Source organism: Somniosus microcephalus, chromosome 12 (genome assembly GCF_052327205.1).
Source record: "Somniosus microcephalus isolate GS21.2 chromosome 12, FLI_Smic_1.0, whole genome shotgun sequence".
Taxonomy (NCBI): Eukaryota; Metazoa; Chordata; class Chondrichthyes; order Squaliformes; family Somniosidae; genus Somniosus; species Somniosus microcephalus.
Window position 1 is genome coordinate 151,795,003 of NC_140998.1, and position 72,089 is coordinate 151,867,091.

The following is a 72,089-nucleotide window of genomic DNA, read 5'->3' on the forward strand; positions in this document are numbered from 1 at the left end:
GCCGCCGCTGTGAAGGCCGTATATCTATATTTTTTTCATAAGCCCTGCTTTTCAGGAGTAAAGTCACAAACACTTTTCAGTTAGTTGGGACTGAGTGTGTGAATCTTTCGAAGCCTGTTTCACACTCGTGCATCTTTAGGACCCTGTGGCACACTCGGGTCAGTGGTGTGTTTATTAATTTTAAACAATTTCTTATTCAGCGTATATTAATTTAAGGAATCAACTGTGTACACAAAATGGCAACTAGCTTCTAATCACAATTTTATACAATTAATGTCCATGAAATAAACTCAGTGTTGAAAGGAGGAATATTTTTGCTGTGAAATTGAATTGGCAAAATACACCTCAGCTGGACATTTCAGACAGATCACCAATTCAAGTCAGACACAGAGGGGTTCATTTTAACCTAACCTACCGGGCAGGTTCGGGTCTCCCGCCCAATTTGCACCATTCCCAATTTACGCCTTCCATTGGAGTCAACCCGTCGTGTTTGGTTAAACTTGCTCCCGCTGAGCGATAGATTTCCTGTTAGAGCTCCCTCTGCTGGTCCCCCCACTCAGTATACTCCCCGTCCTTGAATACTGATAGCTCAGACACACAACCTCAAAACATTTCTGACCACGCACACAGACAGACACACACACACACACACACCCACACACCCCTACACCCGCACACACTAACACACCCATACACCCGCACACACTGACATACCCACACACACAGACACACCCACACGCAGACACACCCACACACACACACACACCCACACGCAGACACACCCACACACACAGACACACCCACACACACAGACACACCCACACGCAGACACACCCACACACACAGACACACCCACACACACCCGCACACACTGACACACCCACACACACAGACACACCCACACGCAGACACACCCACACACACAGACACACCCACACGCAGACACACCCACACACACAGACACACCCACAGACACACCCACACACACAGACACACCCACACACACAGACACACCCACACACACAGACACACCCACACACACAGACACACCCACACACACAGACACACCCACACACAGACACACCCGCACACACTGACACACGCGCACACACTGACACACCCACACACAGACACACCCACACACACACACACACACCCACACTGACACACGCACACACACAGACACACCCACACACACAGACACACCCACACACACAGACACACCCACACACACAGACACACCCACACACACTGACACACCCACACACAGACACACCCACACACACAGACACACCCACACACACTGACACACCCACACACAGACACACCCACACACACAGACACACCCACACGCAGACACACCCACAGACACACCCACACACACAGACACACCCACACACACAGACACACCCACACGCAGACACACCCACAGACACACCCACACACACAGACACACCCACACACACAGACACACCCACACGCAGACACACCCACACACACAGACGCACCCACACGCAGACACACCCACACACACAGACACACCCACAGACACACCCACACACACAGACACACCCACACACACAGACACACCCACACACACAGACACACCCACACACAGACACACCCACACACACAGACACACCCACACACAGACACACCCGCACACACTGACACACGTGCACACACTGACACACGCGCACACACTGACACACCCACACACAGACACACCCACACACACACACACACACCCACACTGACACACGCACACACACTGACACACCCACACACACAGACACACCCACACACACAGACACACCCACACACACTGACACACCCACACACAGACACACCCACACACACAGACACACCCACACACACTGACACACCCACACACAGACACACCCACACACACAGACACACCCACACACACTGACACACGCACACACCCACACACACAGACACACCCACACACACAGACACACCCACACACACAGACACACCCACACACACAGACACACCCACACACACAGACACACCCACACACACTGACACACCCACACACACTGACACACCCACACACACTGACACACCCGCACACACAGACACACCCGCACACACAGACACACCCGCACACACTGACACACCCGCACACACTGACACACCCACACACACTGACACACCCACACACACAGACACACCCACACACACAGACACAGACACAACCACACACACTGACACACCCACACACACTGACACACCCACACACACAGACACACCCACACACACTGACACACCCACACACACACACACACCCACACACACACAGACACACCCACACACAGACACACCCACACACCCACACACACACACACACACACACACACCCACACACACAGACACACCCACACACACACCCACACACACAGACACACCCACACACACAGACACACACACACACAGACACACCCACACACACACACCCACACACACACACACACCCACACACACAGACACACCCACACGCAGACACACCCACACACACAGACACACCCACACACACAGACACACCCACACACAGACACACCCACACACACAGACACACCCACACACACAGACACACCCACACACCCACACACACACACACACACACCCACACACACACACACACCCACACACACACAGACACACCCACACACAGACACACCCACACACAGACACACCCACACACCCACACACACACACACACACACACACACCCACACACACAGACACACCCACACACACACCCACACACACAGACACACCCACACACACAGACACACACACACACAGACACACCCACACACACACACCCACACACACACACACACCCACACACACACACACGCAGACACACCCACACACACAGACACACCCACACACACAGACACACCCACACACAGACACACCCACACACACAGACACACCCACACACACAGACACACCCACACACCCACACACACACACACACACACCCACACACACAGACACACCCACACACACACACCCACACACACAGACACACCCACACACACTGACACACCCACACACACAGACACACCCACACACACTGACACACCCACACACACTGACACACCCACACACACAGACACACCCACACAAACAGACACACCCACACACACTGACACACCCACACACACTGACACACCCACACACACTGACACACCCACACACACTGACACACCCACACACACAGACACACCCACACACACCCACACACACAGACACACCCACACACACTGACACACCCACACACACTGACACACGCACACACACTGACACACCCACACACACTGACACACCCACACACACTGACACACCCACACACACTGACACACCCACAAACATGCACCTGCACACACGCACACACCTACTTTACAGCAGGTGGCAATGCTTAGGAACGTCCCCAGTCAGGAGTGCGAACCCCGGATGATTGAATGTTACAGGAACATCAGCTAACTCAGCACAGAGCAGGGATGGAAACTGGGATCTTCTGCTCCATGTAGCTCAGCAGAAAACCATAGATTGCAATTACTCACTGGGCCATCAAGGGAGCTAGGCCGGATTATCAATAGGGGAGAAAATTCAATAAAGAGACTCTACATTCATAGGGTTAAAGGGATGATAATATCTTAGATAATACTCAAAAAGGAGAAGCAAGCGATAAGGTATAACACAACTGTCATCAGGAAGAAAGGGACACCAATCAGGGTGGCCATGGATACAGTGAAGTATGAAAAGCTGGGGTGTGGGACTAAACTGGGCACGCGGGTGTGTGGGTGTGTGGGTGAGTGGGTGTGTGGGTGCGTGTGCGTGTGTGCGGGTGCGTGCGTGTGTGTGTGGGTGCGTGTGTGTGTGTGTGCGTGCGTGTGTGGGTGGGTGTGTGTGTGTGTGGGTGGGTGCGTGTGTGTGTGTGTGCGTGCGTGTGTGGGTGCGTGTGTGTGTGGGTGCGTGTGTGTGTGTGCGTGCGTGTGTGTGTGTGCGTGTGTGGGTGGGTGCGTGTGTGGGTGTGTGTGTGTGTGTGCGTGTGTGGGTGGGTGCGTGTGTGGGTGGGTGTGTGTGTGGGTGGGTGCGTGTGTGTGTGTGTGTGCGTGCGTGTGTGGGTGCGTGTGTGGGTGGGTGCGTGTGTGGGTGCGTGTGTGGGTGGGTGCGTGTGTGGGTGGGTGCGTGTGTGGGTGCGTGTGTGGGTGGGTGCGTGTGTGGGTGCATGTGTGGGTGGGTGCATGTGTGGGTGGGTGCATGTGTGGGTGGGTGCGTGTGTGGGTGCGTGTGTGGGTGGGTGCATGTGTGGGTGGGTGCGTGTGTGGGTGCATGTGTGGGTGCGTGTGTGGGTGCGTGTGTGGGTGCGTGTGTGGGTGCGTGTGTGGGTGCATGTGTGGGTGGGTGCATGTGTGGGTGGGTGTGTGGGTGCGTGTGTGGGTGCATGTGTGGGTGGGTGCATGTGTGGGTGGGTGCATGTGTGGGTGGGTGCATGTGTGGGTGGGTGCGTGTGTGGGTGCATGTGTGGGTGCGTGTGTGGGTGCATGTGTGGGTGCGTGTGTGGGTGCGTGTGTGGGTGCGTGTGTGGGTGGGTGCATGTGTGGGTGCGTGTGTGGGTGCGTGTGTGGGTGCGTGTGTGGGTGCGTGTGTGGGTGCATGTGTGGGTGGGTGCATGTGTGGGTGGGTGCATGTGTGGGTGGGTGCGTGTGTGGGTGGGTGTATGTGTGGGTGCGTGTGTGGGTGGGTGCGTGTGTGGGTGGGTGCGTGTGTGGGTGGGTGCGTGTGTGGGTGGGTGCGTGTGTGGGTGCGTGTGTGGGTGCATGTGTGGGTGGGTGCATGTGTGGGTGGGTGCGTGTGTGGGTGGGTGCATGTGTGGGTGCGTGTGTGGGTGGGTGCGTGTGTGGGTGGGTGCGTGTGTGGGTGCATGTGTGGGTGGGTGCGTGTGTGGGTGGGTGCATGTGTGGGTGCGTGTGTGGGTGGGTGCATGTGTGGGTGGGTGCATGTGTGGGTGCATGTGTGGGTGGGTGCATGTGTGGGTGGGTGCATGTGTGGGTGGGTGCGTGTGTGGGTGGGTGCATGTGTGGGTGGGTGCGTGTGTGGGTGGGTGTATGTGTGGGTGTGTGTGTGGGTGGGTGCGTGTGTGGGTGGGTGCGTGTGTGGGTGCATGTGTGGGTGCGTGTGTGGGTGCATGTGTGGTGCGTGTGTGGGTGCATGTGTTGGTGCGTGTGTGGGTGCGTGTGTGGGTGCATGTGTGGGTGGGTGCATGTGTGGGTGGGTGCGTGTGTGGGTGGGTGTATGTGTGGGTGTGTGTGTGGGTGGGTGCGTGTGTGGGTGCATGTGTGGGTGCATGTGTGGGTGCGTGTGTGGGTGCATGTGTGGTGCGTGTGTGGGTGCATGTGTTGGTGCGTGTGTGGGTGCGTGTGTGGGTGCGTGTGTGGGTGCGTGTGTGGGTGCGTGTGTGTGTGTGTGTGTGGGTGCATGCAGGTGCGTGCAGGAGCGGGTGCGTGGTTATGGGCCGAATGGTCTCCTTCTGTGCTGTAAGATTCTATGATTTTATTAGGGGGTGATTTTGCCAATGGGGGCGTGGTGGAGGCGGGACTGCTTCTTGTCGGGTTTTAGTCTCACCTCCATCGACTTGTGGCCAACCCACGCTATTTTCCCTTGATTGACCTTGTTAGGCCCGCCCAGCGGACTTAGCAGGCCAATTAAGGGGAAGCAGGTTACAGAGAACGTCAGCGTATGACGTTTCATCTGTCAAAAATTTTTGAGAAGCTGTCAAACACTGACATTCTCTGTTGTTTGGTGAGTTCTTGTACTCAAGACTCACCAAACCTGTTTTGTGAGCAGAAAGCAGATGGCATCGGAGAATGCAGCAGCCATTCGGTCAGCTCTGCCATTGAGATGCCGGAGCCTCCGGATCTCCAACGATTGAAGCCTGCAGGAAGAAACAAAGGTAAGGAAACTTTTTCTAACACTTTTCACTCACCTCCCATACTTACCTCCCCACACTTGCACCCATCACTCACCTCCACAGCGCACTTTTGGACCCCGCAGACCCACTGCGCACCTCGCTGACCCTGGCGGGGTTTGCCGACGTCGGGAAGCCCGCACCTCTGCTGGAAAAATGGGGATAATCCTCTTAACTGCCTGTTAACTACCTGTTAACAGGCAGTTAAGTGGCTGTAATCCCCTTCCCGCCTCGGGGAGACGGGACCCAGCGCAGCTCAGATACCCGCCTCCTGGGAAGATGGCCCGGAGGCGGGTTGGGGGCGGGATGGGTACCCACCCCCAGATTCTGCCATTTTCCCGGCAGTCCCGCCTCCAAAGGGTGGTAAAATCGCCCCCTAAGAGTCGGTGCTCTCAGGAAGCTATAAAATGATGCAAGCAACCTTAGATTTGGTCCTGTGTAATGAGACAGGATTAATTAAAAATGTCCTAGTAAAGGATCCCCTTGGAATGAGTGACCATATTCAATTAGAGGGTGAGAAGGTTGGATCTCAAACAAGCGTGCTGAGCTTGAATAAAGGAGACTATGAAGGTATGAGAGCGGAACTGATTAGAGTGGACTGGGAAAATAGATAAAAGGGTAAGACGGTACATGATCAGTGGTGTACATTTAAGGAGTTATTTTACAACTTCCAAAAAATATATATTCCACTGAGGAAAAACTGGGTGTAAAAGAAAAGATAGCCATCCGTGGCTAAGTAAAGTAATTAAGTATAGTATCCGACTAAAAACAAGGGCATATAAGGTAGCCAAATCTAGTGGGAGGATGGAAGATTGGGAAGTCTTTAAAAGACAGCAAAAAATAACAAAAAGATTGATTAAGAAAGGGAAGATAGATTATGAAAGTAAATTACCAAAAAATATAAAAACAGACAGCAAAAGTTTCTATAGTTATATAAAAAGAAAAAGGGTGGCTAAAGTAAATGTTGGTCCCTTAGAGGATGAGACCGGGAAATTAAAGGTGGGAAACATGGAGATGGCAAAAACACTGAACAATTATTTTGTATCAGTCTTTACAGTAGAGGACACTAAGAATATCCCAACACTGGACAAACAGGGGGCTCTAGGGGGGGAGGAACTAAATACGATTAAAATCACTAAGGAAGTGGTACTTGGTAAAATAATGGGACTCAAGGCGGATAAGTCCCCTGGACCTGATGGCTTGCATCCTAGGGTCTTGAGGGAAGTGACGGTAGGGATTGTGGATGCATTGGTAATAATTTTCCAAAACTCCCTGGACTCAGCAAAGGTCCCGGCAGATTGGAAAACTGCTAATGTAACACCCTTATTTAAAAAGGGTAGTAGGCAGAAGGCTGGAAACTATAGACCTGTTAGCCTAACATCTGTGGTTGGTAAAATGTTAGAGTCCATTATTAAGGAGATAGTAACGGGACATTTGGATAAACATAATTTAATAGGACAAACTCAGCATGGTTTCATGAAGGGGAAGTCATGTTTGACAAATTTACTTGAGTTTTTGGAGGAAGTAACATACAGGGTGGATAAAGGGGAACCAGTGGACGTAGTGTATTTAGACTTCCAAAAGGCATTTGACAAGGTGCCACACAAAAGATTATTGCTCAAGATAAAAAATCACGGGATTGGGGATAATATTCTGGCATGGGTGGAGGATTGGCCCTCTAACAGAAAGCAGAGAGTTGGGATAAATGGTTCGTTCTCAGATTGGCAACTAGTAACTAGTGGTGTTCCGCAGGGGTCAGTGCTGGGTCCCCAACTCTTTACAATCTATATTAACGATTTGGAGGAGGGGACCGAGTGTAACATATCAAAGTTTGCAGATGATACAAAGATGGGATGGAAAGTAGTGAGTGAGGAGGACATAAAAAACCTGCAAAGGGACATAGACAGGCTAAGTAAGTGGGCAGAGATTTGGCAGATGGAATACAATACTGGAAAATGTGAGGTTATGCACATTGGCAGGAAAAATCATAGAGCAAATTATGATCTTAATGGCAAGAAACTGGAAAGTACTGTAGTACAAAGGGATCTGGGGGTCCTGGTGCACGAAACTCAAAAAGTTAGTATGCAGGTGCAGCAAGTGATCAAGAAGGCCAATGGAATGTTGGCTTTTATTGCTAGGGGGATGGAATATAAAAACAGGGAGGTATTGCTGCAGTTGGACAAGGTATTGGTGAGACCGCACCTGGAATACTGCGTACAGTTTTGGTGTCCATACTTAAGAAAAGACATACTTGCTCTCGAGTCAGTACAAAGAAGGTTCATTTGGTTAATCCCGGGGATGAGGGGGTGGTCATATGAGGAGAGGTTGAGTAGATTGGGACTCTACTCATTGGAGTTCAGAAGAATGAGAGACGATCTTATTGAAACATATAAGATTATGAAGGGGCTTGATCGGGTGGATGCGGTGAGGATGTTCCCAATGAAGGGGGAAACTAGAGCTAGGGGGCATAATCTTAAAATAAGGGGCTGCTCTTTCAAAACTGAGATGAGGAGAAACTTCTTCACTCAGAGGGTGGTAGGTTTGTGGAATTTGCTGCCCCAGAAAGCTGTGGAAGCTACATCTTTAAATAAATTTAAAACAGAAATAGATAGTTTCCTAGAGGTAAAGGGAATTAAGGGTTATGGGGAGCGGGGAGGAAATTGGACATGAGTCTAGGCTCGGAATGGTCATGGCCCTGTGGGTAGTGGAGTGGGCCCAGGGGCCGTGTAGCCTGGTTCTGCTCCTACTGTGTTCTAATTCTGTGTTAGATTTCAGGAGATGGTGTTATTCCTGTTCCTGGCTGGGGTGGAGGTCGCCTTTACAGAAGGTAAGTACTGTAGAAAATAAAGGGACAGAGTGATCTCCTGGAAGAATTTTGTTCGCCTAGATGGGTCGGAGAGTAATTTCCCAGATATTTTTCTCCCAAATTGGCCATGGGGTCTTTTATCTGGTTTTTCGCCTCTCCTGGGAGATCACATGGGTTCGGGTGGATGCAGAGTGATCGAAGATTTGAGGTTAGGATCAGATCAGCCATGATCTTATTGAATGGTGGAGCAGGCTCGAGGGGCCGATTGGCCTACTCCTGCTCCTATTTCTTATGTTATTATGTTCTTATGTTAACCAGAGGACACAGGTTTAAAATAATTGGCAAACGAACTAGAGGGGAAATGATAAGAATGTTTTTAGACTGGGACTGGTACAGAGAGAGTGTCAGACTGGGACTAGTATAGAGAGAGTGTTAGACTGGGACTGGTATAGAGAGAGTGTTAGACTGGGACTGGTATAGAGAGAGATAGACTGGGACTGGTATAGAGAGAGAGTGTTAGACTGGGACTGGTATAGAGAGAGTGTTAGACTGGGACTGGTATAGAGAGAGTGTTAGACTGGGACTGGTATAGAGAGAGTGTCAGACTGGGACTGGTATAGAGAGAGTGTTAGACTGGGACTGGTACAGAGAGAGTGTTAGACTGGGACTGGTATAGAGAGAGTGTTAGACTGGGACTGGTATAGAGAGAGTGTCAGACTGGGCCTGGTATAGAGAGAGTGTTAGACTGGGACTGGTATAGAGAGAGTGTTAGACTGGGACTGGTATAGAGAGAGAGTTAGACTGGGACTGGTATAGTGAGAGTGTTAGACTGGGACTAGTATAGAGAGAGTGTTAGACTGCGACTGGTATAGAGAGAGTGTCAGACTGGGACAAGTATAGAGAGAGTGTTAGACTGGGACTGGTATAGAGAGAGTGTTAGACTGGGACTGGTATAGAGAGAGAGTTAGACTGGGACTGGTACAGAGAGAGTGTTAGACTGGGACTGGTATAGAGAGAGTGTTAGACTGGGACTGGTATAGAGAGAGTGTTAGACTGGGACTGGTATCGAGAGAGGGTCAGACTGGGACTAGCATAGAGACAGTGTTACACTGGGACTGGAATAGAGAGAGTGTTAGACTGGGACTGGTATAGAGAGAGTGTTAGACTGCGACTGGTATAGAGTGTTAGACTGGGACTCGTATAGAGAGAGAGTTAGACTGGGACTGGTATAGGGAGAGAGTTAGACTGGGACTGGTATAGAGAGAGTGCTAGACTGCGACTGGTATAGAGAGAGTGTTAGACTGGGACTGGTATAGAGAGAGTTAGACTGGGACTGGTATAGAGAGAGAGTTAGACTGGGACTGGTATAGAGAGAGTGTTAGACAGGGACTGGTACAGAGAGAGAGTTAGACTGGGACTGGTATAGAGAGAGTGTTAGACTGGGACTGGTATAGAGAGAGAGTTAGGCTGGGACTGGTATAGAGAGAGAGTTAGACTGGGACTGGGATAGAGAGAGTGTTAGACTGGGACTGGTATAGAGAGAGAGTTAGACTGGGACTGGTATAGAGAGAGTGTTAGACTGGGACTGGTATAGAGAGAGAGTTAGACTGGGACTGGTATAGAGAGATAGTTAGACTGGGACTGGTATAGAGAGAGAGTGAGACTGGGACTGGTATAGCGAGAGTGTTAGACTGGGACTGGTATAGAGAGAGAGTTAGACAGGGACTGGTATAGAGAGATTGTTAGACTGGGACTGGTATGGAGAGAGTGTTAGACTGGGACTGGTATAGAGAGAGTGAGTTAGACAGGGACTGGTATAGAGAGAGAGTTAGACTGGGACTGGTATAGAGAGAGAGTTAGACTGGGACTGGTATAGAGAGAGTGTTAGACTGGGGCTGGTATAGAGAGAGTGTTAGACTGGGACTGGTATAGAGAGAGTGTTAGACTGGGACTGGTATCGAGAGAGTGTCAGACTGGGACTAGTATAGAGAGAGTGTTAGACTGGGACTGGTATAGAGAGACTGTCAGACTGGGACTAGCATAGAGAGAGTGTTAGACTGGGACTGGTATAGAGAGAGAGTTAGACTGGGACTGGTATAGAGAGAGTGTTAGACTGGGACTGGTGTAGAGAGAGTGTTAGACTGGGACTGGTATAGTGAGAGTGTTAGACTGGGACTGGTGTAGAGAAAGTGTTAGACTGGGACTGGTATAGAGAGAGTGTTAGACTGGGACTGGTATAGAGAGAGTGTTAGACTGGGACTGGTATAGAGAGAGTGTTAGACTGGGACTGGTATAGAGAGAGTGTTAGACAGGGACTGGTATAGTGAGAGTGTTAGACTGGGACTGGTGTAGAGAAAGTGTTAGACTGGGACTGGTATAGAGAGAGTGAGTTAGACAGGGACTGGTATAGAGAAAGTGTTAGACTGGGACTGGTATAGAGAGAGTGTTAGACTGGGACTGGTACAGAGAGAGTGTTAGACTGGGACTGGTATAGAGAGAGTGTCAGACTGGGACTGGTATAGAGAGAGTGTTAGACTGGGACTGGTATAGAGAGAGAGTTAGACTGGGACTGGTATAGAGAGAGTGTTAGACTGGGGCTAGAATAGAGAGAGTGTTAGACTGGGACTGGTATCGAGAGAGTGTCAGACTGGGACTAGTATAGAAAGAGTGTTAGACTGGGACTGGTATAGAGAGACTGTCAGATTGGGACTAGCATAGAGAGAGTGTTAGAGTGGGACAGGTACAGAGAGAGTACTAGACTGGGACTGGTATAGAGAGAGAGTTAGACTGGGACTGGTATAGAGAGAGTGTTCGACTGGGACTGGTATCGAGAGAGGTTCAGACTGGGACTAGTATAGAGACAGTGTTACACGGGGACTGGAATAGAGAGAGTGTTAGACTGGGACTGGTATAGAGAGAGTGTTAGACTGGGACTGGTATAGAGTGTTAGACTGGGACTCGTATAGAGAGAGAGTTAGACTGGGACTGGTATAGAGAGAGAGTTAGACTGGGACTGGTATAGAGAGAGTGTTAGACTGGGACTGGTATAGAGAGAGTGTTAGACTGGGACTGGTACAGAGAGAGTGTTAGACTGGGACTGGTATAGTGAGAGTGTTAGACTGGGACTGGTATAGAGAGAGTGTTAGACTGGGACTGGTACAGAGAGAGTGTTAGACTGGGACTGGTATAGAGAGAGTGTCAGACTGGGACTGGTATAGAGAGAGTGTTAGACTGGGACTGGTATAGAGAGAGAGTTAGACTGGGACTGGTATAGAGAGAGTGTTAGACTGGGGCTAGTATAGAGAGAGTGTTAGACTGGGACTGGTATCGAGAGAGTGTCAGACTGGGACTAGTATAGAGAGAGTGTTAGACTGGGACTGGTATAGAGAGACTGTCAGATTGGGACTAGCATAGAGAGAGTGTTAGACTGGGACTGGTATAGAGAGAGTACTAGACTGGGACTGGTATAGAGAGAGTGTTAGACTGGGACAGGTATAGAGAGAGTGTTAGACTGGGACTGGTATAGAGAGAGTCTTCGACTGGGACTGGTATCGAGAGAGGTTCAGACTGGGACTAGTATAGAGAGAGTGTTACACGGGGACTGGAATAGAGAGAGTGTTAGACTGGGACTGGTATAGAGAGAGTGTTAGACTGGGACTGGTATAGAGTGTTAGACTGGGACTCGTATAGAGAGAGAGTTAGACTGCGACAGTATAGGGAGAGAGTTAGACTGGGACTTGTATGGAGAGAGTGCTAGACTGCGACTGGTATAGAGAGTGTTAGACTGGGACTGGTATAGAGAGAGTTAGACTGGGACTGGTATAGAGAGAAAGTTAGACTGGGACTGGTATAGAGAGAGTGTTAGACTGGGACTGGTATAGAGAGAGAGTTAGACTGGGACTGGTATAGAGAGAGTGTTAGACTGGGACTGGTATAGAGAGAGAGTTAGACTGAGACTGGTATAGAGAGAGAGTTAGACTGGGACGGGTATAGAGAGAGTGTTAGACTGGGACTGGTATAGAGAGAGAGTTAGACTGGGACTGGTATAGAGAGAGTGTTAGACTGGGGCTAGTATAGAGAGAGTGTTAGACTGGGACTGGTATCGAGAGAGTGTCAGACTGGGACTAGTATAGAGAGAGTGTTAGACTGGGACTGGTATAGAGAGACTGTCAGATTGGGACTAGCATAGAGAGAGTGTTAGACTGGGACAGGTATAGAGAGAGTACTAGACTGGGACTGGTATAGAGAGAGTGTTAGACTGGGACAGGTATAGAGAGAGTGTTAGACTGGGACTGGTATAGAGAGAGTGTTCGACTGGGACTGGTATCGAGAGAGGTTCAGACTGGGACTAGTATAGAGAGAGTGTTACACGGGGACTGGAATAGAGAGAGTGTTAGACTGGGACTGGTATAGAGAGAGTGTTAGACTGGGACTGGTATAGAGTGTTAGACTGGGACTCGTATAGAGAGAGAGTTAGACTGGGACAGTATAGGGAGAGAGTTAGACTGGGACTGGTATAGAGAGAGTGTTAGACTGGGACTTGTATGGAGAGAGTGCTAGACTGCGACTGGTATAGAGAGAGTGTTAGACTGGGACTGGTATAGAGAGAGTTAGACTGGGACTGGTATAGAGAGAGAGTTAGACTGGGACTGGTATAGAGAGAGTGTTAGACTGGGACTGGTATAGAGAGAGAGTTAGACTGGGACTGGTATAGAGAGAGTGTTAGACTGGGACTGGTATAGAGAGAGAGTTAGACTGAGACTGGTATAGAGAGAGAGTTAGACTGGGACGGGTATAGAGAGAGTGTTAGACTGGGACTGGTATAGAGAGAGAGTTAGACTGAGACTGGTATAGAGAGAGAGCTAGACTGGGACTGGTATAGAGAGAGTGTTGGACTGGGACTGGTATAGAGAGAGTGTTAGACTGGGACTGGTATAGAGAGAGTGTTAGACTGGGACTGGTATAGAGAGAGTGTTAGACTGGGACTCGTATAGAGAGAGTGTTAGACTGGGACTGGTATAGAGAGAGTGTTAGACTGGGACTGGTTTAGAGAGAGTGTTAGACTGGGACTGGTATAGAGAGAGTGTTAGACAGGGACTGGTTTAGAGAGAGAGTTAGACTGGGACTGGTATAGAGAGAGTGTTAGACTGGGACTGGTATAGAGAGAGTGTTAGACTGGGACTGGTATAGAGAGAGTTAGACTGGGACTGGTATAGATAGAGTGTTAGACTGGGACCGGTATAGAGAGAGAGTTAGACTGGGACTGGTATAGAGAGAGTCTTAGACTGGGACTGGTATAGAGAGAGTGTTAGACTGGGACTGGTATAGAGAGAGAGTTAGACTGGGACTGGTATAGAGAGAGAGTTAGACTGGGACTGGTATAGAGAGAGAGTTAGACTGGGACTGGTATAGAGAGAGAGTTAGACTGGGACTGGTATAGAGAGAGTGTTAGACTGGGACTGGTATAGAGAGAGAGTTAGACTGGGACTGGTATTGAGAGAGAGTTAGACTGGGACTGGTATAGAGAGAGAGTTAGACTGGGACTGGTATAGAGAGAGAGTTAGACTGGGACTGGTATAGAGAGAGAGAGAGACTGGGACTGGTATAGAGAGAGTGTTAGACTGGGACTGGTATAGGGAGAGAGTTAGACTGGGACTGGTAGAGAGAGAGAGTTAGACTGGGACTGGTATAGAGAGAGTGTTAGACTGGGACTGGTATAGAGAGAGTGTTAGACTGGGACTGGAAAAGAGAGAGTGTTAGACTGGGACTGGTATAGAGAAAGAGTTAGACTGAGACTGGTATAGAGAGAGAGTTAGACTGGGACTGGTATAGAGAGAGAGTTAGACTGGGACTGGTATAGAGAAAGTTTTAGGCTGGGACTGGTATAGAGAGAGAGTTAGACTGGGACTGGTACAGAGAGAGTGTTAGACTGGGTCTGGTATAGAGAGAGAGTTAGACTGGGACTGGTATAGAGAGAGTGTTAGACTGGGACTGGTATAGAGAGAGTGTTAGACTGGGACTGGTATAGAGAGAGTGTTAGACAGGGACTGGTATAGAGAGAGTGTTAGACTGGGACTGGTATAGAGAAAGTGTCAGACTGGGACTGGTATAGAGAGAGTGTTAGACTGGGACTGGTATAGAGAGAGTGTTAGACTGGGACTGGTATAGAGAGAGTGTTAGACTGGGACTGGTATAGAGAAAGAGTTAGACTGGGACTGCTTTAGAGGGAGTTAGACTGGGATTGGTATAGAGAGAGTGTTAGACTGGGACTGGTATAGAGTGTTAGACTGGGACTGGTACAGAGAGAGTGTTAGACTGGGATTGGTATAGAGAGAGAGTTAGACTGGGACTGGTATAGAGAGAGTTTTAGACTGGGACTGGTATAGAGAGAGTGTTAGACTGGGACTGGTATAGAGAGAGTGTTAGACTGGGACTGGTATAGAGAGAGTGTTAGACTGGGACTGGTATAGAGAGAGTTAGGCTGGGACTGGTACAGAGAGAGTGTTAGACTGCGACTGGGATAGAGAGAGTGAGTTCGACAGGGACTGGTATAGAGAAAGTGTTAGACTGGGACTGGTATAGAGAGAGTGTTAGACTGGGACTGGTATAGAGAGAGTGTTAGACTGGGACTGGTATAGAGAAAGAGTTAGACTGGGACTGGTTTAGAGAGAGTTAGACTGGGACTGGTATAGAGAGAGTGTTAGACTGGGACTGGTATAGAGAGAGTGTTAGACTGGGACTGGTATAGAGAGAGTGTTAGACTGGGATTGGGAAAGAGAGAGAGTTAGACTGGGACTGGTATAGAGAGAGTGTTAGACTGGGACTGGTATAGAGAAAGTGTTAGACTGGGACTGGTATAGAGAGAGTGTTAGACTGGGACTAGTTTAGAGAGAGTGTTAGACTGGGACTGGTATAGAGAGAGTGTTAGACTGGGACTGGCAAAGAGAGAGTGTTAGACTGGGACTGGTATAGAGAAAGTGTTAGACTGGGACTGGTATAGAGAGAGTGAGTTAGACAGGGACTGGTATAGAGAAAGTGTTAGGCTGGGACTGGTATAGAGAGAGTGCTAGACTGGGACTGGTATAGAGAGAGTGTTAGACTGGGACTGGTACAGAGAGAGTGTTAGACTGGGACTGGTATAGTGAGAGTGTTAGACTGGGACTGGTGTAGAGAGAGAGTTAGACTGGGACAGGAATAGAGAGAGTGTTAGACTGGGACTGGTACAGAGAGAGAGTTAGACTGGGACTGGTACAGAGAGAGTGTTAGACTGGGTCTGGTACAGAGAGAGAGTTAGACTGGGACTGGTATAGAGAGAGTGTTAGACTGGGACTGGTATAGAGAGAGTGTTAGACTGGGACTGGTTTAGAGAGAGTGTTAGATTGGGACTGGTATGGAGAGAGTGTTAGACTGGGACTGGTATAGAGAGAGTGTTAGACTGGGACTGGTATAGAGAGAGTGTTAGACTGGGACTGGTATAGAGAGAGAGTTCGACTGGGACTGGTATAGAGAGAGAGTTAGACTGGGACTGGTTTCGAGAGAGTGTTAGACTGGGACTGGTATAGAGAGAGTGTTAGACTGGGACTGGTAGAGAGAGAGTGTTAGACTGGGACTAGTTAGAGAGAGTGTTAGACTGGGACTGGTACAGAGAGAGTGTTAGACTGGGACTGGCAAAGAGAGAGTGTTAGACTGGGACTGGTATAGAGAAAGTGTAAGACTGGGACTGGTATAGAGAGAGTGTTAGACTGGGATTGGTATAGAGAGAGAGTTAGACTGGGACTGGTATAGAGAGAGTGTTCGACTGGGACTGGTATAGAAAAAGTGTTAGACTGGGACTGGTATAGAGAGAGTGTTAGACTGGGACTAGTTTAGAGAGAGTGTTAGACTGGGACTGGTATAGAGAGAGTGTTAGGCTGGGACTGGCAAAGAGAGAGTGTTAGACTGGGACTGGTATAGAGAAAGTGTTAGACTGGGACTGGTATAGAGAGAGTGAGTTAGACAGGGACTGGTATAGAGAAAGTGTTAGGCTGGGACTGGTATAGAGAGAGTGCTAGACTGGGACTGGTATAGAGAGAGTGTTAGACTGGGACTGGTTTAGAGAGAGTGTTAGATTGGGACTGGTATGGAGAGAGTGTTAGACTGGGACTGGTATAGAGAGAGTGTTAGACTGGGACTGGTATAGAGAGAGTGTTAGACTGGGACTGGTATAGAGAGAGAGTTCGACTGGGACTGGTATAGAGAGAGAGTTAGACTGGGACTGGTTTCGAGAGAGTGTTAGACTGGGACTGGTATAGAGAGAGTGTTAGACTGGGACTGGTAGAGAGAGAGTGTTAGACTGGGACTAGTTAGAGAGAGTGTTAGACTGGGACTGGTACAGAGAGAGTGTTAGACTGGGACTGGCAAAGAGAGAGTGTTAGACTGGGACTGGTATAGAGAAAGTGTAAGACTGGGACTGGTATAGAGAGAGTGTTAGACTGGGATTGGTATAGAGAGAGAGTTAGACTGGGACTGGTATAGAGAGAGTGTTCGACTGGGACTGGTATAGAAAAAGTGTTAGACTGGGACTGGTATAGAGAGAGTGTTAGACTGGGACTAGTTTAGAGAGAGTGTTAGACTGGGACTGGTATAGAGAGAGTGTTAGGCTGGGACTGGCAAAGAGAGAGTGTTAGACTGGGACTGGTATAGAGAAAGTGTTAGACTGGGACTGGTATAGAGAGAGTGAGTTAGACAGGGACTGGTATAGAGAAAGTGTTAGGCTGGGACTGGTATAGAGAGAGTGCTAGACTGGGACTGGTATAGAGAGAGTGTTAGACTGGGACTGGTATAGAGAGAGTGTTAGACTGGGACTGGTATAGTGAGAGTGTTAGACTGGGACTGGTATAGAGAGAGAGTTAGACTGGGACTGGTATGGAGAGAGTGTTAGACTGGGACTGGTATAGAGAGAGTGTTAGATTGGGACTGGTATAGAGAGAGTGTTAGACTGGGACTGGTATAGAGAGAGCGTTAGACTGGGACTGGTATAGAGAGAGAGTTCGACTGGGACTGGTATAGAGAGAGAGTTAGACTGGGACTGGTTTCGAGAGAGTGTTAGACTGGGACTGGTATAGAGAGAGTGTTAGACTGGGACTGGTATAGAGAGAGAGTTAGACTGAGACTGGTATAGAGAGAGAGTTAGACTGGGACTGGTATCGAGAGAGTGTTAGACTGGGACTGGTAGAGAGAGAGTGTTAGACTGGGACTGGTTTAGAGAGAGTGTTCGACTGGGACTGGTATAGAGAGAGAGTTAGACTGGGACTGGTACAGAGAGAGTGTTAGACTGGGACTGGTATAGAGAGAGTGTTAGACTGGGACTGGTATAGAGAGAGTTAGACTGGGACTGGTATAGTTAGAGTGTTAGACTGGGACTGGTATAGAGAGAGAGTTAGACTGGGACTGGTATAGAGAGAGCGTTAGACTGGGAGTGGTATAGAGAGAGTGTAAGACTGGGACTGGTATAGAGAGAGTGTTAGACTGGGACTGGTATAGAGAGAGAGTTAGACTGAGACTGGTATAGAGAGATTTAGACTGTGACTGGTATAGAGAGAGTGTTAGACTGGGACTGGTATAGAGAGAGTGTTAGACTGCGACTGGTTTAGAGAGAGTGTTAGATTGGGACTGGTATAGAGAGAGTGTTAGACTGGGACTGGTATAGAGAGAGTGTTAGACTGGGACTGGTATCGAGAGAGTGTTAGACTGGGACTGGTTTAGAGAAAGAGTTAGACTGGGACTGGTATAGAGAGAGTGTTAGACTGGGACTGGCATAGAGAGAGTGTTAGACTGCGACTGGTATAGAGAGAGTGTTAGACTGGGACTGGTATAGAGAGAGTGTTAGACTGGGATTGGTATAGAGAGAGAGTTAGACTGGGACTGGTATAGAGAGAGTGTTAGACTGGGACTGGTATAGAGAGAGTTTTAGACTGGGACTGCTTTAGAGAGAGTGTTAGACTGGGACTGGTATAGAGAAAGAGTTAGACTGGGACTGGTATAGAGAGAGTTAGACTGGGACTGGTATAGAGAGAGTGTTAGACTGGGACTGGTATAGAGAGAGTGTTAGACTGGGATTGGTATAGAGAGAGTGTTAGACTGGGACTGGTATAGAGAGAGTGTTAGACTGGGACTGGTATAGAGAGAGTGTTAGACTGGGACTGGTATAGAGAGAGTGTTAGACTGGGACTGGTATGGAGAGAGTTAGACTGGGACTGGTATAGAGAGAGTGTTAGACTGGGACTGGTATAGAGAGAGTGTTAGACTGGGACTGGTATAGAGAGAGTGTTAGACTGGGACTGGTATAGACAGAGTGTTAGACTGGGACTGGTATGGAGAGAGTTAGACTGGGACTGGTATAGAGAGAGTGTTAGACTGCGACTGGTATAGAGAGAGTGAGTTAGACAGGGACTGGTATAGAGAAAGTGTTGACTGGGACTGGTATCGAGAGAGTGTTAGACTGGGACTGGTATAGAGAGAGTGTTAGACTGGGACTGGTATAGAGAAAGAGTTAGACTGGGACTGGTATAGAGAGAGTTAGACTGGAACTGGTATAGAGAGAGTGTGAGACTGGGACTGATATAGAGAGAGTGTTAGACTGGGATTGGTATAGAGAGAGAGTTAGACTGGGACTGGTATAGAGGGAGTGTTAGACTGGGACTGGTATCGAGAGAGTGTTAGACTGGGACTGTTATAGAGAGAGTGTTAGACTGGGACTGGTATAGAGAGAGTGTTAGACTGGGACTGGTACAGAGAGAGTTAGACTGGGACTGGTATAGAGAGAGTGTTAGACTGCGACTGGTATAGAGAGAGTGTTAGACTGGGACTGGTATAAAGAGAGTGTTAGACTGGGACTGGTATAGAGAGAGTGTTAGACTGGGACTGGTATAGAGAGAGTGTTAGACTGGGACTAGTATAGAGAGAGTTTTAGACTGGGACTGGTATAGAGAGAGAGTTAGACTGGGACTGGTAAAGAGATAGCGTTAAACTGGGACTGGTATAGAGAGAGTGTTAGACTGGGACTGGTATAGAGAGTGAGTTAGGCTGGGACTGGTATAGAGAGAGTGTTAGACTGGGACTGGTATAGAGAGAGTGTTAGACTGGGACTGGTATAGAGAGAGTGTTAGACTGGGACTGGTATAGATAGTGTTAGTTTGGGACTGGTATCGAGAGAGTGTTAGACTGGGACTGGTATAGAGAGAGTGTTAGACTGGGACTGGTATAGAGAGAGTGTTAGACTAGGACTGGTATAGAGAGTCAGACTGGGACTGGTATAGAGAGAGTGTTAGACTGGGACTGGTCTAGAGAGAGCGTTAGAATGGGACTGGTATAGAGAGAGTGTTAGATTGGGACTGGTATAGAGAGATTTAGACTGGGACTGATATAGAGAGTGTTAGACTGGGACTAGTATAGAGAGAGTGTTAGGTTCGGACTGGTATAGAGAGAGAGTCAGACTGGGACTGGTATAGAGAGAGTGTTAGACTGGGACTGGTATAGAGAGAGTGTTAGACTGGGACTGGTATAGGGAGAGTGTTAGACTGGGACTGGTATAGAGAGAGTGTTAGATTGGGACTGGTATAGAGAGAGTGTTAGACTGGGACTGGTATAGAGAGTGTTAGACTGGGTCTGGTATAGAGAGAGTGTTAGACTGGGACTGGTATAGAGAGAGTGTTAGACTGGGATTGTCATAGAGAGAGTGTTAGACTGGGACTGGTACAGGGAGAGTGTTAGACTGGGACTGGTATAGAGAGAGTGTTAGACTGGGACTGGTATAGAGAGAGTGTTAGATTGGGACTGGTATAGAGAGAGTGTTAGACTGGGACTGGTATAGAGTGTTTTAGACTGGGACTGATACAGAGAGAGTTAAACTGGGACTGGTATAGAGAGAGTGTTAGACTGCGACTGGTATAGAGAGAGTGTTAGACTGGGACTGGTATAGAGAGAGTGTTAGACTGGGACTGGTATAGAGAGAGTGTTAGACTGGGACTGGTGTAGAGAGAGAGTTAGACTGAGACTGGTATAGAGAGAGAGTTAGACTGGGACTGGAATAGAGAGAGTGTTCACAGAAATCACAGAAACCCCACAGTGCAGATAGAGGCCATTTCGGCCCATCGAGCCTGCACCGACACATATCCCACCCGATCCCCGTAACCCCTACACCAACACATATCCCACCCTATCCCCGTAACCCCATGTATTTAATCCCCCTAACACTAAGGGTCAATTTATCACAGCCAATCAACCTAACCCGCACATCTTTGGACTGTGGGAGGAAACCGGAGCACCCGGAGGAAACCCACGCAAACACGGGGAGAATGTGCAAACTCCACACAGACAGTCACCCGAGGCCGGATTCGAACCCGGGTCCCTGGCACTGTGAGGCAGCAGTGCTAACCACTATGCCACCGTGCTGCCCAGTGTTAGACTGGGACTGGTATAGAGAGAGAGTTAGACTGGGACTGGTATAGAGAGAGTTTTAGACTGGGACTGGTATAGGGAGAGTGTTAGCCTGGGACTGGTGTAGAGAGAGTGTTAGATTGGGACTGGTATAGAGAGAGTGTTTTACTGGGACTGGTATAGAGAGAGTTAGACTGGGACTGGTATAGAGAGAGTGTTAGACTGGGACTGGTATAGAGAGAGTTTTAGACTGGGACTGGTATAGGGAGAGTGTTAGCCTGGGACTGGTGTAGAGAGAGTGTTAGATTGGGACTGGTATAGAGAGAGTGTTTTACTGGGACTGGTATAGAGAGAGTTAGACTGGGACTGGTATAGAGAGAGTGTTAGACTGCGACTGGTATAGAGAGAGTGAGTTAGACAGGGACTGGTATAGAGAAAGTGTTAGACTGGGACTGGTATAGAGAGAGTGTTAGACTCGGACTGGTATAGAGAGAGTGTTAGACTGGGACTGGTATAGAGAAAGAGTTAGACTGGGACTGGTATAGAGAGAGTTAGACTGGGACTGGTATAGAGAGAGTGTTAGACTGGGACTGGTATAGAGAGAGTGTTAGACTGGGACTGGTATAGAGAGAGTGTTAGACTGGGATTGGTATAGAGAGAGAGTTAGACTGGGACTGGTATAGAGAGAGTGTTAGACTGGGACTGGTTTAGAGAGAGTGTTAGACTGGGACTGGTATAGAGAAAGTGTTAGACTGGGACTGGCATAGAGAGAGTGTTAGACTGGGACTGGTGCAGAGAGAGAGTTAGACTGGGACTGGTATAGACAGAGTGTTAGACTGGGACTGGTATAGAGAGAGTGTTAGACTGGGACTGGTACAGAGAGAGTGTTAGACTGGGACTAGCATAGAGAGAGTGTTAGACTGGGACTCGTATAGTGAGAGTGTCAGACTGGGACTGGTATAGAGAAAGTGTTAGACTGGGACTGGTATAGAGAGAGTGTTAGACTGGGACTGGTATAGAGAGAGAGTTAGACTGGGACTGGTATAGAGAGAGTGTTAGACTGGGACTGGTATAGAGAGAGTGTTAGGCTGGGACTGGTATAGAGAGAGTGTTAGACAGGGACTGGTATAGAGAGAGTGTTAGACTGGGACTGGTATAGAGAAAGTGTTAGACTGGGACTGGTATAGAGAGAGTGAGTTAGGCAGGGACTGGTATAGAGAAAGTGTTAGACTGGGACTGGTATAGAGAGAGTGTTAGACTGGGACTGGTATAGAGAGAGTGTTAGACTGGGACTGGTATAGAGAAAGAGTTAGACTGGGACTGCTTCAGGGAGAGTTAGACTGGGATTGGTACAGAGAGAGTGTTAGACTGGGACTGGTATAGAGTGTTAGACTGGGACTGGTATAGAGAGAGTGTTAGACTGGGATTGGTATAGAGAGAGAGTTAGACTGGGACTGGTATAGAGAGAGTTTTAGACTGGGACTGGTATAGAGAGAGTGTTAGACTGGGACTGGTATAGAGAGAGTGTTAGACTGGGACTGGTATAGAGAGAGTGTTAGACTGGGACTGGTATAGAGAGAGTTAGACTGGGACTGGTACAGAGAGAGTGTTAGACTGCGACTGGTATAGAGAGAGTGAGTTAGACAGGGACTGGTATAGAGAAAGTGTTAGACTGGGACTGGTATAGAGAGAGTGTTAGACTGGGACTGGTATAGAGAGAGTGTTAGACTGGGACTGGTATAGAGAAAGAGTTAGACTGGGACTGGTATAGAGAGAGTTAGACTGGGACTGGTATAGAGAGAGTGTTAGACTGGGACTGGTATAGAGAGAGTGTTAGACTGGGACTGGTATAGAGAGAGTGTTAGACTGGGATTGGTATAGAGAGAGAGTTAGACTGGGACTGGTATAGAGAGAGTGTTAGACTGGGACTGGTATAGAGAGAGTGTTAGACTGGGACTGGTATAGAGAGAGTGTTAGACTGGGACTGGTTTAGAGAGAGTGTTAGACTGGGACTGGTATAGAGAGAGTGTTAGACTGGGACTGGCATAGAGAGAGTGTTAGACTGGGACTGGTATAGAGAAAGTGTTAGACTGGGACTGGTATAGAGAGAGTGAGTTAGACAGGGACTGGTATAGAGAAAGTGTTAGGCTGGGACTGGTATAGAGAGAGTGCTAGACTGGGACTGGTATAGAGAGAGTGTTAGACTGGGACTGGTATAGAGAGGGTGTTAGACTGGGACTGGTATAGAGAGAGTGTTAGACTGGGACTGGTTTAGAGAATGTTAGACTGGGACTGGTATAGAGAGAGTGTTAGACTGGGACTGGCATAGAGAGAGTGTTAGACTGGGACTGGTATAGAGAAAGTGTTAGACTGGGACTGGTATAGAGAGAGTGAGTTAGACAGGGACTGGTATAGAGAAAGTGTTAGGCTGGGACTGGTATAGAGAGAGTGCTAGACTGGGACTGGTGTAGAGAGAGTGTTAGACTGGGACTGGTATAGAGAGAGTGTTAGACTGGGACTGGTATAATGAGAGTGTTAGACTGGGACTGGTATAGAGAGAGAGTTAGACTGGGACTGGTATTGAGAGAGTGTTAGACTCGGACTGGTATAGAGAGAGAGTTAGACTGGGACTGGTACAGAGAGAGTGTTAAACTGGGTCTGGTATAGAGAGAGAGTTAGACTGGGACTGGTATAGAGAGAGTGTTAGACTGGGACTGGTATAGAGAGAGTGTTAGACTGGGACTGGTATAGAGAGAGTGTTAGACAGGGACTGGTATAGAGAGAGTGTTAGACTGGGACTGGTATAGAGAAAGTGTTCGACTGGGACTGGTATAGAGAGAGTGAGTTAGGCAGGGACTGGTATAGAGAAAGTGTTAGACTGGGACTGGTATAGAGAGAGTGTTAGACTGGGACTGGTATAGAGAGAGTGTTAGACTGGGACTGGTATAGAGAAAGAGTTAGACTGGGACTGCTTTAGAGAGAGTTAGACTGGGATTGGTATAGAGAGAGTGTTAGACTGGGACTTGTATAGAGTGTTAGACTGGGACTGGTATAGAGAGAGAGTTAGACTGGGACTGGTATAGAGAGAGTGTTAGACTGGGTCTGGTATAGAGAGAGAGTTAGACTGGGACTGGTATAGAGAGAGAGTTAGACTGGGACTGGTATAGAGAGAGTGTTAGACTGGGTCTGGTATAGAGAGAGAGTTAGACTGGGACTGGTATAGAGAGAGTGTTAGACTGGGACTGGTATAGAGAGAGTGTTAGACTGGGACTGGTATAGAGAGAGAGTTAGACTGGGACTGGTATAGAGAGAGTGTTAGACTGGGTCTGGTATAGAGAGAGAGTTAGACTGGGACTGGTATAGAGAGAGAGTTAGACTGGGACTGGTATAGAGAGAGTGTTAGACTGGGTCTGGTATAGAGAGAGAGTTAGACTGGGACTGGTATAGAGAGAGTGTTAAACTGGGACTGGTATAGAGAAAGTGTAAGACTGGGACTGGTATAGAGAGAGTGAGTTAGGCAGGGACTGGTATAGAGAAAGTGTTAGACTGGGACTGGTATAGAGAGAGTGTTAGACTGGGACTGGTATAGAGAGAGTGTGAGACTGGGACTGGTATAGAGAAAGAGTTAGACTGGGACTGCTTTAGAGAGAGTTAGACTGGGATTGGTATAGAGAGAGTGTTAGACTGGGACTGGTATAGAGTGTTAGACTGGGACTGGTATAGAGAGAGTGTTAGATTCGGATTGGTGTAAAGAGAGAGTTAGACTGGGACTGGTATAGAGAGAGTTTTAGACTGGGACTGGTATAGAGAGAGTGTTAGACTGGGACTGGTATAGAGAGAGTGTTAGACTGGGACTGGTATAGAGAGAGTGTTAGCCTGGGACTGGTATCGAGAGAGTTAGACTGGGACTGGTATAGAGAGAGTGTTAGACTGCGACTGGTATAGAGAGAGTGAGTTAGACAGGGACTGGTATAGAGAAAGTGTTAGACTGGGACTGGTATAGAGAGAGTGTTAGACTGGGACTGGTATAGAGAAAGAGTTAGACTGGGACTGGTATAGAGAGAGTTAGACTGGGACTGGTATAGAGAGAGTGTTAGACTGGGACTGGTATAGAGAGAGTGTTAGACTGGGACTGGTATCGAGAGAGTGTTAGACTGGGATTGGTATAGAGAGAGAGTTAGACTGGGACTGGTATAGAGAGAGTGTTAGACTGGGACTGGTATAGAGAGAGTGTTAGACTGGGACTGGTATGGAGAGAGTGTTAGACTGGGACTGGTTTAGAGAGAGTGTTAGACTGGGACTGGTATTGAGAGAGTGTTAGACTGGGACTGGCATAGAGAGACTGTTAGACTGGGACTGGTATTGAGAGAGTGTTAGACTGGGACTGGCATAGAGAAAGTGTTAGACTGGGACTGGTATAGAGAGAGTGAGTTAGACAGGGACTGGTATAGAGAAAGAGTTAGACTGGGACTGCTTTAGAGAGAGTTAGACTGGGATTGGTATAGAGAGAGTGTTAGACTGGGACTTGTATAGAGTGTTAGACTGGGACTGGTATAGAGAGAGTGTTAGACTGGGACTGGTATAGAGAGAGAGTTAGACTGGGACTGGTATAGAGAGAGTGTTAGACTGGGACTGGTATGGAGAGAGTGTTAGACTGGGACTGGTTTAGAGAGAGTGTTAGACTGGGACTGGTATTGAGAGAGTGTTAGACTGGGACTGGCATAGAGAAAGTGTTAGACTGGGACTGGTATAGAGAGAGTGAGTTAGACAGGGACTGGTATAGAGAGTTAGACTGGGACTGCTTTAGAGAGAGTTAGACTGGGATTGGTATAGAGAGAGTGTTAGACTGGGACTTGTATAGAGTGTTAGACTGGGACTGGTATAGAGAGAGTGTTAGACTGGGACTGGTATAGAGAGAGAGTTAGACTGGGACTGGTATAGAGAGAGTGTTAGACTGGGTCTGGTTTCGAGAGAGAGTTAGACTGGGAGTGGTATAGAGAGAGTGTTAGACTGGGACTGGTATAGAGAGAGTGTTAGACTGGGACTGGTATAGAGAGAGAGTTAGACTGGGACTGGTATAGAGAGAGTGTTAGACTGCGACTGGTATAGAGAGAGAGTTAGACTGGGACTGGTATAGAGAGAGAGTTAGACTGGGACTGGTATAGAGAGAGTGAGTTAGGCAGGGACTGGTATAGAGAAAGTGTTAGACTGGGACTGGTATAGAGAGAGTGTTAGACTGGGACTGGTATAGAGAGAGTGTTAGACTGGGACTGGTATAGAGAAAGAGTTAGACTGGGACTGCTTTAGAGAGAGTTAGACTGGGATTGGTACAGAGAGAGTGTTAGACTGGGACTGGTATAGAGTGTTAGACTGGGACTGGTATAGAGAGAGTGTTAGACTGGGATTGGTATAGAGAGAGAGTTAGACTGGGACTGGTATAGAGAGAGTTTTAGACTGGGACTGGTATAGAGAGAGTGTTAGACTGGGACTGGTATAGAGAGAGTGTTAGACTGGGACTGGTATAGAGAGAGTGTTAGACTGGGACTGGTATAGAGAGAGTTAGACTGGGACTGGTATAGAGAGAGTGTTAGACTGCGACTGGTATAGAGAGAGTGAGTTAGGCAGGGACTGGTATAGAGAAAGTGTTAGACTGGGACTGGTATAGAGAGAGTGTTAGACTGAGACTGGTATAGAGAGAGTGTTAGACTGGGACTGGTATAGAGAAAGAGTTAGACTGGGACTGGTATAGAGAGAGTTAGACTGGGACTGGTATAGAGAGAGTGTTAGACTGGGACTGGTATAGAGAGAGTGTTAGACTGGGACTGGTATAGAGAGAGTGTTAGACTGGGATTGGTATAGAGAGAGAGTTAGACTGGGACTGGTATAGAGAGAGTGTTCGACTGGGACTGGTATAAAGAGAGTGTTAGACTGGGACTGGTATGGAGAGAGTGTTAGACTGGGACTGGTTTAGAGAGAGTGTTTGACTGGGACTGGTATAGAGAGAGTGTTAGACTGGGACTGGCATAGAGAGAGTGTTAGACTGGGACTGGGATAGAGAAAGTGTTAGACTGGGACTGGTTTAGAGAGAGTAAGTTAGGCAGGGACTGGTATAGAGAAAGTGTTAGGCTGGGACTGGTATAGAGAGAGTGCTAGACTGGGACTGGATTAGAGAGAGTGTTAGACTGGGACTGGTATAGAGAGAGTGTTAGACTGGGACTGGTATAGTGAGAGTGTTAGACTGGGACTGGTATAGAGAGAGAGTTAGACTGGGACTGGTATAGAGAGAGTGTTAGACTCGGACTGGTATAGAGAGAGAGTTAGACTGGGACTGGTACAGAGAGAGTGTTAGACTGGGTCTGGTATAGAGAGAGAGTTAGACTGGGACTGGTATAGAGAGAGTGTTAGACTGGGACTGGTATAGAGAGAGTGTTAGACTGGGACTGGTATAGAGAGAGTGTTAGACAGGGACTGGTATCGAGAGAGTGTTAGACTGGGACTGGTATAGAGAAAGTGTTAGACTGGGACTGGTATAGAGAGAGTGAGTTAGGCAGGGACTGGTATAGAGAAAGTGTTAGACTGGGACTGGTATAGAGAGAGTGTTAGACTGGGACTGGTATAGAGAGAGTGTTAGACTGGGACTGGTATAGAGAAAGAGTTAGACTGGGACTGCTTTAGAGAGAGTTAGACTGGGATTGGCATAGAGAGAGTGTTAGACTGGGACTTGTATAGAGTGTTAGACTGGGACTGGTATAGAGAGAGTGTTAGACTGGGATTGGTATAGAGAGAGTTAGACTGGGACTGGTATAGAGAGAGTGTTGGACTGGGACTGGTATAGAGAGAGTTAGACTGGGACTGGTATAGAGAGAGTGTTAGACTGGGACTGGTATAGAGAGAGTGTTAGACTGGGACTGGTATAGAGAGAGTTAGACTGGGACTGGTATAGAGAGAGTGTTAGACTGGGACTGGTATAGAGAGAGTGTTAGACTGGGATTGGTATAGAGAGAGAGTTAGACTGGGACTGGTATAGAGAGAGTGTTAGACTGGGACTGGTATAGAGAGAGTGTTAGACTGGGGCTGGTATAGAGAGAGTGTTAGACTGGGACTGGTTTAGAGAGAGTGTTAGACTGGGACTGGTATAGAGAGAGTGTTAGACTGGGACTGGCATAGAGAGAGTGTTAGACTGGGACTGGTATAGAGAAAGTGTTAGACTGGGACTGGTATAGAGAGAGTGAGTTAGACAGGGACTGGTATAGAGAAAGTGTTAGGCTGGGACTGGTATAGAGAGAGTGCTAGACTGGGACTGGTATAGAGAGAGTGTTAGACTGGGACTGGTATAGAGAGAGTGTTAGACTGGGACTGGTATAGTGAGAGTGTTAGACTGGGACTGGTATAGAGAGAGAGTTAGACTGGGACTGGTATAGAGAGAGTGTTAGACTGGGACTGGTATAGAGAGAGAGTTAGACTGGGACTGGTACAGAGAGAGTGTTAGACTGGGTCTGGTACAGAGAGAGAGTTAGACTGGAACTGGTATAGAGAGAGTGTTAGACTGGGACTGGTATAGAGAGAGTGTTAGACTGGGACTGGTATAGAGAGAGTGTTAGACTGGGACTGATATAGAGAAAGTGTTAGACTGGGACTGGTATAGAGAGAGTGAGTTAGACAAGGACTGGTATGGAGAAAGTGTTAGGCTGGGACTGGTATAGAGAGAGTGCTAGACTGGGACTGGTATCGAGAGAGTGTTAGACTGGGACTGGTATAGAGAAAGAGTTAGACTGGGACTGGTATAGAGAGAGAGTTAGACTGGGACTGGTATAGAGAGAGTGTTAGACTGGGACTGGTATAGAGAGAGTGTTAGACTGGGACTGGTATAGAGAGAGTGTTAGACTGGGACTGGTATAGAGAGAGAGTTAGACTGGGACTGGTACAGAGAGAGTGTTAGACTGGGACTGGTATAGAGAGAGTGTTAGACTGGGACTGGTATAGAGAGAGTGTTAGACTGGGACTGGTATAGAGAGAGTGTTAGACTGGGACTGGTATAGAGAGAGTGTTAGACTGGGACTGGTATAGAGAGAGAGTTAGACTGGGACTGGTATAGAGTGTTAGACTGGGACTGGTATAGAGAGAGAGTTAGACTGGGACTGGTATAGAGAGTGTTAGACTGGGACTAGTATAGAGAGAGTGTTAGACTGGGACTGGTATAGAGTGAGTGTTAGATTGGGACTGGTATAGAGAGAGTGTTAGACTGGGACTGGTATAGAGAGAGTGTTAGACTGGGACTGGTATAGAGAGAGTGTTAGACTGGGACTGTTATAGATAGTGTGGTAGACTGTGTAGGGTTCTCAAAATTCCCACATTCCCCAAATCAGTAATAAAGGGACCCTGAAGGACAAACTTATTAATAAGGGTACCCTAAAGAAAATGGCTTCTGGACCTCATGGCTGAAGCCTGCAAGATTGGAAAGCAGGACCCCGCAAACACGGCAGCTCAAATGACATGCCGGGGCCTATGATAGACCTGTTATTTCTGAAGCCAGGCAACTAGATAATGCAGAATACACATTCTCAATTTTGAAAACAGTCAACTCAGGAAAGAGTTGAACCCATCAAACCTTTGCATAAATAATTGGTTACAGTTCGAAGTAGCAACCAAGCCAGGAAGACGCCAATTAAACATTATGCATAACAAACACCGAGACATTAAAGATCATTTAGTAACGGGGCAACCACCCAAAAAGCAGTTCAGGTGAACGACTATAATCACCTTAGACGAGCCTGCCAAAATTAGACAAAGAACTAACCCTGATTTGGCGCGCAGATAACAACCTCCACAATAGTATAATTGTAGGCCCACCAGTAACCAAAACACACACAGTGCAGCAAGCGGGCAAGCGAGGCGAGGCGAACAAGCAGAGAAGGGCAGCGTGGAGAAGCGTTGGGGCCGAGCAGGCACACGCTCCGGTCCAGAGATACTCGAAACTCAACGAAGCAGAACAACCACGAGCACCGCGGTAACAAAGGGCCGGGTAAACCATACCTTCAGATCATTACCACTGCACAGGTAGTGATCTAGGCCACCGCGACCGAGCTAACACCAAAGACCGCCAACCGAACCCCAACCGCAACAAAACTTTGACGACCAGACCACCACCGGAAGAACAAAACCCGAAGTTTTCCACTCTACAAGGTAAAGTACCCAACAAAGACTTTACTCCCTATCTCTAACGGAGAAAGGAGGGTACTTTACTCAGACGACTCCACCACCGCGCCCTGGGACCACGTGACGACGGCAGGCCCCAAAGGACACAAAAGAGCGAACCCCCAAAACCGCAACCAGTTTAGTCGACAGGATTCGACCTGTCCAGAAACCCTTATTGGTGAGCATAATCCCTGGCCCCTTACAGCACAATTAGTTAGATATTGGGGGTGGGACAAGCGTAGGGAGATTATTAATGTGATTTGTCCCTCAATGTGCCATGTGTTTACCATTCCTAATTAAGTGTACTCTTGTATGTCTGTAACTATTCCAGTAATTTTCAGTGTTGTAATTTTATTGTGCCTTTAATAAAAATATAGTTTTCTTGCACCAAACCAGTTGTCTACTCCAATTCTGTATCGCCGCCTGTACCTAAGTCCGGCGTCTAGAACCCAGGGGTGTGGGAGCGATTCGAACCGCTCAAAACAGTCAGGGGCAGAGCTGACTGCACACGCCACCCCCTACAACTGGGACTGGTATAGAGAGAGTGTTAGACTGGGACTGGTATAGAAAGAGTGTTAGACTGGGTCTGGTATAGAGGGTTAGACTGGGACTGGTATAGAGAGAGTGTTAGACTGGGACTGGTATAGAAAGAGTGTTAGACTGGGTCTGGTATAGAGGGTTAGACTGGGACTGGGACTCGTGTACATTGTGATGCCTTAATCTACAGCACTTCAAAAACACCCTGCCTCTGTCTCAGGTACTTCACTCACACAGGCATCAGTACCCAGAAAGGCTGCTGCATTTGCCAACAAATGCAAGACCATCATCCGATTACGAGCTACCGACTCGCATCCAGATCAAACTGTACTTGGTTCATTGCAAAGAATCACCAGAAATCTAAACCTGACAGAAATAGAACCCACACGAAACAGCGCGGGAAAATTTAATAATGTTTAAATAATTTATCTCCTGCACAGCTTTAACAACCTTTTATAGCTGAATGTTAACAATGCAAAGAGTGATTTTCAAAGCAAGCCACGTTATTTAAGGTTGACACAGCTTCTGACAAAGCAAATAGCAAATGTTCAATTCTTCGCATGGTAATAACTGTTCACTGTGTTCGTCACTGTGTTAATCAACAGGCAGAGTTAGAAAGAGTTAAACCAACCTGCAGAATGGTCCTAAAAACAGAAAGTGTCCTTCTGATACTAGTTACTGCATTCAGTGCGGGAGTGTTGGACAGCTACTCAGTTCAAATATAGATGCAGCAGAGCCAAGATCGAAGTACAGGGCAGCTCAGGCTGCACGATCAGGTACACACTGAGTCAAGAGAGCAAAGACACCGTTCACAGGACTGGCAGAACTCAGAGGACCCTTGAATGAGTCTGACAAAGAATGTGGAGCTGGAGTCAGTTGGATCCAGAGTGTGGAGCTGGAGTCAGTTGGATCCAGAATGTGGAGCTGGAGTCAGTTGGATCCAAAATGTAGAGCTGGAGTCAGTTGGATCCAAAATGTAGAGCTGGAGTCAGTTGGATCCAGAATGTGGAGCTGGAGTCAGTTGGATCCAGAATGTGGAGCTGGAGTCAGTTGGATCCAAAATGTGGAGCTGGAGTCAGTTTGATCCAGAATGTGGAGCTGGAGTCAGTATGATCTAGAATGTGGAGCTGGAGTCAGTTGGATCCAGAATGTGGAGCTGGAGTCAGTTTGATCCAGAATGTGGAGCTGGAGTCAGTATGATCTAGAATGTGGAGCTGGAGTCAGTTGGATCCAAAATGTGGAGCTGGAGTCAGTTGGATCCAGAATGTGGAGCTGGGGTCAGTTTGATCCAGAATGTGGAGCTGGAGTCAGTTTGATCCAGAATGTGGAGCTGGAGTCAGTTTGATCCAGAATGTGGAGCTGGAGTCAGTTTGATCCAGAATGTGGAGCTGGAGTCAGTTGGATCCAGAATGTGGAGCTGGAGTCAGTTGGATCCAGAATGTGGAGCTGGGGTCAGTTTGATCCAGAATGTGGAGCTGGAGTCAGTTGGATCCAGAATGTGGAGCTGGAGTCAGTTTGATCCAGAATGTGGAGCTGGGGTCAGTTTGATCCAGAATGTGGAGCTGGAGTCAGTTTGATCCAGAATGTGGAGCTGGAGTCAGTTTGATCCAGAATGTGGAGCTGGAGTCAGTTTGATCCAGAATGTGGAGCTGGAGTCAATTTGATCCAAAATGTGGAGCTGGAGTCAGATTGATCCAAAATATGGAGCTGGAGTCAGTTTGATCCAGAATGTGGAGCTGGTGGTTTGCACGGAGCAGGATTAAACGGAGTGGACTTGGACAGAGTGTTTTATTTGGTAATTTGGAAAGAGTGGGAATTTGGAGAAGAGGGGAAGGAGTTGTTCCTTTTTGCCTACACTACTTGTAGTGCTTTGTGTTATATTTAATTTCAGTACCCATAACTTAAGCTAGATCAAGTAAGTAGTCAAGAAACTGCACTGTAAACTAAGTTACCTAATAACAAATTTAATTAAATAAAAGGTCATATCGGGATGGCAGTGCAGGCGGTGTGCCGCAACTGCAGCATGTGTGAGTTTGTGGAGAGCATTGTAATCCCAGACAACCACGTTTGCAGTAAATGCCTGCATCTTGAGCAACTCCAGCTCAGAGTGTTTGAGATGGAGTCTGAGGTGCAGACATTGCAGGGCATCAGGGATGGGAAGAGTTACCTGGACACTTTGATCCAGGAGGCAGGCACACCCCTGAGGTTAGGTAGTGGTACAGGTCTGGTTAGTGGTCAGGGACAGGAGGGTGTGACTGCAACTCAGGCAGGTAAGGGGACCCCAGGTGCAGTGCTGGAGGAGCCTCAGCCTTTGACCTTGTCCAACAGATATGAGGTTCTTGCTGCCTGTGTGGATGAGGGAAAAGCCTGCAGGATGGATGGGCAAGCTGACCATGGCACCAAGGTGCAAGAGGCCATTCAAGTGGGGGAAGTGAAAGGGAATGTAGTTATGGTAGAGGACAGTATAGTCAGGGGGATACTGTTCTCTGCAGCCGCGACCTAGAGTCCCGAAGGTTGTGTTCTCTGCCAGGGTTAAAGACATCTCCTCGCGGCTGGAGAAGATCCAGTTGTCATGGTCCACGTAGGAACCAACGACATAAGTAGAACTAGGAATGAGGTTCTGCTGAGGGAGTTTGAGGAGCTAGGATCCAAATTAAAAAGCAGAACCTCAAAGGTAATAATCTCTGGACTGTTACCTGAGCCACGCGCAAATTGGCATAGGGACAAACAGATTAGAGGTTTAAATGCGTGACTCAAAGAGCAGTGTGGGAGGCAGGGGTTTCAGTTCACAGGGCACTGGCACCAGTACTGGGGAAAGAGGGAGTTGTTCCGTTGGGACAGGCTCCACTTAAACTGGGCAGTGTCCTGTCGAACTGAATAACTAGGGCAGTAGACAGGGCTTTAAACTAATGAAGGGTGGAGCAGGAGGATTCAGACAAGAGTAAATTTAAAAGCAGCAAGAGAAATGTCAAGGCTCTAGAGCAGAGTTTTGGGTAAAAATAAGCAGGGTGGGTCAGGAAGGGACAGAGAGAGTAACAAAGGTAATAAGGCATCAGTGACTAAGGTGACATCAGGGACAAATAGAAATAAGTCAAAGCTAAAGGCACTATATCTGAATGCGCGAAGCATTCGCAACAAAATAGATGAATTAATAGCGCAGATAGAAATTAAAAGGTTTGATCTAATAGCCATTACGGAGATGTGGTTGGAAATTGGCCAAGTTTGGGAACTAAATATTCCAGGATACTTAACTTTTAGAAGAGAGAGGCAAAATGGAAAAGGAGGCGGGGTAGCCCTGATAATAAAAGATGGGATAAAGACAGTAGAGAGAAAGGATCTTGGCTCAGAAAATCAAGACGTAGAATCAGTTTGGGTGGAGCTAAGAAACAGCAAAGGGCAGAAAACATTGGTGGGAGTGCTTTCTAGGCCCCCAAACAGTAGTTGTAATGTAGGGCAGAGTATAAATCTGGAAATTAGAGGCGCATGTAACAAGGGTAATACAGGAATCACAGGGGACGTTAATCTACATATAGACTGGGCAAACCAAATTTGCAGTAATAGTATGGAGGACGAATTCATGGAATGTAGGCAAGATAGTTTTCTAGATCAGTATGTTGAGGAACTAACTAGGGGACAGGCTATTTTAGATCTAGTATTGTGCAATGAGAAAGGGTTAATTAATAATCTTGTAGTAAAGGGGCCTTTAGGGAAGAGTGACCCTAATATGATAGAATTTTATATTGAGTTTGAAAGTGATTTAGTTAAATCCGAAACTAGGGTCTTAAATCTAAACAAAGCAAACTACGTAGGTATGAGGGGCGAGTTGGCTAAGGTACATTGGGAAACTACATTAAAAGGTATGATGGTAGAGAAACAATAACTCGCATTAAAAAAATTAATACATAATTTACAACAAATATACATTCCTTTAAGGCACAAAAACCCCACAGGAAAAGTGGTCGAACCGTGGCTAACAAGAGAAGTTAAAGATAGTATTAGATCAAAGGGAGAGACTTATAATGTTGCCAAAAAGAGCAGTAAGCCTGAGGATTGGGAGGATTTTAGAATTCAGCAAAGGAGGACCAAGAAATTGATGAAAGGGAAAATAGAATATGAGAGTAAACTAGCGAGAGACATAAAAACAAAGTGTAAAAGCTTCTATAGGTATGTAAAAAGGAAAAGATTAGCGAAAGTAAATGTGGGTCCCTTACAGGCTGAGACAGGAGAAATTATAACAGGGAATAAGGAAATGGCAGAGAAATTAAACAAATACTTTGGGCTGGATTTTCAATGGGCCACGGAGGCGTGATTGGAGGCGTGAGGGGGGTTAAAATCGTGAAAACTGGCGGGCGGGGCCCCCCCCACCTGGTTCCCGACTCCGAGCAACTTTAACTCAGTCGTGTCTAATGGTCCCGACTCCGTCCCACTTCCAACAGGCGGGATAGGTCGTTAAGGCCCTTAACAAGCACTAAATAGCCTCTATAATCCTATTTTGAAAGGCCCTTGCGAATTTAACCCTTTTCCCACGTGAAACACGCCTGGTGGGAAACACGATGGTGAAACCTGGCGGGAGCACTACTGGATTGCTGACTATCAGCTGCAGGTCAACCATTAAAGAGGAGAATTGATCAGCCATCATTTGCAGGTGGCAGGACTTTGTAGCCTCAGGTCTGGGGGAACTTTTAGAAGGCATAACCACAGCTGTGGAAGAAACATAGAAACATAGAAGATAGGAGCAGGAGTAGGCCAATCGGCCCCTCGAGCCTGCTCCGCCATTCAATAAGATCATGGCTGATCTGATCCTAACCTCAAATCTTCTATCACTCTCCATCCCACCCGAACCCATGTGATCTCCCGGAAGAGGTGAAAAACCAGTTAAAAAACCCAATGGCCAATTTGGGAGAAAAAATCTGGGAAATTCCTCTCCGACCCATCTAGGTGATCGAAAATCTTCCAGGAGATCACTCTGTCCCTATATTTTCTACAGTACTTACCTTCTGTACAGGCGATCTCCACCCCAGCCAGGAACAGGAATAAAACCATCTCCTGAAATCTAACACAGAATTAGAACACAAGAAGTAGGAGCAGAACCAGGCTACACGGCCCCTGGGCCCACTCCACTACCCACAGGGCCATGACCATTCCGAACCTAGACTCCTGTCCAATTTCCTGCCCGCTCCCCGTAACCCTTAATTCCCTTTACTTCTAGGAAACTATCTATTTCTGTTTTAAATTTATTTAATGATGTAGCTTCCACAGCTTTCTGGGGCAGCAAATTCCACAAACCTACCACCCTCTGAGTGAAGAAGTTTCTCCTCATCTCAGTTTTGAAAGAGCAGCCCCTTATTTTAAGATTATGCCCCCTAGTTCTAGTTTCACCCATCATTGGGAACATCCTCACCACATCCACCCGATCAAGCCCCTTCACAATCTTATATGTTTCAATAAGATCGCCTCTCATTCTTCTGAACTCCAATGAGTAGAGTCCCAATCTACTCAACCTCTCCTCATATGACCACCCCCTCATCCCCGGGATTAACCGAGTGAACCTTCTTTGTACTGACTCGAGAGCAAGTATGTCTTTTCTTAAGTATGGACACCAAAACTGTATGCAGTATTCCAGGTGCGGTCTCAACAATACCTTGTATAACTGCAGCAATACCTCCCTGTTTTTATATTCTATCCCCCTAGCAATAAAAGCCAACATTCCATTGGCCTTCTTGATCACTTGCTGCACCTGCATACTAACTTTTTGAGTTTCGTGCACCAGGACCCCCAGATCCCTTTGTACTACAGTACTTTCCAGTTTCTTGCCATTAAGATAATAACTTGCTCTATGATTTTTCCTGCCAAAGTGCATAACCTCACACTTTCCAGTATTGTATTCCATCTGCCAAATCTCTGCCTACTTACTTAGCCTGTCTATGTCACTTTGCAGGTTTTTTATGTCCTCCTCACTCACTACTTTCCCTCCCATCTTTGTATCATCTGCAAACTTTGATATGTTACACTTGGTCCCCTCCTCCAAATCGTTAATATAGATTGTAAAGAGTTGGGGACCCAGCACTGACCCCTGCGGAACACCACTAGTTACTGATTGCCAGTCTGAGAATGAACCATTTATCCCAACTCTCTGCTTTCTGTTAGAGAGCCAATTCTCCACCCACGCCAGAATATTACCCCCAATCCCATGATTTTTATCTTGAGCAATAATCTTTTGCGTGGCACCTTGTCAAATGCCTTTTGGAAGTCTAAATACACTACGTCCACTGGTTCTCCTTTATCCACCCTGTCTGTTACTTCCTCAAAGAACTCAAGCAAATTTGTCAAACATGACTTCCCCTTCATGAAACCATGCTGAGTTTGACCTATTAAATTATGTTTATCCAAATGTCCCATTACTGTCTCCTTAATAATGGACTCTAACATTTTACCAACATTATTCAATGCGATCATGGCTGATCATCCAACTTCAGTACCCTGTCCCTGCTTTCTCCCCATATCCCTTGATCCCTTTAGCCTTAAGAAATATAACCAACTCCTTCTTGAATATATTTAATGAATTGGCCTCTACTGCCTTCTGTGGTAGAGAATTCCACAGGTTCACCACTCTCTGGGTGAAGAAATTCCTCCTCATCTCTGTCCTAAATGGCTTACCCCTTATCCTTAGACTGTGACCCCTGGTTCTGGAAGTTTGGAGCCTGACACCCATCTCCAGTGTGACCTCCTGGGAAACCCCTCTTGCCACCCTCTCTGAGCGCTTCCTCAACTGAGGCATATACCAGAAGCATGGGAGCCATTTATTTCCTTCCCTTCTGGGCCTTGGATGAGCTCGAGCACCAGCAAAACCAGGAACAACAGCAGCACCAACAGTAGCAGCAGCAACAGGAGTGCCAGGCTGCTGCTCACCCAACTGAAGCTGCACAGACCAGAAGGGGCCAGCGCTTGGAAGCCCGTCGGTGCAGGAGATACCCCCCAAACAGGGTCTACAGACACAGGATCGGCTACCTCACCATGTCTGAGCAGCAGTGCCAAAGGCGGCTCCGACTTTCGTGAGAGGTAGTGAGTGGCATCTGCACAATGCTGCAACAATACCTGCAGCCCAGAGGACCAGGTGGACAAGCCTTACCAATGGCCGTCAAAGTCACCACCACACTCAACTTTTTTGCCTCAGGCTCATTCCAGGGATCAACAGCAGACATCAGCGGCATCTCCCAGACGGCCGCACACACTTGCATCATGCAGGTAACCGATACCCTCTTTGCCATCGCGCACAATCACATCCATTTCACCAAGGATCGAGCAAGTGTCACAGCGCGAGCGGTTGGATTAGCTAATCTGGCAGGCTTTCCAAGGGTGCAGGGCGTCATTGACTGCACACATGTGGCCCTTAAGGCACCCCATCACAATCCAGGTATTTTTATCAACCACAAGGGCTTCCACTCCCTTAACGTTCAGCTGGTGTGTGACCACAAGAAGGAAATTTTGCATGTTTGTGCCAAGTACCCTGGCAGTTGCCATGACTCCTTCATACTGCGCCAGTCTAGTATGCGTCCGCTATTCAGTCCACCAGACCAACTTAACATATGGCTACTTGGAGACAAGGGCTATCCCCTGAGGACGTGGCTAATGACGCCGTTGAGGAGCCCATCCAATGAAGCTGAGGAGAGCTACAACTCCAGCCACATGTCCACCAGAGCCATAATCGAGCAAACCATTGGTTTGCTGAAGATGCGCTTCAGATGCCTGGATAGATCTGGTGGAGCCCTGCAGTACTCAGCAGCCAGGGTCTCCAGAATCGTCGTGGTTTGCTGTGCATTTTGCAACATGGCACAGCGTCGTGGCTTGCAGATTCCTGAGGACCAAGTGGCTCCTCACATAGCCTCCTCAGATGAGGAGGAGGAGGAGGAGTGCGAAAACGCACATCCTGCAAAGGCCCATCAACCAGCGGCAGCATTACACGAGAACATTGCTGCCCGGGATGCAAGGAATGCACTCATCTTGGCCAGATTTGCCTAGCCTAACCGATCAAGCACTTTTGCCTCGCAGCTTCTTGCCTGAGCATCGACAATGGCCAAGACCCTGCTGATTCCTAGCTATTTCACCAGCATACTGACAGTTGCAAGTAATCCTAAGCCCTCAATGTGAAAGTCCCATTCGCGAAATGACACACGCCACAACTGCAACAGTTGCCATCAGAATTTTTATGTACAAGAACCAACTGATGGCATTTTTACAATTAACACAACATTTCACCCAAGTGACTACCCTTGTGACTATTTGTGCAGAATTTTTCTCTTACGCGTGCTCCTACGTGGTGCTTCCCCTGTGGTTTCAGCAGATGTGGCGGCCCCTTGCTCACTTTGCTGCTGCTCCTGTCTCGACACCTTTGGCGGGCGTCCTCTGGGGTTGCGAGCCTGTGAGGGCTCGTCAACAGTCTGCTGCTCCTGCGGCTGTGCAGGGGTTGAGACGCCTATCTCACTTGGGTGTGGACTCTGGTGGGGCTCTGACCAAGGGCTCTGCAGTGGAATGGAAGTGTGAGTGCTTGGAGAGGAGCCCCCACTTCCTTGATGTCTGCCACCAACTTCCCTCTCATGGGTCAGGTCCCCCTCAGCGCCTGCAAGTGGCTGGAGAGCACCTTGCTGCACATCAGGGGGGCCATGGGAACCTGTATCTGCAATGGCAGTCCTACTCAGAAGGACTTCCATGAAGGTCTGGTTTCTCAGTTCAATAGGTGACCATCGCTCCTCCAGAGATATTATTCTATTATGAACACTCACCATGTTTTCAGCACTCTGGCGACTTATCTCCTCCATGGCCGAAGCCATCCTCTCGTCTACTGTTGCCATCCGTTCGAGGGAGATTGCCATCCTTTCCGTCATGATGCGTTCATGCACCAATGACTCCACAAAGGCTCTGCTCATGGTCGCTATGGACTCCTCCATTCGCTCCACACTCGCAGCGACCCTGGAGACAAAACCTGCCAGAGACTCCTGCATCTGTTCCTGGAGTTCCAGCACTGCTGATCTTATGGATGGACCCAGAGGCAGAGGGTCGACATGCAGCTGAGCCGAGCTGGCAGAGTCCTGCGCGCTCCGACTAGGACTCTCCACTGCTGTCCCTGTCTCCACAATCTGCTGATGCTCACTTGTGAGCTGTGATACACCAGGTGACAACACTACTCTATGTCCCAAAGGTCCCACCAAGGTGTGAGTGTCTGCGCCGGTGCTGGGTGCGCTGAATTCTGGTGACGCTGCGCCCTCAGAGGTTGCAGCTTCCTCTGAGGAGTCTGGCTGCTCAGCCTGTTCTTCCTGGCTAGTGGGGGCGGATGCTTGCGATGGTCCTATGGGGGAGTAAAGGAAAGAGTCAGAGATGTGATGCCAAGGTTACATGCACATTGCATATTGCAGATGCTCATAAGTCCATCTGTTAGAGCTTCAAAATCATTATCAGCGACTCATGCAATGCCAATGAGAGAAATGGGAAACTTCTGTCACGAGCTTGCTGTGTTGCACCCGTCTGTCCGTCCCCCACTTGCGCATCCTCCTCTACTCCCACGATTTCCAGGACCGCCTCCTCCCAGGGGGGTCAGTTGGGCTAATGAGGCTGTCCCTCCACCGGTCCTCCCTCGCTCTCTTTTCCTGCAATGAGGGAGACAAGTGGAGGTTGAGTGAGAATGAAGGAGTGAGTGTAGAGATTCCATAGCATTGATACTTAGAAGGAGACAAAGATGGAGTGAGGTGGCAAGACCAAGGGCCCTCCCTGTGTGTTGTCAGTTGTTTGCATAGTATCACAGTGATAGGGAGTGTGAGGGCTGCATAGTTGAATAGTTATGTGAATGTGACCATAGAGAGAAAGGGAATGGGTAAGGGTGCATGGATGTCAATGTCAAGTGGGATGTGGAGGAAGGGATTGCTGAAGCTGAGTGCTGGTGAGGAAAGGCAATGGGGATCAGGTTGAGGGTGATGGGAAAATCATACTCACTTTTCCAGTGCGGAGAAGGTCATGAAATCTCTTGCGGCACTGTATCCAGGTACTGCGGGTGACTCCCAAGGAGTTGACCTCCTCAGCCACCTGCAGCCACACTGCCTTGATCTGCTTGGGAGGCCGCTTCCTCCCTGTAGAAGGGAAGAGCACCTCCCTGTTGGCTGTAGCCCCATCTACTAATGCCTGCAGGGCCACCTCGTCAAAACGAGGAGCTGATCTGGGTCTCCCGTTAGTCATCTTTCCTGCAGGTCTCTCACACTCCACAGGCAAAAAGCTTGGCAGTCTGCAGAAGAAGCAAGGCTTGCTGTAGACCTCAAATGCAGCAGCAATGATGATGTCATCGGAGGCGACTTTCAGTCAGGAAAAACCCATTTGTCAAGGGTTCCCACACGTTGGAAATCAATTGGACAATTAAGTTAAAATTGCATCAATCTCCCACATTCATTTAGATTCAGGTGAATAACACAAAATGCGGATAACATGACACCATCCCGCACCTGAGTTAAAATCCAGCCCTTTGTGTCTGTCGTCACGGAAAAAGACACAAAAAATTTCCCAGAAATAATGGAGAACCAAGACTCTAGCGAGAATGAGGAACTGAAAGAAATTAGTATTAGTAAAAAAATAGTACTGGAGAAATTAATGGGACTGAAAACCAATAAATCCCCAGGATCTGATGGCCTACATCCTAGGGTTTTAAAAGAGGTGGCTATAGAAATAGTGGATGCATTGGTTGTAATTTTCCAAAATTCCATAGATTGTAGAATGGTTCCCATGGATTGGAAGGTAGTAAATGTAACTCCACTATTTAAGAAAGGAGGGAGAGAGAAAACGGGGAACTACAGACCAGTTAGCCTGACATCAGTAGTTGGGAAAATGCTAGAATCTATTATTAAGGACGTGGTAACAGGGCACTTAGAAAATAATAATAGGATTGGGCAGAGTCAACACGGATTTATGAAAGGAAAATTGTGTTTGACAAATCTGTTAAGAGTTTATTGAGGTTGTAACTAGCAGAATAGATAAGGAGGAACCAGTGGATGTAGTGTATTTGGATTTTCAGAAAGCATTCAATAAAGTGCCACACAAGAGGTTATTAAACAAAATTAGGGCTCATGAGGTTGGGGTTAACATATTAGCATGGATTGAGGATTGCTAAACAGGCAGAAAACAGAGTAGGAATAAACGGGTCATTTTCGGGTTGGCAGGCTGTAACTAGTGGGGTACCACAAGGATCAGTGCTGGGGCCTCAGCTATTCACATTCTACATCAATGATTTGGATGAGGGGACCAAAAGTAATATATCGAAGTTTGCTGACGATAAAAGCTGGATGGGAATGTAAGTTGTAAGGAGGATGCAAGGAGGCTTCAAGGGGATATAGAAAACGGGAAAGTATAGATCGGTAAGCCTGACATCAGTAGTGGGGAAAATGCTAGAGTCCATTATAAAAGATGTAATAGCAGAGCACTTGGAAAACAGTGACAGGATCGGACAAAGTCAACATGAATTTACAAAAGGTAAATCGTGCTTGTCTAATCCACTGGAAATTTTTGAGGATGTAACTGGAAGAATAGATAAGGGAGAACCAATGGATGTGGTATATTTGGACTTTCAGAAGGCTTTCGATAAGGTCCCGCATAAGAGATTAGCGTGCAAAGTTAAAGCACATGGGATTGGGGGTAAGGTACTGACTTGGATAGAGAACTGCTTGGCAGACAGGAAGCAAAGAATTGGAATAAACGGGTCTTTTTCCGAGTGGCAGGCAGTGACTAGTGGGGTACCGCAGGGATCGGTGCTAGGACCCCAGTTATTCACAATGGCCCAGAAATTCGGGTCGGGGGCTTCCCACGGGTGCAAGCCCCCGACCTGCACTTACCTAGCGCGCCGGCCGTTGAGCTGTGGGCCCGCGAGGGATTCCGATCCTGGGCCTTCTCCAACTGCCGGCGCGCAGTGCTTGCGTATCCCAGGGGCGCAGTTAGTTTGATGCGTCCCCTGGGATCACGTGGGCCATGGACACCCAATGGTCAGTGTAGTGTATGTACCTTTGAGGGGAGAACTACTTTTTACAGCTCCTGTATACTGTAGTACCGGCAGTGACCACACCTGTCTATAACCCTGAGTAGGGATCTGTACTTTTAGTTTTAGAGTAACCCTCATCCAGTAAACACCTGTTGATTGTTCCTCTGCAGTCTCTGTCTATTTCTTGAAGGACACCATACATCAAGATTCACGGATTTAACATTGGCGACGAGTCGATTCGAACCTACCTGCAACTCTGCAGAAGAAGGCCGATTCCAGGGGCACGGGCGTCGACCATCCAGCGGAGACTCCAGCGAGACGGGCTGGCAGCAGGTACGGCGCAGACCCTTCCCGGATGGCGGTGGCTGGAGCTGACCGACGGCACAGGGGAAGGCCGAGCAGCGTCGACGGGGTAAGAGAGAAGGTAAAGCGCACAGGGCGCAGCCGGGGTTGAAGACTGAGCGGCGTCGACGGAAAAAAAAAGAGAGAGAGGGTAGAGCGCACGGGGCGCAGCCGGGGTTCAGGACCGAGCGGCGTCAACGAGAGAGGCGCGCAGGAAAACGCACAGAGCATGGCCGGTGTTCAAGGGCAGAGCAGCGTCTGCGGGGGAAGAAAGGAAAGCGCGGGAGAAGCCATTTGAGCCGCAGTGGAGAAGAAGGGAGAGCGTGGGAGACGCCATTTTTGAGCCACAGCGGAGAAGAAGGGAGAGCGTGGGAGACGCCATTTTTAGCCAGTCTAACCACACCCAGGGATGCCGAAGAGTGGCAGTGTCACAGCATTCGACAATGAAGTCGAAGATTGGGCGACATATGTAGAACGCATAGAAGTGTACTGCAAGGCGAATGAAGTGCCAGATGCCAGGAAAGCACTGGTATTGTTGAATTGCATGGGTGCAAAAATGTATGACTTACTGCGAAACCTAGTAACCCCAGAGAAGCCAGTGGAAAAGGATTTTGAAAGCATAGTGGCAATCCTACAGGACCACTTAAACCCCACACCGCTGCTGATAGCAGAAACATTTAAGTTTAACAAAAGGAACCAGCATAAAGACGAATGTAATGCTGAGTATTTATCGGAACTGCGCAAGCTATCGAAACACTGCCAGTTTGGAATGGGACGAGCAGATACTTTAAGGGACTAGTTTGTGTGTGGGCTTCAAAGTGAAGGAACCCAGAAACGGCTTCTATCAGAAAAGGATCTTACGCTGGACAAGACTTTCAGCATGGCAGTATCACACGAAGCAGCCGCACGGGGCGCAGCAGAGATACAACGGAGACCGCAAGAATATGGCACAAATGAAATGTCATATGGAGCAGTGAAGTGTTATCGCTGCGGCAGAACAACACACGGCCATAAGGATTGTTGGTTCAAGGACCAAGTGTGCAGACAGTGTGGAAAAGTAGGACACATAGCAAGAGTCTGCAGGTCGGGAAAGAAAACCAGCTGCAAGAAATCTCCACAGGAGAAGTACAAAAAGGTACATAAGGTGACAGTGAGCCCAGTCTTTCACACGGTACAATATCCGCTTCTGCGGATTGAAGATATTTTTGCCTCGCTATCTGGAGGAAAGCGCTTCACTTAGATTGATCTGGCCCAGGCGTGCCTGCAAATGGAGGTAGAAGAAGCCTCGAAACAGAACCTCACGATCAACACTCATAAAGGTCTCTGCCAATACAACCGGCTGGTGTTCGGGGTAGCATCAGCTCCGGCTATTTGGCAAAGGGCAATGGATCAAGTCCTGCAAGGGATTCCAGGGACCCAGTGTTATTTGGACGACATCCTGGTCAAGGCGGAAATGACAGTGATCACCTCGCCAACCTGGAGCAGGTGCTCACTAGGTTGAAGGAATATGGGCTCCGAGCTAATCGCCACAAATGCGAGTTTTTCCAGAAGCAGATCTCGTATTGTGGTCACGTTATTGATGAAGAGGGGTTACATAAGTCCCCTGAAAAGATTGAGGCAGTAGTCAAGGCTCCAGCAGCGAAAAATGTGTCACAACTGAGGTCGTTCCTCGGGCTGGTGAACTACTACCATAAGTTCTTGCCGAATTTGTCTACAGTACTACACCCACTGAACACCCTACTGCAAACGGGGGTACCATGGTAGTGGAATGACGAATGTAAACGAGCTTTCCAGAAGTGCAAAGAATTGATCACATCAAAAGAGGTGTTGGCTCATTTCAACCCAGCACTACCAATTCGGTTGGCGTGTGATGCATCACCCTATGTTATTGGAGCGGTGCTGTCGCACAAATTCCCGGACGGCTCGGAGAGGCCAGTAGCCTTTGCGTCTCGGTCACTAACCTCAGCCAAGCGTAACTACGCCCAGATTGACAGGGAGGCCCTCAGCCTAGTGTGGGGAGTGAAAATGTTAAACCACTATCTGCACGGGCAGAAGTTCACCTTGCTGACCGACCACCATCCACTTGTCTCCATCTTTAATCCAAAGAAGGGCGTTCCGGTGATGACTGCACAACGGCTACAAAGATGGTCCCTTTTTCTAGGGGCGAACCAATATGAAATAGAGTATAAGGGCACAAAACAGCATGGAAACGCTGATGGGCTATCACTGGAAATTGTCCACCTTATGCTGCCTTGGAATGTCGTCATCGCACATGGCCCTTACTGCCTTTTTAAAGGTTTGTACGAACCTCTCAGCCAATCCATTTGTGGCTGGATGATACGGGGCGGATGTGTAATGCCTTACCCCCTTCCTTTTCATAAATTTCTGAAACTCTTCGGACACAAACTGTGGTCCGTTATCAGAGCAAATCTGCTCTGGCAAGCCATTCCTGGCAAATATGGTCCGTAGGACTGCAATCGTTTTCTCCGTGGTGGGTGGAGGACATTTTGATCACCTCAGGCCATTTCGAGTGCGCATCCACGGCTATTAAAAACATTGAGTCCATGAATGGACCAGCAAAATCAATATGCACCCGTTGCCATGGAGAGGAGAGCCACTCCCATGGGTGTAGAGGGGCATGTGGTGGTGCATTTTGGACCTTCTGGCATCCTGAGCAGCTCTTTGTCAGGTCCTCGATTTGCTGATCGATCCCCAGCCACCACACATAAGCCCTAGCAAGGCTTTTCATTTTCACCCCTCCCAGATGGCCTTCGTGAAGCTCATTGAGCACTCTCTCCCTTAACTTGGGTGGAATTACCACTCGGGATCCACACATCAAGGTCCCCTGGCATACTGACAGCTGTTCTCTTCTGGATCAGAATGCTGGCAACAGTGAGTCGCCATGTGTTGGCCATCCCTTCACCGTCAAGTCATATACCCGAGACAGTGTCGGGTCATTTCGGGTCTCCTTCTCTATATCCGCGTTAGTTACTGGCAAGCGTTCAATTATGGTCGAATAAAATATTTCGACAGGGTCCACTGCTGGTTCTTCCTCCGCAGTAGGCAGTGGCAGGCGTGATAGCCCATCAGCATTTCCATGCTGTTTCGTGCCCTTATACTCTATTTCATAATGGTTCGCCCCTAGAAAAAGGGACCATCTTTGTAGCCGTTGCGCAGTCATCACCGGAACGCCCTTCTTTGGATTAAAGATGGAGACACGTGGTTGGTGGTCGGTCAGCAAGGTGAACTTCTGCCCGTGCAGATACTGGTTGAACTTTTTCACTCCCCACACTAGGCTGAGGGCCTCCCTGTCAATCTGGGCGTAGTTACGCCCGGCTGAGGTTAGTGACCGAGACGCAAAGGCTACTGGCCTCTCCGAGCCGTCCGGGAATTTGTGCGACAGCACCGCTCCAATAACATAGGGTGATGCATCACACGCCAACCGAATTGGTAGTGCTGGGTTGAAATGAGCCAACACCTCTTTTGATGTGATCAATTCTTTGCACTTCTGGAAAGCTCGTTTACATTCGTCATTCCACTTCCATGATACCCCCGTTTGCAGTAGGGTGTTCAGTGGGTGTAGTACTGTAGACAAATTCGGCAAGAACTTATGGTAGTAGTTCACCAGCCCGAGGAACGACCTCAGTTGTGACACATTTTCCGCTGCTGGAGCCTTGACTACTGCCTCAATCTTTTCAGGGGACTTATGTAACCCCTCTTCATCAATAACGTGGCCACAATACGAGATCTGCTTCTGGAAAAACTCGCATTTCTGGCGATTAGCTCGGAGCCCATATTCCTTCAATCTAGTGAGCACCTGCTGCAGGTTGGCGAGGTGATCCCTGTCATTTTCGCCCGTGACCAGGATGTCGTCCAAATAACACTGGATCCCTGGAATCCCTTGCAAGACTTGATCCATTGCCCTTTGCCAAATAGCCGGAGCTGATGCTACCCCGAACACCAGCCGGTTGTATTGGCAGAGACCTTTATGACTGTTGATCGTGAGGTACTGTTTCGAGGCTTCTTCTACCTCCATTTGCAAGTACGCCTGGGCCAGATCAATCTTAGTGAAGCGTTTTCCTCCAGATAGCGAGGCAAAAATATCTTCAATCCGCGGATGCGGATATTGTACCGTGTGAAGGACTGGGTTCACTGTCACCTTAAAATCCCCACAGATGCGAACCTTCTTTGGTTCCCCAGGTGTATTACTCAACGACCTCTTCATTACAGGAACGATGGGTGTAGCCCACTCGCTCCAGTCCACTTTGGACAGTACTCCTGAACGTTCCAAACCTTCCAGCTCTGCTTCGACGGCTGGGCGGATCGCATAAGGCACCGGTCTGGCCTTAAAAAACTTTGGGCTTCTATTTTCCTCTATTTTGATCGTCGCTGTTATGCCTTTTAGTGTTCCGAGTCCCTCCTGGAACACTTCTTGTGCGTCAGTTAGCATTTTTGACAGTCGTCCAGGTGTGACTTCGTCATCCTTTTTGGCATCTACCGTCAGTGCTTGTATGGCATGCCAGTCTAACTGTATCTTCCGGATCCATTCACGTCCTAGTAGTGGTGATCCTCCATCTGGCAATACATATAGGTCCATTTTTGGTGTTTCCTTGCCGTTGTATATCACGTTCACCCTTATTTTTCCTTTGGGGTAGACTTTTTGCCCCGTGTACTGTTGGATCCGTGGTTCAGTGGATATGCTATTATTAAATAATCACACGGATGCTGTACATTAACAAATAACAGGTCTTTACTGGAGGAGGGTAGTTTCTAGACTGGGGGTACAGAGGCATACGCAAAGCTTATATACCGGTGTGGTCACTGCCGGTACTACAGTATACAGGAGCTGTAAAAGTAGTTCTGACTTAAAGGCACATACACTACAATTCCTCCCCTTTTAGATTAGCAGTACCCCTAATATTCAAATAACAATTAACATTTCAACATGTACATTAAACAACAAAAGTCCATTTATAGATTCAGTGTTTGGGGCGGCTTCCTGACCCTTTCGGGATAGCGCCTTTCCAGAGGTTCTTGTTCTTGGTGCAGAGACGATTCTGACCCCTTTTCATCGGGTAGTTCATCGGGTTCCACTGCTACTGGGTCTGAAGTAGATGCTACCGGTATGTCGGGTTCATCCCCAGGTACTCGAGACATGGGGTTGACGCGTTCCTGCGACACTAAGATCTGATCGACGTGGCGTCTCACAATGTTCTCCCCGACATCCACTGTGCACATTAATGGCCCCAGCCTTGTACATATCGTTCTGGGTTGCCACTTCTCTGTTCGATAGTCACGGGCCAAGACTGGTTGCCCTACATTGAAGCTCCTTGTCGGCTTCTCATTGATGTGCTGGAATTGTTTGTCCTCAACATTTCTTTGCACATTTGGTCTGAGCAACTCCAGACGAGATCTCAACCTTCGGTTAAAGAACATCATGGCCGGGATCTGGTTGGTAACTGCATGTGTCGCGTTTCGGAAGGCTAATAAGAAATTGTCCATCTTATGCTGTAGTGGAATTTCATCGTCGCACATGGCCTTTATCGCCTTCTTAAGGGTTTGTACGAACCTCTCAGCCAATCCATTTGTGGCTGGATGATACGGGGCGGATGTGTAATGCCTTACCCCATTCCTTTTCATGAATTTTTGGAACTCGTCGGACACAAACTGTGGTCCATTATCAGAGCAAATCTGCTCTGGCAAACCGTTTCTGGCAAATATGGTCCGTAGGACTGCAATCGTTTTCTCTGTAGTGGTTGAAGACATTTTTATCACCTCAGGCCACCTTGAATGAGCATCCACTGCTATTAAGAACATTGAGTCCATGAATGGACCAGCGAAATCAATATGCACCCGTTGCCATGGAGAGGAGGGCCACTCCCATGGGTGTAGAGGGGCATGTGGTGGTGCATTTTGGACCTTCTGGCATCCTAAGCAGCTCTTAGTTAGGTCTTCGATTTGTTGATCGATTCCCGGCCACCACACATAAGCCCTAGCAAGGCTTTTCATTTTCACTCCCCCCAGATGACCTTCATGTAGCTCATTTAGCACTCTCTCCCTTAACTTGGGTGGAATCACCACTCTGGATCCACGCATCACTGTGCCCTGGCATACTGACAGCTGTTCTCTTCTGGATGAGAATGCTGGCAACAGTGAGCCGCCATGTGTTGGCCATCCCCTCACCGTCAATTCATATACCCGTGACAGTGTCGGATCATTGCGGGTCTCCTCCTCTATATCCGCGTTTGTTACTGGCAATCGTTCAATTATTGATGAATAAAATATCTCGATAGGGTCCACTGCTGGTGCTTCCTCCACAGTAGGCAGTGGCAGGCGCGATAGCCCATCAGCGTTCCCATGCTGTTTCGTGCCTTTATATTCTATTTCATATTGATTCGCCCCTAGAAACAGGGACCATCTTTGTAACTGCTGTGCAGTCATCACTGGAACGCCCTTCTTAGGATTAAAGATGGAGACAAGTGGTTGGTGGTCAGTCAGCAAGGTGAACTTCTGCCCATGCAGATAGTGGTTGAATTTTTTTACTCCCCTGATATACCTATCAATTCGTCCAATGAAAAGCGACGAGTTAAGAAAGTAACTATAGGTTTTTATTGACTAAATAACAGAGCCCACCCTCATGGGTGATCGGATCCAAGAAGGAGGAATACCAGCCAGTCGACCACCTTTATACCCGGGCAGGTAGGTGGAGCCATGGGCGGAGTCGGCAGTGGTCAGCCCAGGTATAGCAGCGTGACAAGAGGCGACCTCGTACAGTGATACAACAATGTGAACAGTGATAACTATAGGGAAACGATCTAACAGTGATAACTATAGTGTAACGATAGTAAACGGTAAAAGTGGTTTACCACATTCACCCCTTGTTTAGATTTGAGTCCGGCAGGGTGAAGTGTACTACCAGTTCTGGTATGTCAGTCTGTCCGGAGGCCTCGTAAGCCTGTCTGATTGTCGCAGCGGCGGTGTTGCGTTCTCCGGTGTTAATGCTGGCGTCTGCGAGGTAGGCGAAGGCTCTTGGGGTTCCGGCGTACCGTCTACCTGGGCTGGAATTGGGGGGGTGGTGGGGGGGGGGGTAGCGGTGGTGTCTCCGGAGTGCCCGAGGGTGCGAGGTCTCGTAAGGAGACTGTGTCCTCCCGCCCGTCTGGGTATGCCACATAGGCGTACTGGGGGTTGGCGTGCAGGAGGTTCACCCTCTCGACCAGGGGGTCCGTTTTATGGGCCCTCACGTGCTTTCGCAGCAAGACAGGCCCCGGAGAGGTCAGCCAGGTTGGTAGCGTGGTTCCCGTAGTCGGCTTCCTGGGGAAAACAAACATTCGTTCATGGGGGGTGGCGTTAATGGCAGTGAAAAGTAGTGACCGGGTGGAATGCAGCGCTGCCGGGAGGACCTCCTGCCAGCGAGAGGTTGGGAGGCCCTTAGACTTTAAGGCTAAGAGGACGGCCTTCCATACCGTCGCGTTCTCTCTTTCCACCTGGCCGTTCCCTCGGGGGTTGTAGCTGGTGGTCCTGCTAGTGGCGATGCCTCTCGCTAGTAGGAACTGACGGAGTTCCTCGCTCATGAAGGAGGCGCCCCGGTCACTATGTATATAGTTTGGGAACCCGAACAAGGCAAAGAGGTCGTTCAGGCATTTGATGACCGTGGTACTGGTCATGTCTGGGCAGGGGAAGGCAAAGGGGAAACGGGAGTGCTCATCAACAATGTTGAGGAAGTACACATTACGGTCAGAGGACGGGAGGGGCCCCTTAAAATCGATGCTCAAGCGCTCGAAGGGGCGGGTGGCCTTGATCAGGCTTGCTCTGTCCGACCTAAAGAAGTGCGGTTTGCACTCGGCACAGGTCTGGCAGTTCCTGGTCATGGTCCTGACCTCCTCGATGGAGTAGGTCAGGTTGCGGGCCTTAATGAAGTGGTAAAGCCTGGTGATCCCGGGGTGGCAGAGGTCGTTGTGGAGGGTCTGAAGTCTATCAATTTGCGCGTTGGCGCATGTAATTCGCGATAGAGCGTCAGGGGGTTCGTTTAGCTTACCAGGCCGGTACAAGATATCATAATCGTAGGTGGATAGCTCGATTCTTCACCTCAAGATTGTGTCGTTCTTGATTTTACCCCTCAGCTTGTTATTAAACATAAAAGCGACCGAACGCTGGTCGGTGAGGAGGGTAAATCGCTTGCCTGCGAGGTAATGCCTCCAGCGGCGTACCGCCTCCACAATCGCCTGGGCCTCCTTCTCGACCGAAGAGTGTCGGATCTCAGGGCCCTGGAGGGTCCTTGAGAAGAAGGCCACCGGTCTCCCCTCCTGGTTGAGGGTAGCGGCTAGGGCGAAGTCGGATGCATCGCTCTCCACTTGGAAGGGGATGGACTCATCCACTGCATGCACAGTGGCCTTAGCAATGTCTCCCCTGATGAGGGAGAAGGCCGCGCGCGCTTCTTCCGTAAGGGGGAAGGAGGTGGACTTCATGAGGGGTCTGGCTTTGTCCGCATAATTCGGCACCCATTGGGCATAGTAGGCGAAGAGCCCCAGGGTTCTCTTCAGCGCCTTTGGACAGTGGGGAAGGGGTAGCTCCATGAGGGGACGCATTCTTTCGGGATCGGGGCCGATGATTCCGTTCTCTACTACGCAGCCGAGGATGGCAAGGCGCGAGGTGTTAAACACACATTTCTCCTTATTGTAGGTGAGGTTCAGCCGTTGGGCCGTACGGAGGAATCTTTCCAGGTTAGCGTCATGGTCTTGCCGGTCGCGGCCGCAGATGGTGACGTTATCTAGATAGGGGAACGTGGCTTGCAGCCCGTTCTGGTCAACCATCCAGTCCATCTCCCTTTGGAAGACCGAAACCCCGTTGGTGACGCCGAAGGGGACCCTAAGGAAGTGGTAGAGGTGGCCATTCGCCTCGAAGGCGGTATACTGGCGGTCCTCGGGGCGGATAGGGAGTTGGTGGTAGGCCGACTTAAGGTCGATGGTAGAGAATACCCGGTATTGAGCAATCTGATTGACCATATCAGATATGCGGGGAAGGGGGTATGCGTCCAGCTGGGTGTACCGGTTTATGGTTTGGCTGTAGTCGATGACCAGGTGGTTTTTATTGCCGGTCTTAACGACTACAACCTGGGCACGCCAGGGGCTGCTGCTCCCCTCGATGATGCCCTCCTTCAGGAGACGCTGCACCTCAGAGCTAATGAAGACTCTGTCCCCGGCGCTGTACCGCCTGCTCTTGGTAGCGACGGGTTTGCAGTCGGGGGTGAGGTTAGCGAGCAGGGAAGGTGGCGGGACCTTGAGGGTGGATAGGCCGCAGGTGTTACGCGGTGGGCGATTTAAAGGCTGCTGGTTGTCGACTGTGAGCGGGGGGAGGGGTCCACCGTATGCTAGAGTGACGCTTTGGAGGTGGGATTGAAAATCCAGCCCTAGTAGGACGGCAGCGCATAGCTGGGGCAGGACGAGGAGTTTAAAGTTTTTATACTCCGTGCCCTTAACCGACAGGGTCACAACACAGTAGCCGCTGATGTCTGTGGCGTGGGACCTCGATGCCATCGAGATCCGGTTGCGCGTTGGCTGGACAGTGAGGGAGTAGTGGCTCACCGTGTCTGGATGTATGAAGCTCTCCGTGCTTCCGCTGTCGAACAGGCAGGTCGTGGCGTGGCCGTCTACTTTGATGTCCATCATTGACTTGGACAGCTGATGCGGGCGAGCTTGGTCCAGTGTGACGGAGGCTAGTGTGTGGCTGAGCGGGTCGCTGTAGTCTGTAGGTGAAGCGGTCGTCAGGTCTGGAGGTAAGGTGGCGGTCGAGCGTGGTGGGTAAAATGGAGGCGCCCACGAGGTGGGGCAAAATGGCGGAGAAGATGGCTGCCCCCACAACCCACATGAGGCACTGCTGGCGTCGGTTGCCTGGATCAAAGATGGCCGCCCCCATTGCTCATCTGTGGCCTTGATAGAAGATGGCCGCCCCCACAGTTCGCATGAGGCACTGCTGGCCTCTGCTGCTCTCCCTCTGCAGGCCTTCGCGAAGTGGCCTTTCTTCAGGCAGCTGGAGCACATCGCGTTTTTGGCTGGGCAGCGCGACCTCGGGTGTTTCGCCTGCCCACAGAAGAAGCAGCCGGCGGCCCGGTCACGGGGGTCCGAAGTCGCAGCCGGTACCGGGGGTGGTGGTCCCGATCGGGTCCGGGACGCCGACGCTGAGGTAGGTCCCAGGGGCGGCGCTACGAGGCGTATTGCGGTCGGGGTCGGGCCCGAGTCCCAGAGTCGCGAACTGTACCTGGAATACACCTCGAGGTCCCGCTGGGTCACTTCTAGGGAGTAGGCCAAGGCTGCAGCTGTGTTCAGGTCGAGGTCCTTTGATTCCAGCAGTCTCTGCCGTGAGTAGTCGGACCGAAGGCCTTTCACGAAGGCATCGCGGATGTTATCTTCAGTGCTTTCTGCAGCCGATACTGCTTTAAAGTCACAGTCCCTGCCGAGTGTTCGTAGCGCCCGTAAAAATTCAGCTACAGACTCTCCTGGCTGTTGCGGGCGGGATCTTAGGAGGTGTCTGGCATACATGGAATTTACCGGGCTCCGGTACTGTTGTTTCAGTAGGTTGATAGCGGCCTCGTAAGTAGTAATGTCCTGGTTGAGTGCGTATACTTTAGGGCTCGCTTGGGCGGTCAGAACTCTTAGTTTGGATCTCTGAGGGACGCCGGATTCTTCCAGGTAGGATTCGAAGCAGCACAGCCAGTGTTTGAAGTCGAGGGCTGCGTTTGTTGCTTGTGGGTTTAGATCCAGGTACGGTGGTTTGAGGGCTCGCAGCCAAGCCGGCTGCTGTGGCTGTTGTAGCTGGGCGTCTGGCTGGTCGTTTGGCTGCTCCGTTGACTGGTTGTTTGGCTGCTCAAGTGACGACATTTTAAAATTTAGTCAATAAAATTGATATACCTATCAATTCGTCCAATGAAAAGCGACGAGTTAAGAAAGTAACTATAGGTTTTTATTGACTAAATAACAGAGCCCACCCTCGTGGGTGATCGGATCCAAGAAGGAGGAATACCAGCCAGTCGACCACCTTTATACCCGGGCAGGTAGGTGGAGCCATGGGCGGAGTCGGCAGTGGTCAGCCCAGGTATAGCAGCGTGACAAGAGGCGACCTCATACAGTGATACAACAATGTGAACAGTGATAACTATAGGGAAACGATCTAACAGTGATAACTATAGTGTAACGATAGTAAACGGTAAAAGTGGTTCACCACATCCCCATACTAGGCTGAGGGCCCCCCTGTCAATCTGGGTGTAGTTGCGTTCGGCTGAGGTTAGTGACCGAGACGCAAAGGCTACTGGCCTCTCCAACCCGTCTGGGAATTTGTGCGACAGCACTGCTCCAATACCGTAGGGTGATGCATCACATGCCAAACAAATTGGTAGTGCTGGGTTGAAATGGGCCAACACCTCTTTTGATGTGATCAATTCTTTACACTTCTGGAAAGCTCGTCTACGTTCGTCATCCCACTTCCATGGTACCCCTGTTTGCAGTAGGGTGTTCAGCGGGTGTAATACCGTAGACAAATTTGGTAAGAACTTGTGGTAGTAGTTTACCAGCCCGAGGAACGACCTCAGTTGTGACACATTTTCCGGTGCTGGAGCCTTGACTACTGCCTCAATCTTGTCAGGGGACTTATGTAACCCCTCTTCATCGATGACGTGGCCACAATACGAGATCTGTTTCTGGAAAAACTCGCACTTGTGGCGATTAGCTCGTAGCCTATACTCCTTTAATCTGGTGAGCACCTTCTCCAAGTTGGCGAGGTGATCACCGTCATTTTCGCCCGTGACCAAGATGTCGTCCAAATAACACTGGGTCCCTGGAATCCCTTGCAGGACCTGATCCATCGCCCTTTGCCAGATAGCCGGAGCCAAGGCTATTCCAAACACCAGCCGGTTGTATTGATAGAGACCTTTATGAGTGTTGATCGTAAGGTAATGTTTTGAAGCTTCTTCTACCTCCATTTGCAAGTAAGCCTGGGCTAGATCAATTTTGGTGAAGCGTTTACCTCCAGATAGCGAGGCGAAAATATCCTCAATTCGTGGAAGCGGATATTGCACCGTGTGAAGTACTGGGTTCACTGTCACCTTAAAATCCCCACAGATGCGGACCTTCTTTGGTTCCCCAGGCGTATTACTCAACGACCTCTTCATTACAGGAACGATGGGTGTAGCCCACTCGCTCCAGTCCACTTTGGACAGTACTCCTGAACGTTCCAACCCTTCCAGCTCTGCTTCAACAGCTGGTCTGATCGCATAAGGCACTGGTCTGGCCTTCAGAAACTTTGGGCTTGCATTTTCCTCTATTTTAATCGTTGCTGTTATTCCTTTTAGTGTTCCTAGTCCCTCCTGGAACACTTCTTTTGCGTCAGTTAGCATTTTTGACAGTCGTCCAGGTGTGACGTCGTCATCCTTTTTGGCCTCAACCTTCAGTGCCTGTATGGAATGTCAATCTAATTGTGTCTTCCGGATCCATTCACATCCTAGCAGTGGTGGTCCTCCAATTGGCAATACATATATATCCATTTTAGGTATTTCCTGGCCTTTATATGTCACTTTCACCCTTATTTTTCATTTGGGGTAGACTTTCTGCCCCGCATACGTCTTCAAGACAATCTCTGTAGCTTTCAAGGGTATGTGTGAAAATAGCCGCTTGTAGTCTCTTTGATTTATGACTGTTAGAGCTGACCCTGTGTCCAATTCCATTTCCACTTGGACTCCATCTATCTTGAGTGTAACCCAGATAGTCTGGTGATCCTCCATTTCGGTTACCTTATGTAGTTTCAGACAACCCAGCTCCTTGCTTCCGGAGTCTGTGTAACTTTTCTGTTCGTCTGAACCACTGTCCATCACCTGGTGTACCTTTTTGTACTTCTCCTGTGGAGATTTCTTACTGTTGGTTTTCTTCCCAGACCTGCAGACTCTTGCTATGTGTCCTGCTTTCCCACACTGTCTGCACACTTGGTCCTTGAACCAACAATCTTTCTGGTCATGTGTTGTTCTGCCGCAGCGATAGCACTTCCCTGTTCCATAGGACATTTCATTGGTGCCATATTCTTGCGGTCTCCATTGTATCTCTGCAGCGCCCCTTGCTGCTGCTTCGTGTGATACTGCCATACTGAAAGCTTTGTCCAGCGTAAGGTCCTTTTCTGATAGAAGCTGTTTCTGGGTTCCTTCACTTTGTAGCCCACACACAAACTTGTCCCTTAACGTGTCTGCTAGTCCCGCTCCAAACTGGCAGTGTTTCGATAGCTTGCGCAGTTCCGTTAGGTACTCAGCATTGCTTTCGTCTTTGTGTTGGTTCCTTTTATGGAACTTAAATCGTTCTGCTACCAGCAGCGGTGTGGGGTTTAAGTGGTCCTGTAGGATTTCTACTATGCTTTCAAAATTCTTGTTTACTGGCTTCTCTGGGGTTATTAGATTTCGCAGTAACCCATAAGTTTTTGCACCCATGGAATTTAACAGAACCAGTGCTTTATTAGCATCTGGCACTTCATTCGCCCTGCAGTACACCTCAATACGTTCCACATATGTCGCCCAATCTTCAACTTCATTGTCGAACGTAGAGATACTGCCACTCTACGGCATCCTTGGGTGTGCGTTAACTATCACAAATGGCGCCTCCCGCGCTTCCCCTTCTTCTCCGCTGGCACAAAATGGCGTCTCCCGCGCTTTCCTTCCTACCTGCGCTCGCCCTTCTTCTCCACTGCGGCTTCTAAAAATGGCACCTCCCGCGCTCTTCCTTCTTCTCCGCGGCTCAATGGCATCTCCCCTTTCTTCGCCCCGCGGACCCTGTTCAGCCCGTGAGCACTGGCTGTGCTCTGCGTGTTCTTTTTATATTTTCCGATGCCGCTCAGTCTAGAACCCGGCTGTTTCTTACCCTCTCTCTCTCCGGTTTGTTTTATTTTCCTCGACGCCGCTCGGTGTTCCACCCCCGGCTGCGCCCTGCGCTCTTCACCCTCTGTCTTACCCTGTCGAAGCTGCTCGGCTCTCTCTCCGCCGTCGGTCGGCTCCAGCCGCCGCTGCTCGGGAAGGGTCTGCGCTGGACCTGTCGTCGGCCTCTTACTGCTCGTTGTGGCTGGGGAACCAAGCCCGGCTCTCCACAGCCTCCCTTGCGAAGTTGGACCTCTGCCTGACTGCTGGGCGGTTGCTCGTGGTCGATGCCCGTGTTCCTGGCCTCGACTATTTTTTTTTTTTTTTTATGTTGCAGGTAGATTCGAATCGACACTCGTTGCCACTGTTGGATCCGTGGTTCAGTGGATATGCTATTATTAAATAATCACACGGATGCTGTACATTAACAAATAACAGGTCTTTACTGGAGGAGGGTAGTCTCTAGACTGGGGGTACACAGGCATGCGCAAAGCTTATATACCGGTGTGGTCACTGCCAGTACTACAGTATACAGGAGCTGTAAAAGTAGTTCTGACTTAAAGGCACATACACTACATGTACGTCTTCAAGACAATCTCTGTATCTCTCAAGGGTATATGTGAGAATAGCCGCTTGTAGTCACTTCGGTTTATGACTGTTAGGGCTGATCCCGTGTCCAATTCCATTTTCACTTGGACTTCGTCTATCTTGAGCGTGACCCAGATAGTTTGGTGATCCTCCATTTTGATTACATTATGTAGTTTCAGACAACCCAGCTCCTTGCTTCCGGAGTCTGTATCACTTTCCTGTTCGTCTAAATTGCTCTCCGTCACCTTATGTACCTTTTTGTACTTCTCCTGTGGAGATTTCTTGCTGCTGGTTTTCTTTTCCGACCTGCAGACTCTTGCTATGTGTCCTACTTCTCCACACTGTCTGCACACTTGGTCCTTGAACCAATAATCCTTATGGTCGTGTGTTGTTCTGCCGCAGCGATAACACTTCCCTGCTCCATATGACATTTCATTTGTGCCATATTCTTGCGGTCTCCGTTGTATCTCTGCTGCGCCCCGTGCGGCTGCTTCGTGTGATACTGCCATGCTGAAAGCCTTGTCCAGCGTAAGATCCTTTTCTGATAGAAGCCGTTTCTGGGTTCCTTCACTTTGAAGCCCACACACAAACTTGTCCCTTAAAGTATCTGCTAGTCCCGTTCCAAACTGGCAGTGTTTCAATAGCTTGCGCAGTTCCGTAAATACTCAGCATTACTTTCGTCTTTATGCTGGTTCCTTTTGTGGAACTTAAATCTTTCTGTTATCAGCAGCGGTGTGGGGTTTAAGTGGTCCTGTAGGATTGCCACTATGCTTTCAAAATCCTTTTCCACTGGCTTCTCTGGGGTTACTAGGTTTCGCAGTAAGCCATACATTTTTGCACCCATGGAATTCAACAATACCAGTGCTTTCCTGGCATCTGGCACTTCATTCGCCTTGCAGTACACTTCTATGCATTCTACATATGTCGCCCAATCTTCGACTTCATTGTTGAATGCTGTGACACTGCCACTCTTCGGCAGCCCTGGGTGTGGTTAGACTGGCTAAAAATGGCGTCTCCCATGCTCTCCCGTCTTCTCCGCTGGCTCAAAATGGCATCTCCTGCGCTTTCCCTTCTTCTCCGCTGCGGCTCAAAAATGGCGTGTCCCGCGCTCTCCCTTCTTCTCCGCTGCGGCTGAAATGGCATCTCCTGCGCTTCCTTTCGTCCCCCGCGGACGCTGCTCAGCCCTTGAACACCGGCCGCGCTCTGCGCGTTTTCCTCCGTGCCTCTCTCGTTGACGCCGCTTGGTCCAGAACCCCGGCTGCGCCCTGTGCGCTTTACCCTCTCTCTCTTTTTTTTTCTGTCGACGCTGCTCGGTCTTCAACCCCGGCTGCGCCCTGTGTGCTTTACCCTCTCTCGTTGACGCCGCTCGGTCTTCAACCCCGGCTGTGCCCTGTGCGCTTTACCCTCTCTCTTACCCATCGACGCTGCTCAGCCTTTTTCTGTGCCGTCGGTCGGCTCCCGCCGCCGCTGTCCAGGAAGGGTCTGTGCCGTACCTGCTGCTAGCCCGCTGCGCTGGATCGTCGCAACTGGGGAACCAAGCCCATCTCTCCACAGCCTCCTCTGCGATGCTCAAGCCCTCTCTGGATGGTCGACGCCCGCACTGGTGGAATCGGCCTTCTTCTTCAGAGTTGCAGGTAGGTTCGAATCGACTCATCGCCACTGTTAAATCCTTGTATTTTGATGTATGGTGTCCTTCAAATAATCGACAGAGACTGCAGAGGAACAATCAACAGGTGTTTACTGGATGAGGGTTACTCTAAAACTAAAAGTACAGATCCCTACTCAGGGTTATATACAGGTGTGGTCACTGCCGGTACTACAGTATACAGGAGCTGTAAAAAGTAGTTCTCCCCTTAAAGGTACATACACTACAGTCTGGATTTGCTCAGACCAAATGTACGAAGAGATGTTGAGAATAAGCAATTCCAGCACATCAATGAGAAGCCGACAAGGAGCTTCAATGTAGGGCAACCAGTCTTGGCCCGCGACTACCGAACAGAGAAATGGCAACCAGGAACGATATGCACACGGCAGGGGCCACTAATGTACACAGTGGATGTTGGGGAGAACATTGTGAGACGCCATGTCGACCAGATCCTAGAGTGACAGGAACGAGTCAACCCCATGTCTCGCGTACCTGGTAATGAACCCGACATACAGGTAGCATCTACCCTAGAAACAGTAGCATCGGAAGCTGATGAACCAACCGACGACAGGGGTCCAGAGTCGCCTCCGCACCAAGAGCAAGACACTCAGGAAAGGCGCTATCCAGAAAGGATCAGGAAGCCGCCCCAAAGACTGAATTTATAAATGGACTATTTTCAGTTAATGTTGCATGTTAAAAGTGTTAATTGTTAAATGAATGTTATGGTACTGTTAATCTAAAAGGGGAGGAATTGTAGTGTATGTACCTTTAAGGGGAGAACTACTTTTTACAGCTCCTGTATACTGTAGTACCAGCAGTGACCACACCTGTATATAACCCTGAGTAGGGATCTGTACTTTTAGTTTTAGAGTAACCCTCATCCAGTAAACACCTGTTGATTGTTCCTCTGCAGTCTCTGTCTATTTCTTGAAGGACACCATACATCAAGATTCATGGATTTAACAGTCAGGGAATGCTTCATTCATAAGTTTGACAGGAACAGCTGTCAAACCTATAAATACTATAAGTCCCAAAACATCACTAAAACTTCAAATACATTTTTTAAAAATCACATTTTTAAAATAACTATAAATTACATGAAATAACTATTTTAAACAATAATTTAAATTTTTGAAAAAATTAATTACATTTTCTAACAGGGCTAAAAATAAACTTACCTTTCTTTAAAGTATTTAAAAATAATAAACCTGTGGAAAAAATGTTTTAATTTTAATTAATTCACCACTTACCTTGTTAAAAGCAGGCCTTGCGCCTGCTTTTTTAAAGTGTAACTGCTGGAGACTTACCCTCCCGGAAAAACCTGGAAAAAAAACGTAAGTTCGATGCGCATGCGTCACCTCTCCGGCGCACGCGTTCCACCTCTCAACCCCTTCTTTCATGCGCAGTGCATGCACGAAACCAGCACTTCCATTGGGCCTACGGGTGAGTACCCCGTGCGTACTCACCCGAGGAGACCCGAATTCCTGGGCCATTATATATTAATGATCTAGACGAGGGAACTAGATGTAATATCTCCAAGTTTGCAGACGACACAAAGCTGGGTGGGCGTGTGTGCTGTGAGGAGGATGCAGAGAAACTCCAGTATGATTTGGACAGGTTGGGTGATTGGGCAGATGCATGGCAGATGCAGTATAATGTGGATAAATGCGAGGTTATCCACTTTGGTGGCAAGAACTGAAGGCAGATTATTACCTGAATGGCAATAGATTGGGAAAAGGGGAAATGCAACGAGACCTGTGTGTCCTTGTGCACCAGTCGCTGAAGGTAAGCATGCAGGTGCAGCAGGCAGTTAAGAAGGCAAATGGTATGTTGGCCTTCATAGCGAGAGGATTCCAGTACAGGAGCAAGGATGTCTTGCTGCAGTTGTATAGGCCTTGGTGAGACCACACCTTGAGTATTGTGTGCAGTTTTGGTCGCCTTATATGAGGAAGGATGTTCTTGCCATGGAGGGAGTGCAGCGAAGATTCACCAGACTGAAACCTGGGATGGCAGGTACGACGAGAGATTGGGTCGATTGGGCTTGTATTCGCTAGAGTTTAGAAGAATGAGAGGGGATCTCATTGAAACTTATAAAATTCTAACAGGACAAGACAGACTAGATGCAGGAAGGATGTTCCCGATGGCGGGGGAGTCCAGAACCAGGGGTCACAGTCTAAGGATAAGGGGTAAGCCATTTAGGACTGAGATGGTGAACCTGTGGAATTCTCTACCACAGAAGGTCGTTGAGGCCAATTCATTAAATATATTCAAGAAGGAGTTAGATATATTTCTTAAGGTTAAAGGGATCAAGGGATATGGGGAGAAAGCAGGGACAGGGTACTGAATTTGGATGATCAGCCATGATCTCATTAAATGGCGGAACAGGCTCGAGGGGCCAAATGGCCTACTGCTGCTCCTTTCTTCTATGTTTCTATGATGGTGTGTGACTTGGAAGGGAACTTGGAGGTGGTGGTGTTCCCATGCGCCTGCTGCCCTTGTCCTTCTAGATGGAAGAGATTGCGGGTTTGGAAGGTGCTGCCGAAGAAGCCTTAACGAGTTGCTGCAGTGCATCTTGTAGATGGTACACACTGCAGCCACGGTACGCCGGTGGTGGAGGGAGTGAATGTTTAAGGTGATGGATTGGGTGCCAATCAAGTGGGCTGCTTTGTCCTGGATGGTTTCGAGCTTCTTGAGTGTTGTTGGAGCTGCACTCATCCAGGCAAGTGGAGAGTATTCCATCACACTCCTTATTTGTGCCTTGTAGATGGTGGAAAGGCTTTGGGGAGTCAGAAGCTGAGACACTCGCCACAGAACCTAGCCTCTGACCTGCTCTTGTTGCCACAGTATTTATGTGGCTGGTCCAGTTAAGTTTCTGGTCAATGGTGACCCCCAGGATGTTGATGATGGGGGATTCGGCGATGGTAGTGCCATTGAATGTCATGGGGAGGTGTTTAGACTCTCGCTTGTTGGAGATAGTCATTGCCTGGCACTTCTGTGGTGCAAATGTTACCTGCCACTTATCAGCCCAAGCCTGAACGTCGTTCAGGTCTTGTTGTACGCAGGCATGGACTGCTTCATTATCTGAGGAATTGTGAATGGCGCTGAACACTGTGCAGTCATCAGCGAACATCCCCATTTCTGACCTTATGTTGGAGGGAAGGCCATTGATGAAGCAGCTGAAGATGGTTGGGCCTAGGACACTGCCCTGCAGCGATGTGGTGATTGACCTTCAACCACCACAACCATCTTCCTTTGTGCTAGGTATGATTCCAGCCAGTGGAGCGTTTTCTCCCCGATTCCCATTGACTTCAGTTTTACTAGGGGTCTTTGTTGCCACACTTGTTCAAATGCTGCCTTGATGTCAAGTTAAGTATTTGGGATTCTGTTGGTTTAAGAAGAGTAAAACAAGGTTACACTGCAGTAGGAGTAAATTGGCACAGCAGGCAGTGAAAACCAGTTTTCTAACCAATCAGCAGGGGTGACTCATTTGGCTGTAAACAAACAAACAGTATAAAAAGACCATTGCTAGTGCGAGCAAGCACTGAGTGCGAGGTCAGCAGAGAGTGCTGTGAGTTTGGGTAAGTGTGAGTTAGGGTAAGTGGGGTGTTAGGTGCTCTTTTCAAACTTTAACTCTGTGGGTTGCAGTTAATAAGGCCTTTCTGGTGCAGAGTGACTGTTGGTGAACCATTTAACTGGTGTAATTAGAGGGATTGATTTAATTTAAATCCAACAAATTAAAGGGGATACTAGCATCTATAATCGGGCAGAGGGTGTCCATAACTAACAATAAAAATTTTAATTAATTACACAGAATGGAGCAGGTTATGTGTTACTGTTGCGAGATGTGGGAGCCGGTGAACCCCATTGAGGCTCACGGTGATTACATCTGTGACAAGTGTCTGCTGCTACAGGAACTCCAGCTCCGTGTTGATGAGCTGGAGTCTGAGCTTCAGACACTGCGACACATCAGGGAGGGGGAGAAGTTCCTGGACTCTGTGTTTCAGGAGACGGTCACACCTATGAAGTTAATTAATTCAGATGTAGCCCATGGTCAGGGACAGGACGGTGTGACTATGAGTGAGGCAGGTACGGGGATCCAGGAGGTAGTGTTGGAGGAGCCGCAGCCCTTGCTCTTGTCCAACAGGTTCGAGGTTCTTACTCCCTGTGGGGACAGGAACAGGGACTGCTGGGAGGATGAGCAACCTGACCACAGCACCGTGGAGTGGGGGGCCATTCAAGAGGGGGGAGTAAATAGAAATGTTGTAGTGATAGGGGATAGTATTATTAGGGGGATAGATAGAGTTCTCTGCAGCCGAGAGCGAGAGTCCCGTAGGCTGTGTTGCCTACCCGGTGCCAGGGTTAAGGACATCTCCTCTGGGCTGGAAAGAAACTTGCAATGGGAGGGGGTGGATCCAGTTGTCATGGTCCATGTTGGTACAAACGACGTAGATAGGACTAGGAAGCCGGTTCTGTTAAAGGAGTATGAGCAGCCAGGGGTCAAATTAAAAGACAGAACCTCAAGGGTAATAATCTCTGGATTATTACCTGAGCCACGAGCGAATTTGGCTAGGACAAATAAAATTAGAGAGTTAAATGCGTGGCTCAAAGACTGGTGTGGGAGAAATGGGTTTTGCTTCCTGGGACACTGGCACCAGTACTGGGGCAGGAGGGAGCTGTTCCGTTGGGACGGGCTTCACTTGGCCAGTGCTGGGGCTAGAGTCCTGGCAGATCATATAACTAGGGCTGTAGAGAGGGCTTTAAACTAACTAGTGGGGGGGAGGTTCCTAGAGAGCAAATAATAAAACTGACAACAGAGGTCATAGACTTAAAGTGTCACAAAACATATTTGAAAGTTCTCTATCTGAATGCACGTAGCATTCGTAACAAAATAGACGAGTTAATGGCACAAATAACTACATATGGGTATGATCTTGCGGCCATTACAGAAACATGGCTGCAGGGTGACAATGCCTGGGAATTAAACATACCAGGTTATTTAACGATCAGGAAGGACAGGCAGGAAGGAAGGGGAGGTGGGGTGGCTATGTTAATAAAGGAAGGAATCGCTGCAATACAGAGAAATGATATTGGGTCAAAAGATCAGGATAATGAAACAGTTTGGGTGGAGATAAGGAATAATAAGGGGAAAAAAACACTAGTGGGCGTAGTCTATAGGCCTCCGAACAGTTGCAACTCTGTTGGACGGAGTATCAATCAGGAAATAGTTGAGGCTTGTAATAAGGGAACATCTATAATTATGGGGGATTTTAACTATCATATTAATTAGACAAATCAAATTGGGCAGGGCTGCCTTGAGGATGAGTTCATTGAGTGTATTAGGGATGGGTTTCTTGAGCAGTATGTAACTGAACTGACCAGGGGGCAAGCAACCTTAGATCTGGTCCTGTGTAACGAGACAGGATTAATTAAAAATGTCCTAGTAAAGGATCCCCTTGGAATAAGTGACCATAACATGGTAGAATTCCATATTCAATTAGAGGGTGAGAAGGTTGGATCTCAAACAAGCGTGCTAAGCTTGAATAAAGGAGACTATGAAGGTATGAGAGCGGAATTGAGTAGAGTGGATTGGGAAAATAGATTAAAGGGTAAGACGATACATGATCAGTGGTGTACATTTAAGGAGTTATTTTACAACTTCCAAAAAATGTATATTCCACTGAGAAGAAAAGGGTGTAAAAGAAAAGACAGCCATCCGTGGCTAAGTAAAGAAATTAAGGATAGTATTCGACTAAAAACAAGGGCATATAAGGTAGCCAAATCTAGTGGGAGGATAGAGGATTGGGAAAACTTTAAAAGGCAGCAAAAAATAACAAAAAGATTAATTAAGAAAGGGAAGATAAATTATGAAAGTAAATTAGCAAAAAATATAAAAACAGATAGTAAGAGTTTTTATAGTTATATAAAAAGAAAAAGGGTGGCTAAAGTAAATGTTGGTCCCTTAGAGGATGAGACCGGGAAATTAATGGTGGGAAACATGGAGATGGCAAAAACACTGAATGAATATTTTGTATCAGTCTTTACAGTAGAGGATACTAAGAATATCCCAACACTGGACAAACAGGGGGCTATAGGGGGGGAGGAGCTAAACATGATCAAAATCACTAAGGAAGTGGTACTCGGTAAAATAATGGGACTCAAGGTGGATAAATCACCTGGACCGGATGGCTTACATCCTAGGGTCTTGAGGGAAGTGGCGGTAGGGATTGTGGATGCATTGGTAATAATTTTCCAAAACTCCCTGGACTCGGCAAAGGTCCCGGCAGACTGGAAAACTGCTAATGTAACACCCTTATTTAAAAAGGGCAGTAGACAGAAGGCTGGAAACTATAGGCCGGTTAGCCTAACATCTGTGGTAGGTAAAATTTTGGAGTCCATTATTAAGGAGACAGTAACAGGACATTTGGATAATCATAATTTAATAGGACAAAGTCAGCATGGTTTTATGAAGGGGAAGTCATGTTTGACAAATTTGCTGGAGTTCTTTGAGGAAGTAACATATAGGGTGGATAAAGGGGAACCAGTGGACGTAGTGTATTTAGACTTCCAAAAGGCATTTGACAAGGTGCCACACAAAAGATTATTGCTTAAGATAAAAAATCAAGGGATTGGGGGTAATATTCTGGCATGGATAGAGGATTGGCTATCTAACAGAAGGCAGAGAATTGGGATAAATGGTTCATTCTCAGACTGGCAATCAGTAACTAGTGGTGTTCCGCAGGGGTCGGTGCTGGGTCCCCAACTCTTTACAATCTATATTAACGATTTGGAGGAGGGGACCGAGTGTAACATGTCAAAGTTTGCAGATGATACTAAGATGGGGGGAAGGTAGTGAGTGAGGAGGACATAAAAAACCTGCAAGGTGACATAGACAGGCTAAGTAAGTGGGCAGAGATTTGGCAGATGGAATACAATACTGGAAAGTGTGAGGTTAAGCACTTTGGCAGGAAAAATCGTAGAGCAAGTTATTATCTTAATGGCAAGAAACTGGAAAGTACTGAAGTACAAAGTGATCTGGGGGTCCTGGTGCACGAAACTCAAAAGGTTAGTACACAGGTGCAGCAAGTGATTAAGAAGGCCAATGGAATGTTGGCTTTCATTGCTAGGGGGATAGAATATAAAAATAGGGAGGTATTGCTTCAGTTGTACAAGCTATTGGTGAGACCGCACCTGGAATACTGCATACAGTTTTGGTGTCCATACTTAAGAAAAGACATACTTGCTCTCGAGTCAGTACAAAGAAGGTTCACTCGGTTAATCCCGGGGATGACGGGATGGACATATGAGGAGAGGTTGAGTAGATTGGGACTCTACTCATTGGAGTTCAGAAGAATGAGAGGCGATCTTATTGAAACATATAAGATTGTGAAGGGGTTGGATCGGGTGGATGCGGGGAGAATGTTCCCGATGATGGGTGAAACTAGAACTAGGGGGCATAGTCTTAGAATAAGGGGCTGCTCTTTCAAAACTGAGATGAGGAGGAACTACTTCACTCAGAGGGTGGTAGGTCCATGGAATATGCTGCCCCAAAAAGCTGTAGAAGCTACATCATTACATACATTTAAAACAGAAATAGACAGTTTCCTAGAAGTAAAGGGAATTAAGGGTTACGGGGAGTGGGCAGGAATTTGGACATGAGTCTAGGTTCGGATCGGTCATGGCCCTGTGGGTAGCGGAGCGGGCCCAGGGGCCATGTAGCCTGATCCTGCTCCTATTTCGTGTGTCTAATTCTGTTAGATTCAGGAGATGGTTCTGTGATAGTAGATTGGCGGTTAGGATCAGATCAGCCATGATCTTATTGAATGGCAGAGCAGGCTCGAGGGGCCGATTGGCCTACTCCTGCTCCTATTTCTTATGTTCTTATGTTCTTATGTAAGGCAGTCACTCTCACCTCACCTCTGGAATTCAGCTCCTTTGTCCATGTTTGGACCAAGGCTGTAATGAGGTCGGGAGCAGAGTGGTCTTGGCGGAACCCAAACTGGGCATCAGTGAGCAGGTTATTGGTGAGTAAGTGCCGCTTGATAGCACTGTCAATGACACCTTCCATCACTTTGCTGATGATTGAGAGTAGACTGATGGGGCAGTAATTTCTGGGTTGGATTTGTCCTGCTTTTTGTGGACAGGACATACCTGGGCAGTTTTCCACATTGCCGGATAGATGCCAGTGTTGTAGCTGTACTGGAACAGCTTGGCTAGAGGCGCGGCTAGTTCTGGAGCACAAGTCTTCAGCACGATAGCTGGGATGTTGTCGGGGCCCATAACCTTTGCTGTATCCAGTGCACTCAGTCGTTTCTTTATATCACGTGGAGTCAATCGAATTGGTTGAAGACTGGCTTCTTTGATGGTGGGGACCTCAGGACTAGGCCAGTATGGATCATCCACTCGGCACTTCTGGCTGAAGATGCTTCAGCCTTATCTTTTGCACTCACGTGCTAGGCTCCACCATTATTGAGGATGGGGATGTTCATGGAGCCTCCTCCTCCCGTTAGTTGTTTAATGGTCCACCACCATTCACGACTGGATGTGGCAGGACTGCAGAGCTTTGATCTGATCCGTTGATTGTGGGATTGCTTAGCCCTGTCTATAGCATGCTGCTTCCACTGTTTAGCATGCATGTTGTCCTGTGTTGCAGCTTCCCCAGGTTGGCACCTCATTTTTGGTACGCCTAAATGTAATGTAGGAAACATAGCAGCCAATTTGTACAGAGCAAGATCCTGCAAAAAGCAATGTGATAATGACCACATTATTTGTTTTTAGGTTTTGGGTGAGGGATAAATATTGGCCAGGACACCGTAGTAGAGCCAGGAATTAAATTGATCCTTATCTTTCCACTCACCGCACCGAGACAAGTCTTTCGACCAGCTGCTCTTCTGCTCCCTGTACCAGTTCCTCGGGACTGGAAAGGTGGGAAGTGGCAGACGGATGACGGGCTGATGAGTCATGAGGCTCCTGGTCAGTTGCACAGCCTGTAGACAGCCTCCGCCATTGGATGTTACAGCCAGCGCCTGTTGAGGTCATCTCCTCTTCCTCCTCTTGTATCTCCGTCTTCTTCCAGTCTACAATCGGGATCATCCACCATATCAGCCAATTAGCTGTCTACAGATACAGCTACCATGTGACTGATAACATTATTCAGCACTTTTATAGCTTCTTTGCCCACTCAGTACCAATGGTAGCATGACTCAGCTGCCCAAGTTCACCATATTTTTTTTTATTTGTTCATGTGTTGTGGGTGTTGCTGGCAAGGCCGGCATTTATTGCCCATCCCTAATTGCCCTTGAGATGATGGTGGTGAGCTGCCTTCTTGAACCGCTGCAGTCCGTGTGGTGAAGGTACCTCCACACTGCTGTTAGGGAGGGAGTTCCAGGATTTTGACCCAGCGACGATGAAGGAACGGTGAAATACTTGCAAGTCAGGATGGTGTGTGACTTGGAGGAGAACTTGGAGGTGGTGGTGTTCCCAGGCGCCTGCTGCCCTTGTCCTTCTGGGGTGGAAGAGGTTGCGGGTTCCATTCTAGGGCCAGGGTTATTTGACCTCTTCAGACGTGGCTGGCGACACCCTAGCATGAGTGATGGACTGCAGAGTGCAGATGCAATAAGGTCCATGCAACTACCAAGATCATCATGCAGTGTACTATTGGTATCTTGAAGCATGGGGACTTAATGTCCTCATTCCAAGTATAAATATTAGAAATGGAAGTGACCCCTAAAATTAATTGTACACTCTGCTCTCTGAGGAATCTACCAAAATGTGTAGAAAATTCAGTCTTTTTAAATGGTGGCATTGCCGAGGGGCATTCACCTTTCTCCAAACTCTCTGTGCTCTTCCTTCCTATGATGGCCTCCTCAACAAGAATTAATGACTTGAAATTTCTGAGCCCTCCTCCCGTGCAGATTTTCTCCGCTCGCTTCAGTGCTGACTTGGTCCTGAAGCAGATAAGCGTTGTTGGAAGTTTGGATAGCTCACCACGTAACACCCTGACGTCCATCCTGAATCCAAGCACGTTATAGAAACATAGAAGATAGGAGCAGGAGTAGGCCATTCGGCATTTAATGAGATCATGGCTGATCATCCAAATTCAGTACCCTGTCCTTGCTTTCTCCCCATATCCCTTGATCCCTTTTGCCTTAAGAAACACAACTAACTCCTTCTTGAATATATTTAATGAATTGGCCTCCACTGCCTTCTGTGGCAGAGAATTCCACAGGTTCACCACTCTCTGGGTGAAGACATTCCTCCTCATCTCAGTCCTAAATGGTTTACCCCTTATCCTTAGACTGTGACCCCTGGTTCTGGACTCCCTGACCATCGGGAACATCCTTCCTACATCTAGTCTGTCTAGTCCTGTTAGAATTTTATAAGTTTCAATGAGATCCCCTCTCATTCTTCTAAACTCTAGCAAATATAAGCCTAATCGACCCAATCTCTCTTTATACGTCATTCCTGCCATCCCAGGTATCAGCCTGGTGAATCTTCGCTGCACTCTCTCCATGGCAAGAACATCCTTCCTCAGATAAGGCGACCAAAACTGCACACAATACTCAAGGTGTGGTCTCACCAAGGCCCTGTACAACTGCAGCAAGACATCCTTGTTCCTGTACTGGAATCCTCTCGCTATGAAGGCCAACATACCATTTGCCGCCTTAACCGCCTGCTGCACCTGCATGCTTACCTTCAGCGACTGGTGCACAAGGACACCCAGGTCTCGTTGCACTTCCCCTTTTCCCAATCTATTGCCATTCAGATAATAATCTGTCTTCCTGTTTTTGTCACCGAAGTGGATAACCTCGCATTTATCCACATTATACTGCATTTGCCATGCATCTACCCAATCACCCAACCTGTCCAAATCATACTGGAGTTTCTCTGCATCCTTCTCACAGCACACATGCCCACCCAGCTTTGTGTCATCTGCAAACTTGGAGATATTACATCTAGTTCCCTCATCTAGATCATTTATATATATTGTGAATAGCTGGGGTCCTAGCACCGATCCCTGCGGTACCCCACGAGTCACTGCCTGCCACTCAGAAAAAGACCCGTTTATTCCAACTCTTTGCTTCCTGTCTGCCAACCAGTTCTCTATCCAAGGCAGTACCTTACCCCCAATCCCATGTACTTTAACTTTACACGCTAATCTCTTATGCGGGACCTTATCGAAAGCCTTCTAAAAGTCCAAATACACCATATCCACTGGTTCTCCCTTATCTATTCTACAAGTTACATCCACAAAAAATTCCAATAGATTAGTCAAGCATGATTTACCTTTTGTAAATCCATGTTGACTTTGTCCGATCCTGTCACTGTTTTCCAAGTGCTCTGTTATTACGTCTTTTATAATGGACTCTAGCATTTTCCCCACTACCGATGTCAGGCTTACTGATGTATAATTCCCCGTTTCCTCTCTACCACCTTTTTTAAATAGTGGGGTAACATTAGCTATCCTCCAATCCATTGGAACTGTTCCAGAGTCTATAGAATTTTGGAAGATGACCAGCAATGCATCTACTATTTCTAGGGCCACTTCCTTAAGTACCCTAGGATGTAGATTATCAGGCCCTGGGGATTTATCGGCCTTCAATCCCGTCAATTTCCCTAACACTATTTCCTTACAAATACTGATTTCATTCAATTGCTCCCTCTCATTAGACCCTATGTTCCCCGACATCTCTGGGAGGTTATTTGTGTCCTCCTTTGTGAAGACAGAACCAAAGTAAAGTATGTATTTAATTGGTATATGCTGAATGAACCTTTTTGCTGTGGAGTCAGCTTGAGATGCAAGTGTGACAGGAGCCCCAGTTGTAAGTTGAAGCTGCAATGTGTGCCCTGCTGTTGTATGTCCATGCATGGTATGCATGATAAGCAAACTGTCAAGTTGTCCGAGTGATTTCGCATGGGGCAGCTATCATAGGGTTGCCAACCCTGATTGGGCATATTCCTGGAGATTTCATCACATGACCTCCACCCGCCCCACCATTGGTAACCTGCCTCGTCCATCCTCACCATGCACCGTCTTCCCACATCGATTGGATAGCGAACAGACTCTTTGTCCCCCGATTTAATGCGTCTTGACCTTTATTCCGCATTTCCAATACTTTCATAACAAATCAACAAGTATTCAAGGAAAATGGAAAAATGTCTTTTAATGCCCCTATGATTCTCCTAGTTTGCTGGTAGCAGTGTCCTGGAGATTAATCTTTAATTCCTAAGCTATCGCGTATAACAGGTTGAGAGGAAACACATGTCATGTAAACATTGCCCATCCCTCAATATTGGAAACTGTTAGTAGCCCTTAGCTTTCAGCTTTGTAATCTTCTTGCTTATTTTCATTCATCTCCTCTGGACGATGCAGATAGAATTTACTCTTGCCACGAGTGCGGATTTCCACCTTTAGACATTGTTGAAAAGTACAGGCCAGTGTCAAGAGAGTCCAGTGTTAACCGGGATGAGTCTCAAGTACCAATCTCTATGGCTAGTGCTTAGGTTAATCCTTAAAGTGCTTCAATTATCCAGGTGTACTAATACATTTCTTTCTTTCTAATACATTTGACGATCAATGACTATATTCCACTAAATTTTCTTCATTAAAAACGTTAGATGTACTCATACAGACTTAATGTCCTCATTCCAAGAAGAAATATTGAAAAA